The sequence below is a fragment of the Sesamum indicum genome, linkage group LG13, assembly GCF_026168435.1.
Source record: "Sesamum indicum cultivar Baizhima isolate 11 linkage group LG13, ASM2616843v1, whole genome shotgun sequence".
Lineage (NCBI taxonomy): Eukaryota > Viridiplantae > Streptophyta > Magnoliopsida > Lamiales > Pedaliaceae > Sesamum > Sesamum indicum.
In genome coordinates this window covers 1810326-1882414 of record NC_142669.1, presented here as the reverse complement: position 1 = coordinate 1882414, position 72089 = coordinate 1810326, and the positions used below count along the sequence as shown (strand labels likewise).

General features: G+C 35.8%; 4 protein-coding genes across 5 annotated transcripts; 3 read left to right on the top strand and 1 right to left on the bottom strand.

Annotated features, from left to right (window-relative positions):
• Window positions 1–5473: 5473 nt before the first annotated feature.
• On the top strand, window positions 5474–6244 carry LOC148784359 (uncharacterized). The gene has a single exon (XM_088877156.1). The coding sequence runs from the start codon at window positions 5474–5476 to the stop codon at window positions 6242–6244; it is 771 nt and encodes a 256-aa protein (XP_088733282.1).
• An 11179-nt stretch (window positions 6245–17423) lies between these two features.
• Window positions 17424–22131, top strand: FRS9 (FAR1-related sequence 9). Of its 2 annotated transcripts, none has more exons than XM_011080739.3 (3): window positions 17424–17581; window positions 18037–19548; window positions 21701–22131. In XM_011080739.3, exons 2-3 carry the CDS (start codon window positions 18061–18063, stop codon window positions 21866–21868), a joined length of 1656 nt encoding a protein of 551 aa, XP_011079041.1. In that variant the 5' UTR covers window positions 17424–17581; window positions 18037–18060; the 3' UTR covers window positions 21869–22131. The 2 variants fall into 2 exon arrangements, with proteins under 2 accessions (XP_011079041.1, XP_020549584.1); XM_020693925.2 differs by having other exon boundaries at window positions 17808–19548.
• An 8747-nt stretch (window positions 22132–30878) lies between these two features.
• On the top strand, window positions 30879–32173 carry LOC105162654 (uncharacterized). Its single transcript, XM_011080737.3, has 2 exons — window positions 30879–31509; window positions 31665–32173. Exons 1-2 carry the CDS (start codon window positions 31081–31083, stop codon window positions 31932–31934), a joined length of 699 nt encoding a protein of 232 aa, XP_011079039.1. The 5' UTR covers window positions 30879–31080; the 3' UTR covers window positions 31935–32173.
• An 11328-nt stretch (window positions 32174–43501) lies between these two features.
• On the bottom strand, window positions 43502–49522 carry FH (frataxin-like protein). Its single transcript, XM_011080736.3, has 5 exons — window positions 49163–49522; window positions 48772–48844; window positions 48449–48496; window positions 48265–48359; window positions 43502–43729 (listed from the first exon to the last, which is right to left on the bottom strand). The coding sequence occupies exons 1-5, from the start codon at window positions 49387–49389 to the stop codon at window positions 43600–43602; spliced, it is 573 nt and encodes a 190-aa protein (XP_011079038.1). The 5' UTR covers window positions 49390–49522; the 3' UTR covers window positions 43502–43599.
• Between the last annotated feature and the right edge of the window lie 22567 nt (window positions 49523–72089).

Genomic DNA, 72089 nt, shown 5'->3' with positions numbered 1-72089 from the left:
TTGAGGATGACAAACGATAGTAGGAAAAGAGGTCACGGTATCGATATCATAGAACATGAAGAAGTTGTTGCTCAAGCTTCAAAACACGGTTTGTATTTGGAAGCTGAGGACACAGATCCAATATCGGTGGAGGCTGCCTCGTAGTTCCGCTTGTCACCATGAAGATCCTTGCTTGGAACTGTCAAGATTTGGGACCAGCTTGGCCAGTTTAGACTTTGAAAGAGTTAGGTAGTTAAGCTCCATATCCCCTAGTTGGTTTCCTCTCTGGAACTAAGTTGTAAATTTAGGATAGTGGAACACCTTAAGGAGCAATTAAATTACAATGGCATAGGCATAGAGTCTCGAGGGAAAGGAGGAGGACTGTTGCTTCTTTGGTGAAAGGACGTCGAGGTATGGTTACAATCCATTTCACTTCACCATATTGATGCATCAGTTAAACTGGATGATATGTCCGCTAAATGGTGCTTTACCGGCTACTATGTGCACCCTAAAGCAAGCAAGCGAAAGACAACATGAAACTTACTAAGCCATGTCGGCCGTCAATCCAAGAGGCCTTGGCTCTGTGTGGGAGATTTAACGAATTATTGCATCACCGTGAGAAACAAGGATGCATATTGAGGATTTTAAGTAGTGTCCCGGTTATTGTGAATTACATGATGGTTTTCCAAGGCGAGCCATTCACTTGGTGCAATAGAATAGAGGAACAGCATACTATTTGGGCACATTAGCTCGCGCTTGTTGTAGAGCAACTGGACAGATTTATCTCCCAACTTTAGAGTTGTTCAGGCAAGTACCATGCCCTTGGATCATGGAATGCTTTGGATAGAGTTGGCCCCTAGTGATGATTCTAAATGCCAGCTATGTAATAAGCTGTTTTGGTTCGAAGCAGCGTGAACAGTGGTTGCAGATAGTACTGATGTTGTAAGGCAAAGATGTGGCTTGTCTGGCAGAGGTGACGCATAGGATGTTTTGCTCAAAAAATTGAAGGTGTGTAGATTTAGGTGAGTGGAATAAGCTTAGTTTTGGCAATTTGGTGAACTAAGGTAAGTCCATCAGTAAGTACATTGATAAGTATGGGTATTTATCAAAATCCCATAACCGCTCCAATTGATAGGCTCAACCCAAACCGCATCGCAATTGGTGGGCTAAGGGTGGCCGGGTTGGTCTAGGGCTAGTTATAAAAAGACCGTATTTTAGCAATCGGATTTGGTTTTACATTTACATAAACCACATAGATTGCGTTCGACAGCAGCAATAATAATAATAATAATAATAAGATCAACAACAACAACAATAATAATATACTAGAACTTATATAAATATTTTGATAATATGTAAGGTAAATATTTAAGACAATAATAATAATTACGATATATTATATAAATATCTATCTTTTATAGTATAAATGTGTGAATGATTTGTTGTGCTTTATGTTTCTTCTCTCATAGTTATGCCAATAAATCCTTTCATATTAATAGAATTATAAATTTGTGTGTCCAAATAAATAATTTTGCAATTAGTTTTTGCAATATAATTGATAATTATGTACAAAATTGAATTGAAATAGAATTCTAATAAAATAAATAATAATATAGAGTTAATTTTAGTCACAACTAATAACTATTTAAATAAAAATATTTAAAAAATTTAATAGTAATTAGAAAAAATACATAGGCTAAATAAATAAAAGGATATAATATAGAAACTTGAAAAAGCATATTTTTATTATGAACGAAAGTAATCTGTGGAACAATGTCCTGTTATTTTTATTGTTTGTTTATGTAATGTGATCGTCAATATAAAGTAATATTTATTGAGAATGTACGAGGCTTACTGAAAAATATTTGACGACAAATATTAAATGATAATTAAAAACATCAAGTCATTTATTTAATTTATTATAATGTATTTTTATATTATGAAGTTTATGATGCACATACTTTTAAATTTTTGTATGCATTACTTCTCCATTTAAAAAAATCAATGACTAAATATTTTTATTTATTTGTCCTAGTCATTGTACATCCTATACACACATACATATACATGTGCGTGTGCCTTTTTACATGCTTGTTGTACATGATATTGATATTTTATTATAATTTATTTTCATAATTATCTTATTTTATTTCAGATCATTTAATATTTTTATAATATTATGATCAGTTTAATTTACAATTTAATTCGAAATAAGGGTTATTTTACAATCTTATTAGAAAAGGTAGTAAGTTTTTTTTATATTTATTTTTATTCTTCTACAACAAATATTACAATCAAATATATTTTACATAATGCAATTGATATATCATATTTTATATATTTGCTAACTATCACTATAGAAAAATACATTTATTATGATAAATAATTATACCAAAAGCATAAGTTGTCATAAAATACTAATATAATTGTACAAGATTGACTCTATACTAAAAACTGCAAAACCCTCACCAACACGCCCCCATCCAATTAGATCCCAAAGTGCAGTTTCGATGGTTGTCAATTGGGTCAGGCTTGGCTAAGCTTTTTAAAAACAGCAAATATTAGATTAGGCTGAAAAATTACCTAAATTGGCCCAACTCGCACGGCATATACTCTTATTGACAAATTGCAATAAGGCATAACCACAGCTAAGACAAATCTGAATGTTGAACAAGCCAGGCTGACACTTGATGGGCTAATTACTAGAGAGGAGTTGATTTGGAAGCAACAAGCCAAGGCCCCGATGGCTACAAAAAGGTGATCGGAATACGGCCTTCTTCATGCAAAAGCTAGTGAACGACAACAAAAGAAGGTAATTGAGAGGCTGAAAAATGACATAGGTCATGAGGTAGAGGGGGAGCAACGGGGAGGTTGATGCAATGAACGAGGTTCTTAATGCAGTAGAACCTCGAGGAATGGCTGCTATGAACGTATCCCTTGTTCTACCAATACACCCCAGCCGAGGTTACTGCTGCTCTGAAACAAATGCATCGGTACAAATCCCTTGGACCCAACGGTATGTGTCCAATCTTCTGTCAAAATTATTGGAAAATTGTTAGTTCTGATGTGTTAGAATGTCTTCTTAATATTCTTAATCATGGAAAATACTGTCCTCATTCGGAGAATTCCTAATCTTGATACTATTACCCAATTCCAGCCTATTAGATTGTGCAATGTTATCTATAAATTAGCCTCCAAAACCATTGCTACCCGTATAGACCCCTCCTTGATTCCCTCATCTCCCCTTCTCAATCAGCCTCCATTCCTGGTAGATTAATTACTCATAACATGTTTCTAGCCCACGAACTGAACCTCTTTCTAGCACATAAGAACTTGGGTACGAAAGGTCACGTCTCCTTGAAGTTTGAAGTCAGTAAGGCGTATGATCGAGTGTGATGGGTATACACATGTAACCCCTGCAAAAAAACTAAACTACTCTTCATTAAGGGCATTAAAGTCATTTCGTGATCAGGATCCGCGCCTTTTTGTAACGGGCGGGTCGCGAAGGACCCGATCCGGATCGCACAAACCGACCGAAGACCCGGACAATGACAGTCGTTCGATCAAAATGCAAGCCAGCGGGATAAGGCCACGTGGCCCAGTCAACAGTATCCAGCTGTGCCTATAAATAGACCCCGAAACGACGTTCTTGAGGTAACTGTTGCGCATTTATTGAGAGAGAACTTTGAGATCACATACATTTCTCTCGATCAACCTAACTTGAGCATCGGAGGGTCATTGTCAGGGACGTGCCCGACGAGCTCACGGTTCGTGTTTTATTCTCAGGGAACCCAAAATCTGATCTAGGAAGAGTTAGATTATCTGCAGTGAGATCGTCTCAGGAGATCGCCAATTTCGACCCGAATCAGTTGGCGCCATCTGTGGGAACATCTGAGAATTCATTATCATAATGGAAGGTTCATCGAGGAGAAATGCCGGAGAGGAGGAGACACCAAGAAGGGGAGTAGGAACAACCATTTAGTTAACCCAAGACGAACTACAGAGAATGATAGAAGAAGCTAGTCGGAAGGCAATTGTGGAGTACGAAATGAGAACTGCGACTCCACTGGTTAAGGAAACGGCGAGGAGACAGTTGTTCGAGAACGTAGAGCCACAAAGAGAGTCAAGAGTGCAAGGCGAACAGGAGCATCATAGCAAGCGACCCGCATCATCTGATGCCGGCTCCAGCAGTCATGTTCGCGCGAAAAGAAGAGAACCCATAATATCCCGAGCCGAGGTTGAAAGTGTGGGTAAACTGATACACAGCTTGAACAAATAGATTGATGAGCTAAAAAAACGGGGAGAGATCGTTTTGCAGAACAAGAATTCTCCCTTCTGCAATGATATCCTCATTCAAACAGTTGAGCCGGGCTTCAGAGTACCCGACTTAAGGAGATATGACGGAATGAAAGACCTGCAAGAATATGTGACCACGTTTGAAATGGTGATGAATCTGTATGGGCAGCCAGCTCCGATCATGGCAAAGTTATTCGCGACTACACTCACGGGGAAGGCTCAAGAGTGGTTTAAAAATTTGCCCCGAGGGAGCATTGAATCTTACGATCAGCTGGTGCAGAAATTCAATTTTCACTTCGCTAGTAAGAAGAAACAGAAGAGATCAGCAACTCACCTGTTCAATATCCGGCAAAGAGAAGATGAGACCTTGAAGAACTTCATGGGAACGTTCAACAATGAAACTTTAGAGGTGCAAGAATTGAGGATTGATATGCTGGTGAGCATCCTCATCCATGGGCTGCGAAAGGGTCCCTTCACGTCTGCTCTCGCACGCGACCCGCCCAGCGACGTCGAACAGTTGATGGCGTTAGCGCAGAAATACATCAATGAAAAAGAGATGAACGCGATGACAGAATCCGAACGGAGGGAACGCGACCATGTACCCAGACGACCTTATGAGAATAGAGAAGGGGGTGGCAACAAGCAAAAATAGGAGAAACAGAAGGAGCCCAAATATATACTGAAATACCACAATTACACTCCGCTAGCCATGTCGCGAGAAAAAGCTTTAATGATGGTGGAAAATGCTGATGTTTTGAAATGGCCTAGACATACGAGGTACACCCCCTCCAAAAAATTTTCTGACAAGTATTGCAGGTTTCACTGAGAAAGGGGTCACAATACCGAGGAGTGTTTTCAGTTGAAAGATGAGATCAAGAGGCTAGTCAGGCAGGGATACTTCCGAGATCGCGATCCCCCAAATTGCAAAATCAGTGGGGAAGGAAAGAGAAGCAGGTCGAGGAGCCGAGATCGGAACCCAGGCCTTTCGAGAACTGATGGGCCCCAGCCGGCGGGAGTAATGCGCCAACCAAAGGGGTGATATACACGATTGCAGGGGGCTCGAGCTCAGGCGACTCGAGCAGGACCAGAAAGAGATGCGCTAGGACCATGAGCTCGGGCAGAGAAAGAGAGTTCGTCCAAAAGGTCGAAGAAGAAGAAGCCATTTGACAGCTCGGACAGGCCCAAGGAAAGTGAAGACATGAACGACCCCATGGTTGTCAAGCTAGATATCGCTAACTTCACTATTCATAAGGTGCTGATTGACAGCGGAAGCTCAGCCGACATCATATTCAAAAATGTGATTGACAAGATGGGGTTGGAGAATGCCCGACTCGAACCCGTGAGAACCCCCTTGGTCGGATTCGGAGGTAGCGAGGCCGCATCGTTGGGAACGATCGAATTGCCGGTATCAATGGGCGAGGTGCCTAAGCGAAAGACATTGATGGTCAAGTTTCTAGTGGTCGATACCCTGTTCGCATACAACGTAATTTTGGGTAGACCTGGCTTAAATCTATTCAGAGCTGTTGTTTCTACTTATCATATGAAGATGAAATTCCCAACTGAGAACGGGATGGGAGAGCTGACTAGTGACCGGAGGGAAACTCGTAAATGCTACAATCTGTCACTCAAGGGAGAACACAGCCAGAAGAAAAGCAAGACCAAGAAAGACGCTGAGCCACACCCCTACGAAGCCGAACATTTGAAACCCAGTGGGGAATACAAGACAGTGCAGCTCGTCCTAGAGGAGCCAGACAAAACGACCCGGATAGGAGCAAATATGAACGAGGGAGAGATGGCTGTGATAGAATTTTTAAGGAAAAATGCTGATATATTTGCATGGAGTCCCTTAGACTTCACGGGGATTGATCCAGAAGTTATCGTCTATCGCTTGAATGTCGACCCCAAAGCCCGACCGGTGCAACAGAAGAAAAGGTCGTTCGGAAGCGACAAGAATGAAATCATCAGGTAAGAGGTCGAAAAATTACTCAGAGTCGGGTACGTGTCTGAAATCCAATATACAAATTGGTTATCTAACGTTGTGCTAGTCCCCAAGTCTTCAAGGAAATGGCGCATATGTGTTGATTTCACAGATTTGAACAAAGCATGTCCGAAGGATCCATATCCCTTGCCGAGAATTGACTTGATGGTACTACCGGGTTCGAAATGTTTTCGATGATGGATGCTTACCAGGGATATCATCAAATCCACATGGCGAAGGAGGACAGGGATAAGACCTCGTTCATCACTGATAAGGGGATTTATTGCTACAACATGATGCCATTTGGGCTGAAAAATGCGGGCGCCACGTATCAGCGACTCGTAAATCAGAAGTTCGGTGATCTCTTGGGAAAGACAATGGAAGTATATGTGGATGACATGCTCGTTAAAAGCAGGAGGTCGCAGGATCACTTGGAAGATCTTGCTCAGGCGTTCAGTATAATGAGGTCGCATGGAATGAAGCTCAACCCAGACAAGTGTACCTTCGGAGTAACAGGAGGAAAGTTTTTAGGCTACATGATTAGCGAACGTGGGATAGAGGCGAACCCTGAAAAGATCCAAGCTATAATGAATTTGAGGTCGCCGACTTCGATCAAAGAAGTGCAGAAGCTTACGGGCAAGATCGCATCGCTGAGCAGATTCATATCCCGGTCGGCAGACAGAAGCTCACCGTTCTTCAAGATCTTGAGAAAAGCAAAAAACTTCACATGGACCACGGAATGCGATCAGGCGCTACAGGAGTTGAAGGAATATCTCACCAAGCCCCCCCTGCTCGCAAACCCGAAAGAAGGAGAGACATTGTTTCTGTACCTTGGGGTATCCGAGAATGCGGTCAGCTCCATGTTGGTAAGGGAAGAGGGACGCAACCAGAACCCGGTCTATTATGTCAGCAAGATGCTCCAGGGGGCAGAGTCCCGATATTCCGAAATGGAGAAGCTTGCTCTTGCTTTGGTGGTGACGGCTCGAAAACTACGATCATACTTCCAGTCGCACAAAGTGGTGGTGCTGACAAACCACCCTCTCAAACACGTGATGTAGCAACCCGAAGCTTCCGGGAGGTTGATCAAATGGGCGATCGAATTGGGGCAGTACGAAATTGAATATCAACCTAGAACAGCCCAGAAAGCGCAAGTACTGGCAGATTTTGTGATGGAGTTGTCCAGCGACCAGAAAGAGCCTGAAACAGTCGAACAGCCTTGCTTGAAATGGATGCTACATGTCGATGGGTCTTCTGACGCGAATAATGGAGGAGCAGGCATATTAATTCAAGGGCCAAAGGGCGTAGAGATCGAAGTTGCAGCTCGGTTATCTTTCCCGGTGATGAACAATGAGGCAGAGTATGAGGCACTCATACTGGGTCTAGAGCTCGCACATGAAGCCGGTGCCCGGGATCTGGAGGTCTTCACAGACTCCCAATCGATTGCCCTACAGATCGAAGGAACGTACGAAACAAGGAAGAGGACGATATCATCGTACAAAGAGATCGTTCAGCGATTAATGGGTAAATTCGAGAAGCGTTCTATTTTGCAGGTCCCTAGGGCAGAAAATGACAAAGCAGATCCCTTATCTAAATTTGGAGCTGCGATGGATGGAATCCGGGATCGAAAAATCACAGCCCTAGTACGCGAGCGATCGGCCCTTTCGAACAGAATGGAGGTGCAAGTAGTCTCAAAAACGGGGGCATGGAAAGATGAAATTGTGAAGTATCTTGAGGACGATACCCTGCCCGTCGACCCCATTGCAGCGAAGAGAGTCAAATTTCGAGCTACCCGATTCACCTTGCTAGCAGGCCAGCTCTACAAACGGACAGTGGATGGGCCCCTCTTGAAATGTATAGACGAGGAGAGAGCCCTTTATGTGATGCGGGAAATCCATGAGGGAAGTTGCGGAAATCACTCGGGCGCGAGATCGCTAGCACAAAAAATCATGCGACAGGGATATTTCTGGCCCACTTTAGTCAAAGATTCCAAAGACCTGGTGAGAAAATGCGAGAGCTGCCAAAAATACGCCTCCCTGATACACCAGCGGCGACCCCAATGGAGCTTATCAGAATAGCATGTCCATTCGACCAGTGGGGAATCGACATTGTCGGACCTTTTCCACCCGCACAAGCTCAGAAGAAATTCATCATTGTGGCAGTCGAATATTTTTCCTAGTGGGTCGAAGCGGAAGCAGTGGCCAAGATATCCGAGAAGGAAGTCATCAACTTCATCTGGAAAAACATTATTTGCAGGGATACCTAGAATACTAATATCTGATAATGGCAGCCAGTTTCAAGGGAGAAAGACTATAGAATGGTGCAAGGAGCTAAAGATTGCACAGCACTTCACTGCAGTCGCGAACCCTCAAGCGAATGGACAAACCGAAGTGACTAACCGGACGATCTTGCAGCACTTGAAGACACACCTCGAAAACAAGGGATCGTGGGTTGACGAGCTACCGGGAGTTCTGTGGGCTTATCGCACAACGCCGCGATCTGCCACGGGTGAGACCCCTTTCTGCCTAGTATACGGGACAGAGGCTATCATTCCAGCAGAAATTGGGGAGGAGTCGCAGAGAATTATGCAGTATGATCCTGAAGCTAACCGAGATGAGTGAAGCTTCGACCTCACGGTAATTGAAGAAAAGAGAGAGGTTGCGTACGCCCGAATTCTGCACCATAAGGGATTGATGATGAAGAGCCATGATCGCAAGATTCGACCACGCCAACTACAAGTAGGAGATCTCGTGTTGAAAAAGTAGAAGTCTCCAAGCACGTAGGAAAGTTAGAGCCGCCATGGGAGGGACAATACAAGGTAACCGAGATCAGAAAGAAGGGTACATACAGGCTGCAAGACATGCAGGGTCGAGACTTGCCGCGCCCATGGAATATACAGAACCTGAAGAAGTTCTACGCGTGAACAATGAAGAAGTCGCATTCAAGAGCCTGTGAAAGGCCATCAACCCCAAGGAGATCGCGTTCAGGAGCCTGTGAAAGGCCATCAACCTCAAGGAGATCGCATTCAGGAGCCTATGAAAGGCCATCAACCCCAAGGAGATCGCGTTCAGGAGCCTGTGAAAGGCCATCAACCCCAAGGAGATCGCGTTCAGGAGCCTGTAAAAGGCCATCAACCTCAAGGAGATCGCATTCAGGAGCCTGTGAAAGGCCATCAACTTCAAGGAGATCGCATTCAGGAGCCTGTGAAAGGCCACCAACCCCAAGGAGATCGCGTTCAGGAGCCTGTGAAAAGCTATCAACCCCAAGGAGATCGCGTTCAGGAGCCTGTGAAAGGCCATCAACCTCAAGGAGATCGCATTCAGGAACCTATGAAAGGCCATCAACTTCAAGGAGATCGCATTCAGGAGCCTGTGAAAGGCTACCAACCCCAAGGAGATCACGTTCAGGAGCCTGTGAAGGGCCATCAACCCCAAGGAGATCGCATTCAGGAGCCTGTGAAAGGCCACCAATTATGTAAAGGTTAGGAAGATCGTACCTTGTATATTGGGCATAGTCATTACTGCACATGTCAATGATTGGAAAAAACTTGTATCAACTGTAATTTCCCGGAAGCAATTTATAAAACTGCATACATTTTCATACTTATCTTTGTATATGCACATTTCTATGCTTTTATCGTTATCTACTAGCAACGTCGTCTAAATTTAACGCGAACTGAGAAAGACGCGTCCAATTATGTGATCTGAAAAAGAAACATCCAGATAAATGCGAACTGAAAAAGACGCGTCCAACTATGCGATCTGGAAAAGACGCATCCAAATTAACGCGAACTGAGAAAGACGCATCCAATTATGTGATCTGAAAAAGACACATCCAGATAAACGCGAATTGAAAAAGACGCGTCCAACTATGCGATCTGAAAAAGACGCATCCAGATAAACGCGAACTGAAAAAGACGCGTCCAACTATGCGATCTGAAAAAGACGCATCCAGATAAACGCGAACTGAAAAAGACGCGTCCAACTATGTGATCTGAAAAAGACGCATCCAGATAAACGCGAACTGAAAAAGACGCGTCCAATTGTGCGATCTGAAAAAGACGCATCCAAATTAAACGTAAACTGAAAAAGATGCGTCCAATTGTGCGATTTGAAAAAGACATATCCAGATAAACGCAATCTGGAGAAGACGCATCCTTCCTTCTAACTGAAAAAGAGGCGTTTTCTTATGCGAACAGAAATATGTTGAGTTTGTTACAGGAGAAGAGATGCAATCTTCAAATGAATAAAAGCAGTAAAGGAAACAAGAGGAAGCAAACACGCCAGAGGACAAAAAATGATTTCATTGATGAATTTTCATGTACAAGTTCTTTCTATGCCCCACAAGCCAATTCCCCTAAATGTACAAGTCAGTATGCTCGATATATCAGGGAGAAAAAAGGGTCATACAAAAAAGGCTCAAAAATCCTATCGAAAAAGGGAGGAGGTCAGGCAGCATCACCATCATCATCTTTGTCCTCAGCCTCAGCTTCTAGCTCTGCACGCAAGGCCATGAACTCGTCATCCTTCAGTTCGGGGTCGGGGGGATAAGGTTGAAGATCGCCATCGAGAGTGATATCCAACTGGCTGCGATCAAAGGACTCTTGGAATCCGCCAAGTTTCTCAATTTGGAATTCGCAGGTCTTGTAACCCTTGGCGAACGAGTCAGTAGATTTGAGTTCCAAGCCAGTCGTGAAAGTGTCCGTCTTTAGGAAATCGTGGATGGCTGCCATTCGAGAACCAGCCAGAAGTTTTTGGTGTTCTCCCAGGGTGATGCGACCGGACTGGCCTTCCTCGAAACCTCGCGTATGGACTTCGGCCAGTCCAGCCTCCCGGCCGGTATCGAACCCTTCTTTCTTGCCTTCAGCCAAAGCAACATCCCTCTCAGATAAGGCAATCTCCTTCTCCTTCTTGGCGACGTCAAGTTGGCCCTCCAAATGCTTGATCTTTTCCGCATAGGCCAGCAGTTCGTCTGCGTGCTTCAGCTCCTGGTTATCCCGTTCTGCCAGCTGGGCTTGGAGCTCCTTCACCTTCCTATCAGTCATGATGTAGTTCTTGCGATAGGATTTGCACTTTAGGGACAAGCTCCGAAGAAATGTTAAGCCCTGCAAAATCACGGAAAGTTATTCGAGTTCGAACATGCAAGTCGGTCCAAGAACAAAAGATTACCTGCAGCATGGCATGAGCCCCGTATTGCTCGATCCGAACAGGGTTGTTCGTCACCATGGAGCTCTGGTCGCGGAGGGAGGTCATTGAATTGTACAGATCGAAAGGTTCTCCCCCCGCTTCAGCAAAAAGCACCGTGCTGGAGGCGCTATCCCACCTTAAAGGTGTCGCGTCTCCCTAAGGCGCACCAGACTGTGACTGAGGACCCCTTACAAATTCCCGAGTCTCCTCCCAGTGTAAAGTGAGCTGCTCCAACCTCAGGAACCTGTCTCGCTCGCCCTCTTGGCTGGATTTGTCTACAGCTTCCCGAGCCATCTTGCTCAGAGTCTTAGGCCGTTGGGATTTGGATTTTGAAGAACTGGAAGGATCCACCAGCTCCTTCCCCTTTGAAGCTTCCCCTGCCCGTGTTTTTGCGAGGACCGCTTTCTTTTCTTCGACTTCTCCCCACCATCGCGATCTAGCCTCTCAAACTCCCCCCCTGGTCTCCACTGATAGTGTCTAAGTTCAGCTCGAGGTCGCTGGAGTTATATCTGAGGAGGGGTTGGGAAGGAGTCTCTTCACTATCAACCGGGATAGGCTGACGATTAGTGGGACTCGCTGGCACACGGGCTCGCGGAGGAATGGGCGCAGGAGGAAGATCCTTAGGTGGAAGGTCCTTAGTAGGAAGATCCTTAGCAGGAGCGACCTGCTTCCCCTTGGCTTTGGCCTTGACCACTTTGTTTGCGGCTGCCTTCATCCATAGAGTATTGCGCAAACTCATGATTATGCTATCTGTAAGAAAAGCCAAAGCGTGTCAGCAAGTTCGAACAGAATGATGAAAACAATGATAGAAAAGAGAATCACCTAAGGACTCTTCAATGTGGAGGGACGCTGGAGAGAGCCCAGAAAGTTGCAAAACCTTCTCAGAGAGAAGCTTCATGGTGTCGTATTTATAAGCCGTTAGGCTAGTTATCTGATCGCCCTCCAGCCCCCCTCCACTAGTTTTCGGAATAGGTTTATACTTGGTCCTTTCGTTCTTAAAGGGTCAGACACCTCTAGGAGATCGAATGAAAATATAGCGATCTAACCAAACCCCTACATTCGACTTCAGGGCGCTCAGATACCCGCATTCGGGTCTGGCCGAAAGATAAAAGAAGCCTCTACTATCAGATTGTTTCGAAGTGGTGAAAGAATACAAGCTCCAAAAATTATCAAAACTGGGTTCTATACCTAGGAATTGCATTATTACAACAAAAAAGACGATGTGAGTAATAGAATTGGGGGAGAGCTGCATAGGGCATAACCCTAGTTTATTCAAAATCGAGGCTATTGGGGGAACCAAAGGAAATCGCAGTCCAACATCGAGGTGTTTGATAGAAAAAGCACTAAAACCCTCGGGAGGACGATGCATGCGATCAAAAGTGGCAGGAATGATAATGTCATAATCAGACGGAATGTGATATTTCTCCCAAATCTTAAGAACAGGCATCCTAACGTTACTCACTACGGCTTCCCAAGGGTTTTTGGCGAGCCTATCTTGGAATTTTGCAAGAGTTGACGGGCCAGCATGCTCATCAGCAAGTTTCGAAATAGGAAACTTTTTGTTCCTTTTTGGAGAGGTAGAGAAAGACCCGTGAGAAGACCTAGACGTGGACCTAGATGCGGACCCAAACATAGACCTAGACGTGGACCCAGATGCAGACTCAGAAGAGGACGTAGAAGACCCCGAACCAGGGTGCGACTTAGAGTTCGAATTAGAGCTGGAAGACATCGTACCTTAGAACAGGATGGCTCTGGAAGCTGCAGATCGAATGCGAACTTTAGGTTGCGAATAAGGGTCGCAGAAAGTCTATATGTGGGGCAGGCGAAAAGGTTTGAATGGCTGGTGTATTTATAGACGAGCCCCTCTTGAGATGCGCGCCGAAGGACAAATCGATGAGATGTCGCCACGTGTCCACCTGGGTAGCCGATCGACGGATGCGACGGTTCGACTTCTTCAAAGGCCACGGTCGTGCACTTTGAAAAAGTGGGGGAGTAATGATGGGTATACACATGTAACCCCTGCAAAAAGACTAAACTACCCTTCATTAAGGGCATTAAAGTCATTTCGCGATCAGGGTCCGCGCCTTTTTGTAACGGGCGGGTCGCGAAGGACCCGATCCGGATCGCACAAACCGACCGAAGACCCGAATAATGACAGCCGTTTGATCAGAACGCAAGCCAGCGGGATAAGGCCACGTGGCCCAGTCAACAGTATCCAGCTATGCCTATAAATAGACCCCGAAACGCCGTTGTTGAGGTAACTGTTGCCCATTTATTGAGATAGAACTTTGAGATCGCATACATTTCTCTCGATCAACCTAACTTGAGCGTCGTATGGTCATTGTCGGGGACGTGCCCGACGAGCTCACGGTTCGTGTTTTATTCTCAGGGAACCCAAAATCTGATCTAGGAAGAGTTAGATTATCTGCAGTGAGATCGTCTCAGGAGATCGCTAATTTCGACCCGGATCAGAGTGGAATGAGTTTTTCTTGAGAGAGTGCTTCTTAGAATAGGTTTCCATCCAAAGATTGTGTCATTGATTTTGCTTTGTGTTAACTCTGTTGCGTATTCTTTTCTGCTTAACGGTGCTCAATTTGGCCATATTCAGCCAAGTAGAGGCCTTTAGCAAGGAGACCCTTTATCTCCTTACCTCTACTTGTTTTGTGCTGAAACTTTCAGCTTGATACGTAGAGCAGAAGGTCACGGTCAATTAGAAAGATTTTCGATCTCGCACCTAGCACCATGAATCTCGCATTTTTTATTTGCAAATGACACACTCATTTTTTTGTCAAGCAATAACGGAGGCCATGCACTGTGTGCAGAATATCTTAAACCAATTTGAAGCAGCATCTGGACTTGGGATTAATCTCCAAATGGTGCTTAGAAGGAGCATTGCATCCGGTCTGAGAGTAGAGTTGGCGGGTTCCCTGGGTATATAGGTAGTACTTAAACATGAAAAATATTTGGGGCTCCCCACAGTTATTGGTAAGTCCAAGAGTGAAGTTTTCTCTGCTATTAAAGAAAGAATTTAGAAGAAATTGAATAATTAGGAGTTAAGAAACTATCCCAGCAGGTAGAGCAGTTTTAATCAAGACAGTAATCCAAGCTATTTCAGTCGATGTTATGGGTTGTTTTAGTATTCCAGATGCTATCTTGGCAGAGATTGAAGGCATGACCGGCAGGTTCTTTTGGTATAGTGAACTTGGTTCGAAAATTCATTGGGTCTCTTGGAGCAAGCTATGCCGAAACAAAAGGAGGGAGGTCTAAGCTTTCGAAGATTAAAGGAATATAATTTAGCCATGTTGGCTAAACAAGCATGGAGAGTCACGATGCACCCGGACGCACTCTTCCATCAGGTCCTTAGGTAGCATTATTTTCCAGGATCGAACATCTTTGTTGCTACAATTGACTCATCGCTTTCGTATACTTGGCGTTCGCTTTGTTGGCAGCTGGAGTTCGTTGGCGCATAGGGGACGGACAATCTACAACAATAGAGGGACACTTGCTCGTATCGTGCACTTTTGCCTGTCTAGTATGGGCTCTTCCCAACCTGCCATGGTCACTTATCTCTCTTGAGGCAGGTAAAGGAGTGCGGTAGGGCTGTAGAGTGTTCATCAGTGACTTGATTCTTAGGACTTTGCTTTCTTCCTCTCCATTTGCTGGGGTCTGTGGCTTCAACCTAACATCAGGATCTTCGAGGGGCGTTCTCTTCAGGCTCGTGAGGTGGTGTATTTGGGTCGCAGACAGATTTGTAGTTTAGGAGGAGAACCTTCACTTGATCTAGGACTTTTACATATTATCTGTGCAATCTTTTAGACTTTGTTTGGTTCAAGCGTGAGGAAAAGAAAAGTGAAAGAGCGAAGAGGAGGAAAAAAATAATAGTTTTCTTTCAAGTTGTTCGATATGATTGGGACAGGAGTAAATTTCGAATACTTCTTTTGTTTGGTACGAGAAAAGTAAATTGAAAAGAAAATACTATTTTTTGTAATTTTACTGAATTACCATTGTCTCCTTTTTGTATTAGAAAATAAATAAATTAGTATTATACTAATATAATTTTATTATATCAAAAATTTAAAAACTTCATTAATAAAAATATTTATCAAATATGAATAAGAATATTTTTTAGGGATAATTAAACTCCAGTCCCCTGGTGTACATATACTCCTTGTGGTTTGAGAAATTACATCTAGCACCCTTGACATTTGCTTCTATCTAACAAATAATAACTCCCTCTATTGATCAAACTCCACAAAATTTGTTGATATTAACAAAAAAATCAGAAAAAAATATCTATATTTACCTCCCGATTGACTTATTTCTAACTTGTAGCAAGTGAAATAAATTTTTTTATGATCAAATTACTCTCATATGTCATCACTCATTAATGCATGTGAGGAGGTATATTTCACGTTATAATGGTGGTTTAGTCCGAAAAAATTATTTGACATGTAATAAGTCAGCTTTAAGTCAATCAAGAGTAAATATCAATTTTCATTCAATTTTTTTCTTAATATCAGCAAATTCAATGAATTTTGATTTAGGAGGGAACTTATTTGCTAGACAAAAGTAAACATTGGGGGTGCTAAATGTAATTTCTCAAACCACAAAGGTCTATATGTAATTGAACCAAACCTCAAGAGAGAGAAGTGTAACTATCCCTATTTTTTATTAATAAAAATATTCATTAAAATGAGTATTGTTCATTTATTTTAAACTGTTTAGTTTAAATAAAATAAATATTACTAACAATATTTTCAACTAATGATTTCGAGTTCAAACGTCAGACCCTTTGTTGATACCAAAAACAACTTTGGAGAAAAATTATATATATAGATAATAGAGTAAATAAAAATAAAGATTGTATTTTTTTATCTTTTTAGTCTTATGTTTCCACTTTTCATCCTAATTTTAAACGGAAACAAAATTGGACTCCGGAGGGATTTCATATACATTAAATTTTACCTAACTCCATTTATTCCTCCTAACTAAACACCAAATTATCTCTTATACATTCATTATTACTTCCACTTTTTTTATACTCCTATTTTTCACCCCAATTGAACACACTCTTAGATGAAGGATCAAAGCCAACAAAGTCCTCAAACACAGGTGATATTTTATTCTTTCCCTTTTCTACATTCAATTATTACTTTTTATTTGTTTCATTCCTTGAACTATAAATTAATTTTGTGTTGAAATTTTATTTTCATGACATATGAAGGAAATTTGGTAGAATTTTTTATCAGAAAGTACTTCAATATGGAAAAATATGAACAACCTCTTTGTGATATGCAAATGAGCAAATTATCCCCTTATAAAAAAATAAATAGTGATTTATCTCTCTGTATTTTTTAAAATATAACAATTTACCCCCCTATAATTTTTAAAATAAAGCAATATACCTCCCTGTATAATGAGGTAAATACTTCATTTTAAAAAGCACAAGAAAATAAATTACTATATTTTTTCATAAGAGAATAATATACTCATTTTTAATATCACATGGGCTAAATTACTATTCACCCTATTTCGAAATTCCGTAGCTGCTCGGATTACAAAAAATGTCTGACATTTTGTGGCAGTGTTCACCTCTTAAAGGTATATATATATTCACAAAACTTAAGAGAAAGTATCCACTCATATCCATAATTTTTAACGTTTTTTGTGAATTCTTAATAAACCACAGTACGTCACCTTTCAATAAATTCTTTTATAGGGAGGTAAATTGCTTCATTTTTAAAAATTATAGGGGATAAATTATTGTATTTCAAAAAATATAGGAAGGTAAATCACTATTTAATTTTTCATAAAAGGGTAATTTACTTATTTGTGATATCACAAAGAGGTTTCTTGTATTTTTCCCAATAATAACATATAGGTTAATTCAAAACTATCAATATATTTTGAAAGAAAAAATTATTTAATCGATAAAGCACATAATTAGATCAAACAATTAAAATGTACTAAAAGTTAAAAAAATAATCTGCGAAACGGCCACTTAATCTGCATTCATAATCCAATTAATGGAAGATTCTACAAGCTCAGCAAACATCCTCTTACAAGAATTTCCGGGACGGACACTTCCGACCGTCGGCCTGCGATCAAATCAAAGTTCCTGGGTTCTTAACTGCTGCCCCATCTCGTACGTTCACTCTAGTTCTTCTTCTTCTTCCTCGTCAAGAATATACTGAATTTCAGCTACTCCTTCGCTATAATTTGAGTTTTCTTCTTCAATTTGGGCGTGAATCCGTTTCTGAGCGGCGTGAATTTGCACCTAACCATTGATTTGGCTGCAATTTTTCTTCTTCTGATTCGCTGTTCTTGATATTTCTAGTTTTTAGCGCGTTTTTGGAACATTATTATTGTAGGGTTTTTCCTGTTGATAATTGTGAAGATAGTGGTGTTCTTTTGTGGTTTCGCCCAGCTCCTCTTCCTTTTTTGTTTGTGATGATGATTGGATATAAATTCATATGCAAGCAAGGATTATGGAGTTTATTGTTTATGTTGTTGGATGTACAAGGATGAATTAAGAATAAAATTCTGGCCGTATATCATTGGGTAACCAGTGCTTTAAGGGACATTTGGTGCTTGTTGCAGCGGAATTTCTTACAGATAGGTACAATGAACAATAGCAGTAATAGGCAGAGAAACCTCGGACCAGGGGTCCAATATTTGCTGGATTATCTGAAAAGAATGCAGGCTGAGAATCCCGGTTTCTTTTATGCAACTGAGGGTGATAGTGAGCACTGTGGAAATGTGTTTTGGACCGATGCGACTTCCCGGGCAAATTATAGCTATTTTTGGGACACTGTTAGAGTTGATACGTCATATCGGACAAACCGTTCTAAGATACCATTTATCACTTTCACGGGCATAAACCATCATGCTCAGCCTGTCCTCTTTGGCTGTGCATTGCTTTTGAATGAATCTGATAGCTCTTTCATTTGGCTGCTCCAAACATGGCTTCGAGCAATGTCTGGACGAAGCCCTGTCTCGATCACTTGTGATCCTGATCGACTCATTCAGATGGCTGTGGCACAAGTTCTTCCAGAAGCACGCAGTCGTTTTTGTAGATGGAGCATATTCAGACAGACACAGGACAAGTTGTCTAATGTATATCAAACAAATTCTACTTTTGATTTTGAGTTCCAAAAGTGCGTCAATGAAGCCGACACAGTCGAGGAGTTTGAGTCTTGTTGGGCAACCCTCTTGAGTAGATACTACTTGATGGATAATGAATGGCTTCAGTCTTTATATAATATTCGTGATCAATGGGTTCCAATTTATCTGAGAGATGTGTTCTTTGGGGAATTATCCACAGTGGAGCACAATGATGCCTTAAGTTTGTTCTTTGATGGGCTTTTGAGTACCTCCACCACCATACAGTTGTTAATTAAACAGTATGAAAAGACCATTTCGAGTTGGCATGAAAAGGAATTGAAGGATGATTTTGATACTTCTAATACTACACCAGTTCTGAAGACACCATCCCCTATGGAAAAGCAAGCTGCTAATCTTTATACTAGGAGGATATTCATGAAATTTCAAGGGGAACTGGTTGAAACTCTTGCTAATCCTGCAACTATAGTGGATGACTCTGGTACAGTAATCACATATCGGGTTGCCAAATTTGGTGAAGAGCACAAAGCTCACACAGTTAGGTTCAACGCATTTGAGATGAAAGCTACTTGTAGTTGTCGAATGTTTGAGTTCTCAGGTATTATTTGTAGGCATGTACTCTCAGTTTTCAGAGCAAAAAATGTGCTTATGCTCCCTCCTGAGTATGTTCTGAAACGCTGGACAAGAAATGCAAAGACTGGTGTTGGAGAATCCGAACCTGATTCTGCTTTTGGGTTGCCTAGCAATTCTCAGGATTCTCCAATTATTCGCCATAATAATTTACGCCAAGAGGCTGTAAAGTATGTGGAAGAAGGTGCGAAATCTATACATGTTTACAATGTGGCAATGAGTGCTCTGCAAGAAGCTTCAAAACGAGTTTCTGCTGCAAAATGCAAAAATTCAGGAACCACACTGGGGACAAGCGAAGCTAATGGAGGAAATCTGGAGATGCATGCAATTGAGAACCAATCTGCATCATGTTTATCAAGGGTTAGATACTTCAAGCTATCCGTTTTCTTTATTATATTGAGTGTCTGTTAATATTCTTAATTCAAGAAAATAGGTACTTAGTTTTGTTCCACTTGTTTCATTTTGCTTGATCTATGATTAAGTGAAAGCGTGATAAGATACTCTATATGGTTCCAACTGTGGACTTCAACCCAAGTGCCTTCTCACTGAAGCTACAGAATCACATATGCGGAAATCCTGATTAATTTAGATTTAAGGAAGTTGTGGACATCCTTGCTTGGCATGCAAATTTCCATATCCTGCATGCTCATAGCGTGACTTTTAGAATTGGTTGGGCAAGAAATTATCTAATTGGCAGTCTGTCTAATGTGCTAGAGTTACTAGATGAGGTAATCATGATTGTGCACCTTGACTGCTCCTAGTTGCAACCGTATCAACATTTGAGAATGGTGGAAGTTCCAATGGGAAAATAATCAATAGCTAATCTTACACAGAATTTTATAATCTTAATCCTTATATGTGTAGATCACAAGGGCCACGGGAGGTCAGGATAGCTGTTTCTTTGGGCGAGTAAGAAATGCCTTAACACTTTGACTTCAGCTAACATGCTAGTATGGAGATGGATCTACTTAATCTTGTAAATACAAATTAATTAGCCTTGTAAAGTTTACCCTAGCGCTTTAATGCAACGGGACAAAGATCTTGCTTTATCTGTTAATTACTCTTGGTGGACAAGATTGGTAACTAAATATTTGGCTGAGAACTTGAACACAAAACAGGATAGTGAATTAAGGTGATGAAAAATAATGCTAGGCGCCTTCATTAGCTACTCTTGGGTCGAAGTTGTCTATTGGCTATGAAATTATGAATTATTATTAATGAAGGGATTTTGATTTCTCAGGTAAGTGGCATGTTCCCACTTCAGGGATGTAAGAATAGTTCTTTGTGACTTAGAATTGACGCTTAAATAGCTTCCTTGAGAAAATATAAATTGGGTTGAATAGTTAGGTTTTCCGGAAACAATGTAAATCAAATGATGGAAATGCATCTGGCGGGAACTGGAAAGGTTAAAAGACTAGAGAAAAGAAACAAACAAGAAACCTTTAAAGCTGGTGGAGACTTCTGTACATAAATTACATGATTATGTAAAGGTATCAAGATGTCCCTTATGATGAGTATAAGACTATCAGGATTTAAGACTTCAGAATGTTATAATGGCTCAAACTTCTGATTTTCCTGTCTGAAATTATGAAAAAATATTCTGCACTTATGACATTTATGGATCCTGTAACTTGTTTAAGTTACTTAACCAGATGAACTGCCCAACAAGTCTAAATTACCGAAAACCAAAAGAACTACTCAAACAAGTAATATGAACCAAATCATAAACTGACCTTGACAGAAAGGATGCACGATCCCTCATGCAAAGCTGCCCTCAAATCATGTGGAATCAAAGGTCACACACTGTAAATCTCGTGGCTTTCTTACCCCAAACCTTTTTGTTGCTATTTGTTGCCGTTATTAATGAACTAACCTCCTCAGTTCATTAAATATTGCACTGTAGATATCAAGTTCCTACTTGGAACATATGACCTGAAATGGGAATTGATGTCCCAGGACTTGTTACTAAGATTATAGTACATGGAATCAGAAATCATGTCCCAGAAAAAGACCATTCGTAATGTCTCCTTTCTATATCTAGCGGTGAAGACGTTATAAGGTTCTTATGACAAACAACTCGAGGTACTTTGCAGAAAAATAGCCTACTCCAGTACTAAGTTATAGTTCATAAAAAGAACAATATACATTAAATGGATATTTAATTATCTATAAATAAGCACTAACATTAGTTACATCTGGCTAAGTTGTGTAAAGAGGTGGATTAAGCTGCATCTGTACGTTTTTCTAACAGTTAGCCTAAGCCTCGAAGATGTTCGGTTCAATGAATGGGCTTAAAAGATTGTCAGTTGCTACTCTAAAGCTTTTACTTCCCAAAATAATCTCATTTCCTTCCTTCCAGTACATACACACACACACATATTTATATATGGTTCTTTAGTCGGACACAACATACTAGCAACCCATCACTGCAATTTAAAGAGAGAGTTTTCCTTCATGGAATTGCATAATCTCTAACATGTTGCGAATCCTAATGCTATTTTAATCTATGCAGGAAGAGAAGGATAAGAAAATTCGTGAACTAAGCACCGAGTTGGAACGGACAAATCAAAGGTGTGAAGTATATCGTGCGATTCTACTTGCACTTTTTAGAGACATTGAAGACCAGAAGTTGAAGCTCTCAGTGAAGGTCCAAAATGCTCGTCTTTCGTTGAAAGAGTGAATAGATAAGTCATTCGTTTCTGTTTCCATCTGTTTTGACTTGCACAGCGCTCCTCAGCTTTTTCTTTTCGGAAAATTCATGCTACCCAGTTAGGTAATACCTCAGTGGCGTTTATGAGTCGTTGGATATGTATGTGAGGACTTGAAGTCTATTACATTTCTGGCAAAAACATGGGATGATTTCTTTACCCCTTTGTGTGACCGAATTACGGTTGACATTTATGTGTTTGCTGCTTGTTAATTTAGGTTCATGATACTATTGTCTTTCCGGTTTGCAAAACATAATATCTCTGCTGTTAGCTAATCTTGAAAATTTGACTTGCCTACTAGAGTCAGACTTTTCAGGTTATGGAGACAGCGACGTCAACAAATGGTGTCGAATTTGTTTGAATTATTATCGAGCTTGAAAAAAAGAAATTATTCATCCCATCATTTAGCCTTTTGTTTATGTTTTCGTTTTCAATTTTCAGTATTTGAAGTGCAAAAAGATTTACTTTCTTATGTAAAACTCCATGTGTTATTATGCATAATAAAAGTAAAAGCCATTTACTTACAAGGAAGGAAATATTCTAAAATGATATGATTCTCATTTTCGAACTTTTGTAATTTAATTATAAGCGTGCATCAAATAAATATTGTGACATATCTACAAATATGTGCTCTTGAGATTAATACAAGACATACGTATATTAAAATAAGAAATCAAATCTTGTCAATCTTTTATATAAACAAGTGGATCCTATCAAAGTACATTAATAATTTTATGACAAACAAAGCTTTTAAGATAATGAATTACAACTAATTATGTAAGTAGACAAACATCCACATATCTGAATTTTATTCATACATCAATAATTTCATAATAAATGAAAGGACAAAAAACAATAAACTACAAATGATGTATAAGTAGACAAATACACTCATATTGATGAATTCTATTAGGTACAACAATAATTTCATTACAAGCACAGCAACGCAGATAATAAACTATACATTATTATATAAGTAGACAAACAATAAGTACATGAGAATCAAATCTAATATCTTTTTACCAAATAAAGAGTTTGGAGCCTTAAGGGGTGTTTGTAATAATTTCTGCTTTGTAGTGTGAATAACTTGTAGTTAAGTAATATTGAAAGTTGAAAGTGTTTGAAAATAAAAAATAAAAAAGTTGAAGTTGAAGTTGAAGTGTTTGAAAAAAAAAATTAATATTTGTAATTTTATTGACGAAGTACAAAAGTTGGTATGGAGCTGACAAATATAGATTTTTATCCATTTTTATTAATATTAAGATTCGATGAATTTTGACTAGCAGAAGAACTTATTTGTTAGACAAAAATAAATATCAGATGTATTAAATATAATTTTTCAAACCATAGAAAATTTACGTGTAATTGTACCAAGTTTTTTTTAAAAAAAATGTAACTATCCCATAAATATATATATATATATATATATATATATATTGATGTGCATAAAAATAGATTGACCCAAAGAGGCCCAAACAATCCAAAAAGAAGAAAGAAACGAGAGGCCCGTAACATCTTAAGAGGCCCAAGAGAATCTGGCAACCGTTCTTGGTGGGTGGCCCTCTGAAAACAGACAGGCGGGCGACCTTGGCAGGTGCCCCCTAGAAAGCAGACAGGCGGGAGGCCTTGACGGATGCCCTCCAAAAAACAGATTGGCAAATGAAGAAGGTTGAAGGCATCCCCCTCTCATTTGGCCCATGAATAGATTTAAAGCCCAAGCCAGGCCCATTAATCCATAATGAGGACAGCCCGCCGAAAAATTACCAGACTCAGCCCAAGAGGGAAGCCCATTACATTAAGATCGACCCAATAAGGAGGCCTGGTGTGATGCTTGCCTTCCAAGCCAGCCCTAGGGGAAGGGAGGTGCCCTCAAGAAGCTGGACTCCTTGACCTAGAAGGACTCCTTTCAGAGTAAGAGTCCTCCTCCAACCAAAGACGTGCTACTCAAGTTAAAGAGGAGATAAGATCGTGCCTCATCTCTAGATTTTCGCCTTCTTTCTCGAAAATGCATGTCACCCCAAAGTTCCTGCGAAGAGGGACTCCTTCTCTATAAATACAGGCAGCACCTCTCAACACAGACCCTCCAACAGACAAACCTTCAAGAAGCTGGAAACTGTCTTACTATATCGCTACAACTCTCAACTCATGCTTTTGCCATATTTTATTCACGAAATTCTTATTTTGTTTCAATTTCTCATTTCAGCACCCCTCAACAAGGATATCTTCAAGCCCCATGAGAGGGACCCTTCAGTCCTCCAATAAGGACATCTACAGCCCCACGATAGGGACACCTTCAGTCCACCAATAAGGATACCTTCAATCCCTCTATGGGGACTCCCTCCAAAATCTGGAAAACCACTCTCTAATCTTACTTTAGCATTCGAATTGCACTCTTAACACGATTTCTCTCATGAAATTACTTATTCTATCACGATTTCTAATTACATTTTACTTTTTATGATTATTTTGCTCCTAAATCCAATACTAACTAGGGCGTTGTAGTGCTAACGCATTTTTTGCAGGTCCCCATTTAGGATTTGAATTCGCTTTGGCCCAAGCTTTTAGTATAGTCCATATCCACTGGACCCGTACATTTTTTTGAACACATTATTGGCGTCATATGTGGAAAACTTGAGTTAAAGACGGGAGTTACCATGGAAACCCCCAACAATCCCACAAGCAAACAAAAAGCTGTTGAGGCACCTAGCAACAATCAGACTTTGCAAGTTGTTGCAGGAACCCTCCAGCACCCGCCAGTGGAGAGATGGTCCTAGGACCCTCTAGACCTATTGATCCACTAACTAATAATCCACACCACAGTCCCTCTTCAAACATCTACTCGGGGGGGCTCCCCCTAAAACACCTATGAACCACACAACAGATGGTCACGGCGGCCATACGGGAGCAAATAGGGACACTAATCCCAACCCATGTAGTAACCCTATTCGATGTGGATACCCCTAAAGAAGGAAGTCAAAGGGTATCCCTTACCCCTGCAACGCCGCTCGCAAGAGACTAGGGACCCCCCTCGCAAATCAGTGAGACGTCACTCCTTAATAGATCTCACGTCTGGAATGCCTATAGAAAGGCTTCCAAGAAGTCCAATACCAAATCATGGGAATGCCCTCGAGAAGCAGTAGGGTATCCCCTTCAGTGAAGAGATCATGGAAGACGAACTCCCCCTCAACTGGAAAAAGCCCAACCTGTCGGAGTACGACGGAACCACTGATCTGCAGGAGCACCTCTCTAACTTTGAAAGTGTTGCTCTTCTTTAACGTCAAAAACCGTGTGTTCATAACAACCTTCACATGGTTGGCCCAACAGTGGTTCAATCAATTGCCCTTGGGATCCATCCAATCATTCAGAGAATTTCACTCTCTATTTCTCCATGAATTTGTCAGTAGTAAGCGATGTCAGAAGACAATTATGAGCCTTTTCTCTTTACAACAAAGATAAGGGGAATCACTGAGGGAGTATCTTCAACGCTTTAATTTAGCGGTCCTAGAGGTCTCTACTGCAACATCTATACACTAATTTGTGTTTTTATGTAGAGATTACAAGATGGGGATTTCTTTACATCTTTAACTGAGAAGTCCCCCCTTAATTTTTACAATCTCCTAGCACTAACTGAACAATACATCAACTTGGAGGAGGCTAGGGAGTACAAGAATGTTGTCCTTGATAGAAAATGCAAGGAACAAGAGGACGAGGACCTACTCCACCCGAGGCAGGCATCCCCTAAAAAAAAAGAAAAAACCTTGCACCCAGGGGGCATCCCCCTTAGAAAGTAGGCCCTGTTCCCAAACAGGCATCCTTCACAGAATAAGCCTTGCCCCTAAGCAGGCATCCTCCTCAGCGAATAAATCTTTACATACATTTTTCCCTCAAGGAGTGTTTTTTTATTTTAATAATTTTGGAAATTTATTTTACCCCTTTCAATGTGTTAACATATGTTTGCTTGTAGGGATTTTACGAAGAAGACATCTCTGTCATAAAAAGTCATGTCTTCCACACAGACATAAAAGCCCTGTCTTCCATACAGGCACAGAGACCCTTCTTTAGGAAGGTACTTAGGTCCTTCTTTGGGGGACGTGTAAGCTCTGTCCCATGCAGGCACTTAAGCCCTCCCCCACGGAGGCATCTACGCCTTGATGGACACCTTATTCTTCCTCCAGCGAGGTTCCTAAGTCTTGCTCCAAGAAGGAGCCCCCCTCAAATAAGCCCTTCTCCAAGGAGGCACAATAACTTAGCTCCGTGTCAGATCTATTCCTAATATATGCATGCCTTTGTTATGTAACATTCTCTTGCAGAAAAATAAAGCTCTAGACCTAAGTAGTCACAAAAGGCACTAGTTAAGGCCTCCTCCACAGAGGCACCCTCCTAAAATATCCTGTCCATACATGCATGAAGTAAGCTCTCTTCTTATCTTAAGCGTGATTATGCTACTAACATTCTTTGCAAGAATTCACAAAAAAAAAAGGAAGGTGAAAAGAAAAGTTCATTCTTCGGACCCCATCTTTGAAGATTTCTACTCTAATAAGTGTCGAAATCTCCATTTATTAGAGGGGGGGAGGCTATTGATGTGCATAAAAATACGTTAGCCCAAATAAGCCCAAATGATCCAAAAAGAAGAAACAAACGAGAGGCCCGTAACATCTTAATAAGCCCAAGAGGATCTGGCAAGTGTTGGCGGGTGCCCCCCAAAAAACAGACAAGCGAACGGCCTTAGCAGGTGCACACTAGAAAGTAGACAGCCAAGCGATATTGGCGGGTGTCCCCAAAAAAATAGATTGGCAAAGGAAGAAAGTTGAAGGCATCCCCCTCTAATTTGGCCCATGAAGATATCTAAAGCCCAAGCCAGGCCCAGCAATCCATGATGAGGATAGCCCGCTGAAAAATAACCAGGCTCAGTCTAAGAAGGAGGCCTGGTATGAGGCATGCGTTCCAAGCCCAACCCTGGGGGAAGGGAGGCGCCCTCAAGAAGCTGGACTCCTTGACCTAGAAGGACTTCTTGCAAATCAAGAGTTCGTGCAAGGAGTCCTCATATAGAGGGAGTCCTCCTCCAACCAAAAACGCTGCTCAAGTCAAGGAGGAGATAAGATCGTGTCTTATCCCCAGAGTTTCATCTTCTTTCTCGAAAATGCAGGTTACCCCAAAGTACTGCAAAGAGGGACTCCCCCTCTATAAATACCGGCAACACCCCTAAACACGGATACCTGCAGCCCCCAACAAATAGACCTTCAAGAAGCTAGAAACTATCTTGCTATTTCACTACAACTCTCAACTCGTGTTTTGCCATATTTTACTCATGAAATCCTTATTTTTATTTCAATTTCTCATTTCAGCACTCCTCAATAGGGATACCTTCAAGCCCCATGAGAGGGACACCTTTAGTCCATCAACAGGGACACCTTCAATCCCTCTACGTGGACTCCCTCCAAAATCTGGAAAATCACTCTCTATTCTTACTTTAGCATTCGAATTGCACTCTTAGCACGATTTCTCTCACGAAATATCTTACTCTATCATGATTTCTCATTATATTTTATTTCTTATAATTATTTTTCTCCTAAATTTGATACTAACTTGGGCGTCGGAGTGCTAACGCCTTTTTGGTAGGTTTCCCTTTTAAGATTTGCATTTGCTTCGACCCAAGATTTGAGCATAGTCCATCTTTATTGGAACCGGCATTTTTGAACACATCATATATATACTAGTTATTGTCGCACGCGGTTCCCGAGCATATAAAAAAAATGTGGTATAAGATGATAAAAGAAAAAGAAAGTTTTGTAAAGAACAAATTCTAATTATAAGTTGTAATAAATGTAGAGAATATGAGAGAAAAATGTGGGGTAGTGGGTAGTTAAGAGAGAAAAAAAATCTGAGATTATTAAAAAAATATTAAAATCACTAAACTGACCAAATTTTTTGAAAGAGAGAAAATAAAATGAAAGGTAAATTTAATAATCAAAACTTGGTACTTCATGCGTGTGATTTTAACACGGATCCAACGAGCTTGGATCTTGATAATGGACTTGGGTTGATCAAGCAAATGAGCTTGAAAAATAAAACCTGCAAAACAACATGTTAGAACTCTGACGCTCAAGTTAGTTTCGAATATAGGAATAAATGATTGTAGAATAAATTGTAATGAGAAATTAAGATATAAATAAGAAATTAATGAGAAAATTATGGTTAGAATGCAAGTTGATAGCTACAGCAAGAATAGAAATCAATTTCCAGATTTTTGAAAGAGGTCCCTGTTGGGGGAGTGGTACCAGTATTTATAGAGGAGGCGTCCCTCTTTGTTGTGCATTACCTATATTTCTGGAAAAGGGGGCGAAATACCTATGAATAGGACATGATTTGATCTTATCTTTAGCTGATCAATAACACCAGCACGTCTTTGCTTGGGAGAGGACTCCTTTTACATGAGGATTTCTACTCTACTGGGAGTCCTTCTAGGTTTAGGAATCCTAAGTCTTGGGCATCTCCTGGGCTGTTTTAACTGGGTCTTGAAGGTGGACCTGAGGTCTGGAAAGAGTTTTATTGGGCCCCCTTCTTGGGCTGAACTTGGGAATCCTCTGGTGTGCTACCATCTTATGGGTTGATGGGGCCTGGCTTGGGCTTCACAACCTCTCTTGGGCCGCTCATAGCAGTATAATAAAAAAAAACATTATGATAGTATAAATAAATCACGTACCACCATTACTAGTTTTTAATAATAAATTTATAAATCCTTCAAATAAGCGTTTGCAAACATGCTCAGTCAATGATTTGAAATTCAAATCATTCATTGAACAGGAAAATTAAGTGGGTTACGAGTCACTGGTGCAACCATTGGGTCAATCATGGTCAGACCAGTAACATCGTATTTATATTATAAATAATTATTAATATTTTAAAAATAATATTAAATAATAAATAATATTAATATACTTAACAATTTATCTTTGGTTTTAAAAAGAAATCACTGCTTTTCTTTGACATTAGTAGTTGAATAAGATACACAATATAAAATAAATTTAAAAACAAACTTATAAAGATCAAATACAAAAAATAATATTATACATTCTCAAATTTAATAAAAAAATAGATACACTAAATTATCAGAAATAATCTAACAGAAATAGCAAAATTTAACTGACAAGAGAAATTAGGATTTTATATTTAGAAATAACGTAACATAGTTAACCTTAATAGAAATTATGTCAATTTAATAGAAATAATGCACATTTTTTTTTAGAAATAATCTATTACTTTCAAAAATAACCTAAAATTAGAGTACTTAACAAAAATTAATATACATTTTAGAAGAAAAATTAATGATTTTATTATTTATTTACACTTTATTGTTAATCGATCAATTCAATCAACCCGGTATCGAGTCACACGGTTCATCGATTGAACCACTGATCAAACGATTTTTATGGAAAAAAAAAAAAGAAAAATTGACTCCAATATTTTGGTTTCAACCAACCCGTTTTATGGGCTGACTGACACTTGGGACAACCAATCCTACGGGCCGAGCTGGATTTTAAAACATTGGCTCACAAAATCTTGAGGTCGAGAGAGACAAATGCCGCCTCGGCAAAATTGTGGTTATTAAGCGAGCACACAAAAATAATTGAAATGAGGGCCTAGCCCAAATGCTAGGAAGTGCCCCGCCGAATTCTGACAGACTCATGTGCACGTCACGTGGTCCAACGTCCGTCAGTGGGCAGAGTATCACCCACGTCATCATATCAAAACCCCGCCCCTCTCGCCGCCACGTCATTGGGGACCAATCAAAAATATCCTGTGCACTGCACCAATGGGAGGAGGCAGCGTACCCTGTGGGCCCACCGATCCCCATTGTTCCCTCGAGTTCCGAAACGTGGCTCCCTCCTGCACCATTCACGCCCACCCCTCGTACGCTGTCGTTTACAGCCACACAACAACCTCCCCCGTCAAAATAATATCTCCCCAGGGGGATCCTCTCATGCCATTCACATTTCCCAACCCATCCCCCCTTGAAATTCCCACTTTACCCCTGGAGGCTGTCCCGACCAACAAACCAATTTATCCATAACCCCATTTCTCATAATAAATATTTTTTATTTATTGGATAATTTTAAATTATAAAAACTTATAAATTATTCAATTTTTATTTGAATTATATAATTCAAAAAAAATAATCATAGATTTCAAAATCTTTTAATAAAGTGGTCCATTAGCTCCCACCTATTGATGGACCACTTTCCCAATACGTTTGAAGCGAGGGTTAGAATCTGCTTTGATTCACCTCCGTTATTTAAAATTTATTCTCTAAATGATTCTCTCGAATTCAAATACTTCCGTCAATTAATCGAGTTATTTTGTATTTTTCATAATGAATCATTATCTAAAAATATAGTTAATTAAATAAATATAGTTACATTAAAAATAATTAAATTTAAACTATTTTTCTAAGATAAGTAATTGGAGGATTATGTTCTTTATTTATTTAAATTTGCATGGGATAGTTAGAGCATTATTATGGAGATTTTTGTAATCATTTAAAATAAGAGTTTATAATTTAATATTACAAATTATTTTACTTTCTAATTATTTAAGTTGAACTTATCCCCCCATACTTTTTAAAATGAAGCAATTTACCTTCCTGTATAAGGAGGTAAATTGCTTTATTTTAAAAGTCATAGGGGGTTAAATTGTTGTATTTTAAAAAATATAGGGAAGTTAATCGTTATTTATTTTTTTATAAAGAGATAATTTACTCATTTTTAATATTACAAGAGAGTTGTTTGCACTTCTACCATATTAATTGTTACAAAATAATAAAAGTATCATCTAAGCAAAAAAAGAAACTGTTACAAAGCAAGTAGGACAGCTGCGGGCACTAGCAGGGTAATTTCGTCATTTTGTGGGGTGGGGGGTGGGGGGTGGGGGGAGTTGTGATGTTTTATGATTGTTGACTGCAAGTTGAATTAAACAAATAGCTACTACCTCTTTATTCTTCGCCTCGTCTTCCCATCCCCTACTTTCTCTGTCTCTCTCATCGCTTATCGGTTTCTCTCTCATCTTTCCTTTCCCAATCGTTTTCCTTTAGATTTTTGGGATCGTCTTCCTCGCCGTTTGTTTCTCTTGAACGGACCCGGGATTTTGTCTAGCAGTGGTGAAGGAGGATTTCACGTGGGCTCGAGAGATGAAGAGGTGTGAGTTGTGCAAAGGGAGGGCGCGGATGCACTGCGAGTCGGACCAAGCGAGCTTGTGCTGGGACTGCGACGCCAAGGTGCACTCCGCCAACTTTCTGGTGGCGCGGCATTCCAGGAACCTGCTCTGCCACGTGTGCCAATCGCCGATGCCGTGGTCCGCATCCGGCCCCAAGCTGGGACCCACCGTCTCCGTCTGCGAACAATGCGTTTATATAAGGAGGGGTGATGAAATCGGTGAAGAAAACGAGGAGATGGGGGAACGGCAGGAGGTGGTGGAGGAGAATCAGGTGGTGCCGTGGTCGCCTCCACCGACCGTGGAGAGTAGTTCGAGCGGCGAAGAGTCTGTAAGCGGAGGAGAAGTGGCGGTTTCGAGGAAGCGACGCAGGATCGAGAATGTTTCTTCGAATTTTCAGCCCGATGTATGAATCTTCCTTCTTTTTTCTCTTCTTTTACCCATAAAATCAAAATCAAAAGAAAAAGATTCAGATGTGGAGAAGCGAATTTCTTCATGTTTTTCAGATTATTCTTCATTAATTGGATGATGAACGGTGAGGATTTGTTTCTGTAACGGCAGGAAGATCAAGGCTGCTCATCTTATCAGCTAAATACCTCTGTTCATCCGCCACCGGATGCCCCGGCGAATGAGGCGGCGGGTGCGAAGGACTCATCGGTATCCAGAAGAAAAACGACGTCGCTGCTGCACAAGATCCAGAAAACCGAGCTGGGTCGGGCCGACTCGTGTGGATCGGGGATTTTGGATTCTCTGAGGAGATTACACCAGGAAGAAAAGGAGTCGGGTACAGGAATGGCCGAGGTATGCATGTTCCCAGGACCGTCGATCTGATAAATTCTGCAACATTTGTTAGCCGTTAGATATTGAGTACTGATCTCCTTCACTAACACCAAGTTATTCAGATATAGTATCGGGTTTATGGTAAGTTTTCAGTTACCACCAAGCGGGTCGGGTTGAGTTGGAGTTTGGATTTGGATTTGGATTAGCTAAGAGTTTACAAGCATTTCGTCATTTGTATCTACCATGACTGTGTTAATGTTGTTTCTTGTGTAACCTTTTTATTTTTGTTTTTTTTTTGGTAATTTCTCTACTAGAATTTGGATGAGGCTTATTGAGAAGTTTAAAGAACAATACAAAGTGATATATTTATATATATAATTTTTTTGAAAAAAGTTTTTTTTTTTTTTAATAATCACAAATGACGGATAATAACACTGCTACATAAATTTTTTACGTTTGCAATGTTCTTCAACCAATAAAATAGTCAGTTTATTTAATTTGTTAAATTTTATATTAATTGATAGATTAGTTTTTTTTTCTTTCATCTTTTTTTGCTTTTAATGTAATGTATTGAATCATTTATTTATATATATTTTATTTTTATTTATCATGTTGTTTTTTAATATAATTCAAAATACATACAAAATTTATTTATTATATAGACATAAAATCATTGTTACATAACAATTAATATTAAAAATGACTATTTTGTTCTGTTAGTTCATGTGCGTTATATAGATTACGGCGTATCACTTGGCTTGTTGAGGGAGAAATCACCGGTTGAATATTACGATCTTGTTTTATTAATAAAATCTACATATACCAAAAAAAAAAAAAAAATTGTTGGGCACAATTATTCTTGAACATACTAATTTGTTTAATATCAATAAATTAAGTCTGTCAATAATTTTATATTAATTTATTGTGATCAGTTATTTATTTGTTTAAATTTTTTATTTAATTTTATAAAAAGTTTAAATTATGTATACATATGAGTGTGCTTTAGTTATTAGTATCACGATTTGATAAGCTCATGCGTCTTAAAGTGTTTGAATAAATATGATTATAAGAGGATAGAAATGTCAAATTTTAAAAAGTTTTATTACTATTTTGTAAACATGCAATCGCCCTCTAAATTTATTATGATAAAAATATGGTTTGCTTAATATATATAAACTTATTCTTTTACGCCATTAAATGTGACCTTAATATATATATTAATTAGCATGTGATATAGAAAGAATGTTGGGGTGGATAATAAGAATAAAGATATTTGTGAAGAGGATAAATTATAATTATAAATTGTAATAAATAGCGTGAGAGAGAAATGTGAAGCAAAAAAATATTAAAATCATTAAATTTTTTAAACATAAAGGACCAAATTTAAGTATTTAAAAAATTAATACGATAAATTATTTTCTTTATATATATTGTTCCACACACACACCATTGCCCAAAATGGCAGTTGATATGATTTTCTTGAATCAATTATTACTAATTATTAGTAAATAGTATACGAATCAATAATTGATTTTTAACACCGCCTAATCATTACATACCAACTAACCAATACGTGAAGTAAATAACACAAGAAATTACCATAATATTTGGATTCATTTTTCAAGTGTTTTGTGGAGATAGAGAGAGAAAAATAAAGATAAATAAGTATGTGTTAGAGATAGTATGTATGTTTGGATTTATTTTTGGAGATAATTTAAAATAAGTATTGTATGTTTAATGTTTCGTTTTGGGAGACAAAAATTACTATTCATTATCAAATCATATATATTTTATATATATTTATATATATGTGTATGTATTTATGTTAAAACAGTTTAAAACACCTAGATAAGGTGTTTCTGAATGATGGCAAATATTGGGTACGTTTTGACTTGTTCCGGAGATAACTTGAAAATAAAAACAAACATAGTGTACAATTTTATGACAAAACGATTTCAATATCTTAGTTTTATTGCCTTCTAATTTTGATTTATTTCATTTTATATATTTTAAGCTAGCAATTCATTATCGTTTTTCTGTCGAATCAATATATTAAGCCAAAAACAATTAAATAAAAATAAATAATTGAATTATCACTAAAAAAAATCCAACATTTAACCTAATTATCATGATTAAAAATAAAATTACTGTAGCAAATAGTCATCGACCACGGCCATACAACGGTTGTCGACAGTGATATCTCTGAAGGTGGCTAAAATAAAGAGCCACGAAAAATAATTTTTTCTTGGTGGAAAATTTATATTCTTACATTAGTTTTATTTAATCGTGATCAATAAAAATTATTTATCATGATTTTTAGTTTATAATTATTAAAATTATAGCCAATAATCTTTTTTTTTTTCTAGTGTGTGATAGTACTAATTAATCCACTTATTCTTGTGCTAGATAAATTAAAAAATTATAAAAATTTCATTCTCAAATTTCAATTTTCATCTGCTTAAATTTAATAATCTGTGTTTTCATATGTACCGCAGAAAACATTTTAATTTACTGTTTTTATTATTATTATTATTATTATTTGTCTTCATAAATTTATAAGTTAATAATATACCAATATGATATTGTTAATAATTACAGAAAAATATATTTGAATCACATCTTTTTTCTACATTTTTTTACATATACAAAAACACATCTTTTAAAAAAAATTAAAAATTAATGATGTCTTAACTTCGTGATTACAACTGAGGTCTCGTGAACAAATTGAAGTCATGAATTTGAGTCTCACTGGACAAATCTGTATTTGTCTTACTTTTATGTTAAATTATATAATTTGATTATTGTTTTTAGTTGCATTAATATTTTGACTGAACTAATAAAGTGTTTGGTATCGAGACGATGATATAATCATGTATGTTAAAAAAAAAAAACCCTAAAAATTGTAAAAATAAAACCAAATTAAGGATAGGAATAATTACACTCGCCTCCTCTGAGGTTTGATGTAATTACACGTAATCCTCCTATAATTTGAAAAATTATATTTAGCACCTCTGAAGTTTTGCTTTCATTTAACAAATAAGTCTTTCTGTTAATAAAAATTCACCAAAATTTGTTGATATCAACAAAATAAAGTGAATAAAAATTGATATTTGCTCTCGATTGACTTATTACTGACTTATTGCAGGTCAAATAATTTTTTTCAAACTAAACTACATTTTATAACGGTGAAGATATACCTCTTCTCATGAATTAACGTGTGAAGACATATGAGAGCAATTTGATCATAAGAATATTTATTTGACCTGCAAGATATCAGCAATAAGTCAATTGGAAGTAAATACAAATTTTTTCGCAATTTTTTTTAATATCTGCAAGTTCAGTAAATTTTAATTAACAAAGAAACTTTTATTTGTTATACAAATATAATTAAACCTCAAACGTACTAAATATAATTTCTCAAATTACAAAAAATCTAAATATAATTACCAAACCTTATCAAAGGAAAGTGTAATTCCTTGAGGTTACGTAACATTGAAGGTGAAGGCGGTTCATCGGCGGCCACGAGCTGAGATCGAATCTCAGCCGTTCACAATTGGAAACGGTCTACACCGAGGCACGTAGGCGCCCACACACACGCACTTGTCTTTGTCCTCATCAGCAAAATCTCACACACCATTACTTGGAAACAAATCAACCTTCCCATAAGATTTTATTTTGATACCCCCCAAAAAAAAATTAAAATAAAATAAAATTTGAGTAATTTCAATTCCGATCCTTAAGTACAATGCATGTCTGGAACCATAAATCGTTTATAAGAGTACTTATGTATTACCTATTATTTATTGAACTGGGATTTTTGTTGCATCTTTTATTACATTTTTTCGTGCACATGCTGCGTGTATAATTTTTTTTTCGATAAAATTGATAACGTAATTAATTTTATACACTTAACGGATATATAAAATAAAATAAATGATGCAAAATGGATTGCAATAAAAAATTTATCCGATAATTTATAATGGTACTTTATAAATTACCTATGAACGTAATTTTTTTTGCTCGGAAAAAAAAAAAAAAAACGAACCCATAATTATTTAACTAAAAGTTGATTCATATTACCTACAGAACTAACAAGTGTTAGTGCAGCGTACGATCGACAATTATGGGTTTTCTTTTAAAAAATAAAAACATATATGAAGATTTATTTAATTTTTAGATGTATTAATAAATTTATTATTTTATATTTTTAGTACTTCTTTTGGAATTTATAACATCATTATTTCTTACTCTTTTAATTATGAAAAGAAATATTTTCGTATAAATTATATAACTATTACGTGGCTAAATTACATTAACACCCTTTGAAATTAAACTAAAATACACAAACTCATCATATCTTTGCAAAATTACAGCTGCAGTCCCTAACGTTATAATTATAATTACAGCTACACTTATTCAACTGCAATACTTACACAATATTTCTCAGGGAGTGTAACTATAATTTTATAAAAGATAAGAGATATTAATGCAATTTAAACTAATTTTAGGGATGTGAATGTAATTTATCCCTATTATTTTTAAATCAAAGGGAAAAGCAACCTGAAAATTTCATCAGATCAATTTAAAAAAATGGAGTAATGAACCAAAACATCTGATAAAGTGATGCTGACAGCTTAATTGAGATTTTTCTAAAAAGAAAAAGTCATAAACTATGTGAAAAATACTGATTCAACAAAGACTGCAGTTGCTACACATCCACCAATTTCCATTGCATGACAATCACACATTCCCATGACCCCTTTTTTTTATTAGGGAAAAAAACAAAGTAAAGTTGGATCAAATCTATTGTGATTATTGCTATTTATTTAAATAAATATCATTAAATTATTTGTTTTATTTAAATTTATTGAGATATTATTCAATTCTATTATGAAAACCTCATTAAAATATTTAACAATCGAGCATTTTTTTGCGTTTAATTGAATATTATAGATTTATTATTGACTGTTCATAATATATCCGTATAAAATTATGAGTTTTGGGTCGTTGTCGAAGTTTAAATATGTGGCATTCAAGTAAAACAGTAGCGATTTAAAAAGTGCTTGGTTGAATGTATACGGAAGATCTTATAAGTCCGTATATATAAAACTTATAAAATATTAAATGTTATTAAATTAGTTTCGAAGTATTTGATAATTTGGTCGAAATTGTGAGATCATGTTTGTTTGGATTTATTTTTTTTTTTTTTGGGATTGGACCGTTTGTTTTAAAAAATCAATTTTATCGCGTATTTTTATACAAGAAATTGTCATAAAATATCTTAGGCTATATTTGAATTAATGTAAGGATTTAAAAAATGGATTTTCAAATGACTTGATGATAAAAGAATTTAAAATCCATCAACATTTAATAAAATATAATTCAAATTTGCAATTGAATGATCTGAAATCTTTTAAGTTTAAAATTATCCAAACAAATTCAACTGAATTTGCTATTTGGGATTTGAAATATATAATTTTAAATCAATCAATTCAAATGGAATTAATTCAAACATATTTTCATTTCATCGTGTTTTATTTGTATAAAAAAATTATTACAAAAAGCCAAACGGAGTCGTGAGGGTCTTGGCGTGGACGCATGGATTCAACGGGCTCACGTGGGGCTGGACAGTGCAGAGTTTGCCAAGTTTCTCAGAGTTTGTTGGGCGCTTTGGTGCGATCGAAATCGATCCGTTTTCAAAGGCGATTGGGAGGAGGTAGTGCCGGTGATGGGGGTTGGGGTCCGAATGGGGTTGTGCTATCGTTCGCTGGCTTGATTTTTATATAATTTTATTTTTAAAAAAAATACAGCAAGGATAAAGTTGACATTCAAATCTCCATCCAAGAATTACGCAGTTTCATTAAACATGAGGAGGGTATTTGTAATTTTATCAATAATGAATGATATTCGTAACTATGTCAAATCTCTGAAAAACTCGTCGTCGTGATTTTACCTCGTACAAAAATAAAAACCCACTTAAAAGTATCGGAAGCTGAAAATAAAGCCGAACAAAGTTTTTTATTTTTATTTTTATTTTTTTAAAAAAAATGGATCTCAATTGAGCTTTATTTAATTAAAACATAGGAGGAGATATTTTTATTATTTTAATAATTTGATTGATTAGAATAATAAAAGGGAGGGACGCAATCGCTTCTTTTGTGGTTTAAGCTTTCGCTGCGACTGTTGAAGATTCTGACTTTTATAGATGTGAATGAAAGACGTACGTAAGTCTGAGCTGTCTCACTCTCCTCTCATCCAAACTCCTCTGTTTCACGACTTCATTCTCACCATTAGTCGCTCAAACCACATCAACGACTACTACTTTCCATTCATTTCAACACGCTTCATTCATTCTCTCTCTCTCTCTTTCTCTATGACTGGGAAAAATACAATTTATCCACTTGTGATATGAAAAATAAAATAGTAAATTGCTCTCTGTGTTTTGAAAAATGAAGTAAATTACTCCCTATCTAAACCATTAATAGGGATAATTTACTTCATTTATTAAAATACATGGGGTAATTTGCTAATTCCTTTTTTTTATAGAAATTATTTGCTCATTTCACATATCACAGATGATAAATTGCATTTAACCCCTCTCTGATAATTAATTCCATATGGAATTTTAAAATAATTATTGAAGTTTCATACTGTTTGTTTATGTTCTAATTTTCAGTTTTTGAAACAATAAGAAAGTAAAAATATATTTATTTATACAGTATATTAATTTGATATTGCAATTTAATATAAAAATATAATATTCCTAAATAAATTCATAATCATTTTCACACGACAACTTATATAAAATTGAAAATACGTATCATTCACTGAAAAATAAACAAATAGGAAAAAAATTTAAATCTTTTTTTGTAATATTTCCTCAGAATTAGTGATTGAGATGGAAGAGACGAAGTTTATTATTTATTTTGAGATAGTTTAGACAGAAAATACTGGACAAAACGACTTAGATATCATTTGGGATAAATTTATAAGATTTGAAAATAAAATTTTAGAAAGTTATAAGCTTTTTTTTTCTTAAATTTTGACTTATTTAAAAAAAATTAACAAATTTCTTCGATTTTAATAATATTCTTCACAAAATTATCAGTATGAACCTCTTATAAGTTTCAAAATCTTATTTTTTTTCAATTACTTTAAGAGCTTATTTTAAAATATGATATGATATCATATGAAGTATATGAACTTATAAATTTTTTAAATAAATTTAGCCAAACAAACCTCTAATTTTACTATAATTTTTTTTGAGATATTTATTGTAATATTCCAAATTATTAAAAAGAATATTTGTTTTCAATAGCATCCCTTTATTGCAAATAATAATATGACTTCATAAGAAACAACACTATAAAATATATGAAAAGATTTTGATTTTTCCAACTTTTATTTCTTAAAAAACTATTTTTTTTTTCAATCTAAATTAGAACATCATAAATCATACTTAGATTTGGCAGAATAAAAATCCAAATGAATATTTTATTTCAAATACTATTGCATCTTTTACCGTAGAATTAGTCTATTCACGCCCGTAAAATTATGTTATTTATTTTATTTAAAATAAACATTTTATAAATGTGGCGTAATTATATTCTCTGTAATATATTCTAAAATATTGCTCAGAATCAGTACAACAAAAACTAATATTATTAAAAAAAATATTAAGTAAACAATTTTCAAGTTGTCACTAAAATATTACGTAACAACTTTATGCACATTTTTTTTTATCATTAGTTATAATCTAATTATGAAAATCACATTAGCAAACAAAATAGAGACATTTATCACTTAATATATATATATATATATATATACATATATATATATATATATAATTAGTGATAATTTTAATATCATCACTTATTTTTTTTTTGGTCACTAATAATAAAAACTTCAATGTGCAATAAAAGGCCTATAAATTAAATTGTGGTTAAGGGAAATTCTTGGTAAGCCCACATGCCCTAAAATGTCAATAAATACAAATAGTACAATTTTTTGGTACTCTTCCTATTATTTTAAACTAGTGGTCCTATCATATTGTCTCTGCGTGCATACTATAAACTATCACTATCACGTGCGTTCTTACATACATATAATAAATAAATTTTTATATTTTAAAATTATAAAGTAAAATAAAATACACGAACTAAGAAATTATATTGAAAATAAATAAATAAAAAAATTAATTTAAGTTATTATTGACATAATAAAAGAACTAGTGCAGTAATTATAACGAATCTTTAAGATTATTTAATTAGGGATACACTCGTTATTTTTAAAAAGAAAAAAAATGCAAGCAACCCTCTTGTGATATTGTAAATGAGCAAATTACCCCCTTATGAAAAAACAAACAGCGATTTACCTCCCTGTATTTTTTAAAATACAACAATTTTAAAATGAAACAATTTACCTATATAAGGAGGTAAATTACTTCATTTTAAAAGTAAGGGGGGTAAATTGCTATATTTTTTTTTCATAAAGAGATAATGTGCTCATTTTTAATATCACAGGAGAATAAATTGCTCGTTATTTATGAGTGTAGAAAAATCTATATATATATGTATATATATATTAGTATAGATTACAATAAAAGATGTAGGAGTTGGAGTGTAATTAAAGGAATTTATTGAAAGGACAAAAAAAAAAAAAAAAAAAAGAGGAAAAGGAAGCAAAGAATGATGAAAATAGGGGCATCTCTACTTGTGGTGGAAAATGGTTGTTTGGAAAAGGGGTGGTGGTTAGTTTTGTGTGGGCTGAATTTGTTGTACCTCTCAACAACCATCAAAGATATTATGGGGACTCCAATTGCTCACTTTAATAATATTCCATTTCTGGCCCTCAATTCTTTGTGTTTTTGACAATGACCCCTCAACTAATGCTTTGTATGCTTGGTGAGTGAATGCTGACGTGGACTTCCTTAAATATCTCCAATACTTCCTATTTTTGTGCTTTGCATACATACATGGAACAATGGATCTTGGGCTAGGGCCACAAGTTCTTGCACTGTTGTCTCATTTCGAAATTTGCGTTTTTCGTGTTTCTGTTGTCGATATAAAAGTCGTCGATGTCTGATTCTGTAATTAAATTATATTTATTGTGGGTTCGAATCGATTTATTGCGTATAACACTATTGATCTGTACAATAACTATAACTTTCGGTACAAGAGAAATAGTAGATATTGTAATTGAGCTAATCATGAGGTTCAAATCAATGTGTTTTAAAAAAAAAGTAGGGATAAGTAGACTTCCCTCTCTTGAGGTTTGGTGTAATTATACGTAAACCCTCTGTGATTTGAAAAATTACATCTAACACCTTTGGAATTTGCTTCCATTTAACAATACATCCCTCCAATAGTCAAATTCACTAATTTTTTTTATTTTAACAAAAAAACTGAATGAGAATTGACGTTTATCATCGATTGACTGATTATTGATTTATTGCAGGTCAAATAATTTTTTTCGAACTAAACTATCCTTATAATGGTGAAAATGTATCTCTTCAAATGTATTAATGCGTGAATGCTAATGTGGGACTTCCTTAAATATCTCCAATACTTCCTATTTTTGTGCTTGCCATACATGAAACAATGGATCTTGCGCTAGGGCCACAAGTTTTTGCACCATTGTCTCATTTTGAAATTTGCATTCCTGGTGTTTTTGTTGTTGGTTTATAACCTTCAGGACAAGAGTCGTCGATGGTTGATCCTGTAGTTGAATTCAACCTTGTGCAACATAATGTTTCTATCGGGTGTTGACTTTTATGGTTCGTTTGATTTAAGTAAAAATAAATAAATAAATAAAAAGAGGGAAAAAATAATAACTTTCCTCCCAGCTGTTTGGTACGATTGGAAGGAAAATTTCAAATACTTTTACTTGTTTCGTACAAGAAAAATAGATTGAGAAGAAAAAATTATTTTTTGTAATTTTACTAATAACCATTCTTTTTATCTTGTATTAGAAAATAAACAAATTAAATATTATACAAATACAATTTTAGTATATAATAAAAACCTTATTAATAAAAATATTTATCAAACAAGAAAGATATTCATTGTTGACTTCAATGCAGTAGTTTTTCTGGGATGTTATCTTTCTTTGACAATTATGTACGATATTACCAGAAAAGAGGAGAAAAATTATATTCTGTGCATATATATATATATATATATATATATATGATAATAGAGTAAATAAAAATAAAATATATATTCTTTAATCTTTTTGATCTTATATTTTTATTCTCCACCCAATTTTGAACAGAAAAAAATTAGACTCCAAAATGGTTTCATATATATCGATTTTTACTTATCCACCATCTCGTCTCACTAACCAAAAGTCAAACTATCTCTTATATATTCATTTTTACTATCACTTCTCTTATACTCTCACTTCTCACCCCAGCCAAACGTACCCTTAACGAACTTACCATGCTCCCAAAAAGAACATATATGCTATTTAGAACTACCATTATTTGTTAAAAATTTAAATCACTATCGATTATAACTTTTAAGGTACGTCTCCTATAAAATTTGACATAATTACAAATATTCCCTCATTGTTTGAAAAATTACATTATACTATCTTAAAATTTGACATAATTATGAATATTTCTCGTTATTTGAAAAATTACCAATAACCTCTGAAATGATAAACTTTGCCTTTGCTGATTTTTTTTTGAAGAAAATGAAAATTATAAAAAAAATTCAGACGAGATGAATGAAAAAATTTAAAAAATTACGAAGATATTGTCCACTCGATCCATAAACAAAATTTATTTTTTTGAAATAAATAAAATTATAATTTATAATGTACAGAAATATTTTTATCAGTTCACCATAAAAACAGATGAAAAAGACAAACAAGTTGAGCCAATTGTTGAACGGTCATTAAAATTTTGGGAATATTAATAGTTTTTGCAAATAATAAAAAAATATTATAATTATGTCAAATCCAAAGAATCTCATAATTTACCCTTATGCATTAAATCAAAAGGGCAGGAGTTCTTTTAATGCAGGGAGACGGAAATTGAACATTTGTGGTGTCCTAAAGAAGTGGCTGGCAGAGATGCTTAAGGTTGAGGTTATTATTTGATGCTACAAGGAAAGTATCTTTTATGATGTGATGATCAGTAGGGAAAGCAGGAGCAGACTTCAATATATGCCAGACAGACTACAAGCCAGGCAGTACATAGACAGCTATTGTATGCGAGATTCTGAAAATATTTCCACCACATATAGATACCAAATGTGCAGTATTATTTCATCTTTCGTTTCGCAAGTGCAAATCATGAAATGGTTCTTCCTACCAGTCATGTCTAGGACTGAGAGAATATTGTCATCCACAACAATTCGATATTTCAGATGATCGATGACCAATTTGATTATGCAAGAATATTTCTTACATAGCATGGTATCATCATTTTTAGAACACTTTCTCGTAATGTTTAACACGTACCAAAACTTCCATGATATAACGGAGCTCATGGGCAGCATTCAAGCCCCTGCTCTTTTGAGTTTCTGGCATATAATTTGTTGCCGTGCTATGAACATAGCCTGCGATTGTGATGAAGATGTGAGGCTGCAATATGTAATGGGGAAACATGGTGAAAAGAAAAGGAGGGCTAAGTGCAAGTGCTCAAAGTATGACAATGTGTTCTGGAGACAAAAAACTTCGACGTAAATGAAATGTTATTTAGTGAAACTTAAGAAAGACTAATAGGTTGTCCACACAGCTTTTCCAACTCCGTTTCTAAAACTTGAATCAGGTTTTCTTTTGTTCGTCTATAAATCCAAGCTTGAGCATTCTGGTCCCAATCGAACCTTGATGGGCCACTGCAAAAGTCATTGAGACTTCAAGAATTAAAACAACCCATGAAGATGTAATGCAATTATATATATTGAATTGAAACAAATGAGGTTAAGGGGTAGGATACTCCTCATTTAATGAATGTTTCATTCAGTCACTAAGGAGAGTAACTTGTTTAATGTATAACAAGGAAAAAAGATGTTACAAGCACAGCACCAAATCCATCAAGTATAATATCAAGAACCATTTCTTGTCCAGATGCAACATGTGCGCCTCCATAACTGCGTAGGTGCAACTGTTGCTTAAATTGAGTGGTCTGCAGTTTGCTCATTTTTTCTTCTTTTGTTCAACCACCCAAGCATACAATGATTTATTTTCATCTAGTCAAACCAAAATTGCAGGGTGTAGTTGATGCTTTAGTGCATATTTGCCTTCTCTTGAAGATATTAAATATGGATTAACAAAAGCAGAAATCTAACTATTCTTTTTGAGATGGAAGGGGTGCACTATAAAAGTATTGGAAGCTCAAATAAACCTGATATGAGGTGATGGATTTACTTATAAAAAGAACTCTCACACTAAATTGTCAAAGGCATAATTGTGAAGGATCTACTAGCTTGCAATGTCCCATCCATTAGGCATGTGACATCACACAAGGATCGTGACACAGAATTTTAGAGTTCTCCAGTAACTAACTATTTATACGAAGTGTAGAGGCAAAACAGTTGCTAGATAAAGCCTATTGTGGGACATCAAGCATTTAGTGTCGATTGCTATGTCCACATGAATTAAGGGAGATAATTTGGACTCATTTGTAAGGAAGGTAGAATGACAATCGTTCGCCAATTAAAGATGATAAACAGATGCTAATGAGTCCAGGATGCAGAATTCTCGCTTGTTGTTCCAGCTACTGGGCCATCTTCAGGATTCTCCTGAAGTTATTAATAAGAATGACCATTCCCTACTTTTGTGACTTTGTTGCAGTAGTATTAACTCCATGCCAATCAGCTATCATATATGTAAGAACTAATATTTTGGGTTCATTGGTAGCATTTTTCTAACTACCCAAGATTCTCAAAGCATCTCTTTATATCTTGTGATACGTACTTCCCAATAGATTGCAAGCTTCAATCTTGATCATGAAGTAGCAACTCTGGAGCTGCCAACCAAGGAAGCCACTCGTCTTTATCCCATCTCTGATATTTAACAGCTATGATCATTTATAGATGGGGAACCTTATTCGCACTAACACTTTCTACCCATCCTATACCCATGGAGAATTAAAACCCTATTTTATTTCTTATTGAAACCTAATTATTGCATTTTGGCTTCTCAAATGGGTTTATTTTACTAAATGGCATAAATTGGAGGAAATATTTTATATATCTCAACCAAATTAAATTGCCTACAGTATTCTTTTATCCTTTTACCTTTGATCTTAATAGATACAGTAAAATTGTAAGATAACCACAACCATCCCCACTTGTTTTCAAATGACGCTAAATTTTACAAATTAGTAAGTTGTGGCTAAATGTTTTCTGACTAGGCTAACAATGGACAGAAAGATCATGTGTATTTTTGCTGTTCGCTCAAAAGAAAACTCAAATTGGATGTTTACTGGATGAGCAACTGATAATTTAACTTCTACTGCAAAAAAATAATAAATATCAGGAGAAACTTAATGAATTCTGTCATTATTCTTGAAAGAAAACTCATCAAGCAACGTTAGAAAATGAAAAACAAACATCTAGATTTTGTGCCTTCGGAAATAAATTTTAGCATTACACGTAGACCCCCTCTGAAAATGCAAAATTACAGTTTCCCCAAAGAAGTTTTGAAATTACACTTACACCCCCTCCAAAATTCTCCGTTTACACATCACACTCTTTTATTAAGATTTGGACGAAAAATGCTTATGTTAGCCAAAAAAATTGCATAAATTTCCGATTGTACACATCATTTAATGTTTTTATATAATAATTTTGTACTTGCAAGAAAAAAATATAATAGTGTTAACCTGACTCCGTATGTATATTACATTTATCCCTTTATAAGTAAAAAAATATACATAAAAATGTTACATGAGGAACAAAATTGAATATTTGTGCATTTTTCTTTGCTTTCATGAGTATTTTCCGTCCAAACCCTAACGAAAGGGGGTTTCGTATAAATTGAGAATTCAAAACTTTTTTTGAGGAAAAGTGTAATTTAGCATTTTCAGAAGAGGTCTAAGTGTAATTATCCCATAAGTTTAAGCAATAACAGACCAGATAAAAAAGAGATTTTGTGAAGCAAAGAAAATAATTTTGAAACTGAATCTAACTCATAATTTCTTCAAAAGTTGAGATTCTTCTCATAATGGTAGTTTGCTTCAAATATAAGAACACTCATGTTTGAACTAAAAGACCAGTCTTCTTCTTCGTGTCTAAGACTTACATGAGTTACTTCGCTTAAATCACTAACTGATGGCTAAGTGGATCTTGACCATCAGATTGATAATAATGCAGTTAGATATTCACTTAAAATCAGTCCTTCACCTGCACTTGTGTTGTCTCTCTATATGTTTAGGGTCCATGCTTAACCAATGTTTTTATGACACCCGAATATGTGAAACTTATGGATTAGTGATTTAACTTTGCATCTGGATATTGAATCAACTCAGACAATGGATGATTCAATATCTTACCAAAGTGTGCTTGCAGAGGCACTTTGGAACTTCTGGTAACTTTTCTGCAGCTCATAGAGGTTGGACTACTGATGTTTTTTTTTTTTCCTGTTTCTCAACTTCCAAAGGGTTCAGCTATCTCAAGCAAATTGCAAATGCTTCAAAAGGTATTCTAGACAAAATTTCAAGGCTTGCTCACCACTACAACAACAATAGTCATCCTTACTGCTATCGGAGCATACCCCAAGGAACTGTTGAGAAGGGATGGAAAATGTAAGGGGCTGTTAGCTTGTTGAAATTGACTATTAGATTTTTGAGATTTAATGTGATAGTTGCTATCCAAAATTTTCTCAAATGATAATACTACGTAACTCAAATTACTCATTCATTTTCTGACTCTAATGAATCCTAGGTAGATTAAGACTCATCTTCTAATTCCAGGGCACCATGAATGAACAGAAACTATCTAACTCTTGTATCACTCTTAACAAGTTTTAGTTTAGATCCAGATGAATCTATACTATCCAAATTGAAGAGAGGATTAGAGAAATTTTAGCAGTGTGGCATCATCTGGCAGATTAATTTGTGTGTTTAGTAAATTGTAGGTACCATTTTTCACAGTACTCCTACTTCTTCTCTCCTCTAATCTTCTACTCAACCTTTTCATATCTTTATGTGTGCCAATCCCATTTCCTTCTATAGCTTCTAAAACCTTATTGTCTTTTCTTTACAATTATGGATAAAATGGTGGGCCAAAAGGTAAATTTTTCATTTTAATAAATCTAATATAAGTTTAAATGATTTTAGGAAAAACTATGGACTTGTATAGGATTTACAGAATAGTTACTAATCTATACTACTACGAATTGAAGGGGGGTGGTGTTCCTTAAATCATGTGCTTTCTCCATAAGTATTATTAAGAAAGAAAACCTTGGTTTCCTAATTTGGTCTGTCATTTCGAATTCCTCTAAAGTTAACTTGACGAACTACTTTTGGAACTTGCAAATTCATCAAACTCTCTCCCTTTTATCTGATATAACAACTGACTCAAAAGTATATATAGGATGTTGATATACTGGTGGAAACCTTTTGTATAGTGCAGGGATGTAGTAAATAATACATCACAACTAACTTCACCTGGGAGAAGGGTAAAAGCTTAATGATCATGAAGACCTTCTCATTCTAAGTGACCAAGTTCTAGTTTGGGAGACATAATCTAAGAGTCCAAGTGGGTGCGGTACTGGTCTACCATCTTGCAGCACATGTCTTGAGAGAGTGTGGGACCATGAGTGGGCCTCCAATGTGGTCCAACGTTGCTACTCAATGGAATTTACTGCCACCGGGCCACCGCTATGACACACATATCCTTCTATTATTGTAGTCGAGTATAGACAAGAAATCCACAGAGTATAAATTGTTCTCTATCAAAGTACTTCCACTCTAATTATTGTATTAGCAAGATAAATGAATGGGTAGTACAGGTTCCATTTCCAAGATACAATCTAAAGATCAAAGATTTCACATGATTGAGTAATACTTAAGCTCTATATTCTTCATTCACATTATGAAAATCCAGAAAACAAATACGGAAACTGAGGATCCTCCACAACTAAGATCAAGAAGCTCACTGATGAATCTGGTGCTTAATCCATTTGACATCCTTGATCACAAACACATGCACGATGAGTATATAGTTGCTTGTAGTGCAAAACTTTATGCTTTCATGAGCGAATAACAGTATCATATGAAGCTTTTGTGAAGCAGAAACGTTCAGTTAACTACGACTCAGAATGAAACCAAAATACATGAACAAAGCAATAACTTCTGATGAACCAGACATAGACATCAAGAAAACATTTAAAGTGCCACCCGATTGTAAAATTTGATTAGTTTTACCTCACTGGAGATGACATCCAAATCTGTCTATTTGGTGTTTGCTTGTTTATCACATAAGTTCCCAAACTCCCAAGCTTCAAGGTTAAGACCTCATTCTGAAAAATTAACACAAAGATGAATCAGAAACTGCCAGATACAAAATGCTTGGAAGGCTAAAGCATTTTAAGTTGACCGTTTATCTCACCCCATAGTCAACGTCGTATCCGTCGATCTCCACAGAGTCACCATATTCCTATAAGAATATTAATCCAGTTAAACACTTAGTACACCCATCTTAGTCAAATTAGGTACAGGAAGGTTGTATGCATGCTCCTAAATGGTCAAAATAATAAGCGAGGTGGAGAATTTACATCGGATGATCACAATGTGCAAGCAAATTATATTACAATAGAAGCAGGATGGTTGTAATTCTTTTGATTTCCTTTTTCGTTCTATTAAAGAAACCACTAAGTCGGTAGCATTAGGTAGTTGGTTAAACAGTAGTGTTAAATTCATAAAAAATATTACCTCAAGCTTCTCAAGGAGATCATGGATTGTAGAATTAGCCAACATGTGATACTCATCTTCCTGCAGCGTAGAGCTGTACACAAGTGTAAAGTCAGTAAATTTATTCACACTCACCCCTCAGCCAAAACAAGCTTCTGAATCTCCACACGCTTAGGTCATCACACAAAATTCCCAGCATTTTTTCCTCTCTCACTCAAAAGTTTTATCCTTTTTAATTTAAACTCGATAAAAACTTATCAAATTGAATACACAAAGAGCCATTGAAGTATGTCGTCTCCACCTCTAATCAAGAAAATTACATATTCACTATCTCACCAAAAAACCCAGTTGGAAAAATAATTCCTTTTGCACATTTTTTCCCTAAAAACAATATTAAACATTATAGGCTCACCGGTAATCAATTGCCGCGGGGCCATGAGACTCCTCGCTCAGAGAAGAGAGACGGCGACAACAGATGCTATTGCACGAGAAATTTAGGGGCGAGAAAGGAGGAGAATTGGCAGAAGTTGACGGCTCAGAGAGAGGAAATAGCAAAGAACTTTGGCTTGTAACCGGAGACGACGATGGCAGAGGCCTCGAAGCTCTTAACAGCGCTCTCCTCAGCAAACGAGCTGCCATTGATTTCCCACTCTCCCGAGAAAGTAGCACCAGAATGTCGCGGCGAATCTTTATCTCGGCTTTCCTGTTCTATACGGGCCGAATCTCATTTCCGGGTTCACGGCTTCAGTGGTACGAAGGAATAATGATGATTCCAGAAAATACTTCACCCACTTTTTAATTTTACTTTTTATTTAATAGAATCTACAGAAATATTATTAAAAAAAAAAACTCAATTTACTTTCAATTTTTTTATAGTAGATCTGACGTCGTCAAAAAACGAGATCGATTAAATTTGTATTATAAGAAGAACGATTCAATCCGCTTTACACTAGAGTTTGATACAAGTGATTTCAAATTTATGCTATTTACGGTAGGTATGAGTAAATTACTATTTTATCTCCAACCTACCCTCTATTACATGACTGTGATTTATTGGTTGTGATTATTTTAGTAATTCGTTGTTCACATCAATTTGGTAAGTTTGACTTGGACCTTCTTTTTCGAAAATATCATCGTTGTCTTATTTATCTTGATTTCTTTCCCCATCAATATGATTGTTAGTTATTGAATATATTCAAATTCAAAATATATTGAAGCAATGGATATATTTAAATGAGATAAATAAAAACAAACTATTAAAAAGTAGAATACAATTACTATAGAAGTAGACATACACCAATATCATTATTTTCAAAATCGGATCGAGGATTGAGTCGGTTAAGTTATTGGGTCATTGATCCGACTGAATTAAACAAATTGGTTGATCCGGACCTTATTAGGTGTATGTATATATATGCATAATATATGAATTGATTAAGCAAAAAGATGAAAAAAATAAAACTAAACTTAAAATAAATATGCAATCCAATCCATTCTCCAGCATAATTAATGCATTATCTCAATATAAATATTGATTGAATAAACAAATAATTAAATAAATATGGTCAAATGTATGTGATGTAGGTCGCACAAAATCCGAATTGAGTCGCGGAAATGGGTCCCAAGGTCGGTCGCTAGATCCTTCTTTCAAGCTACCTGTTAGTGGATTCTGAGAACAAAGCAAACGTAAAACTAGTTTAGTAGCACTCAACGATGACCCTCCGATGCCTAAGTTAGAAATGTGGGGTCGAAAAATATGAGGTCGAAAATAAGTGAGGTCGAAGGAGACCAGAAAAGGCGGTAAACAGTAATAAATATGTGTTTGAATAATCATAAATGAAGATATTTATAATAGTACGGTACCCTCTGCACTTGTGACACGTGACACCAGTAAGAGCTTGCCACGTCATCTCTCCCAAAAGCTGTTGCAATGGTTGACTTTGGCCTGGTCAAATGGGTCTCATTTGGTCAGTTATATAACATAAAAATACTACAAAATACAGGGATGTTTTAGTAATTAAATAATCTCCCTAGTCAGTATCATAAGCCATCGTAATTAGTTCATTCTCATTATCACTGTAAAAGCATTCTAATTTGACGATCAAACTGCTCAAGATTGGCCTTTGCAATTGGCTCTGCATCGTTTGTCTCATCTCAAATAAACAAAAAACCAAAAATAAGTAATAAGAATGTGTTATTGAAACAATAATAATAATTTTGATCAACCTGTCAATGGACCAAAAAATAAGTAATAAGAATGTCTCATCGCAAGTTATAATGCATTAAACTGTTGGAATAGGTGACCAAAAGTCGATATTTATTTAAGTAATTTTATCCCGATAAATATGGTAAGTATTCGTTTTTGACACACGTATTGTGCTTACCAAATTATGTCAAGCAAGCACTGCTTTGACGTTACAATAGATGTCCACAGACCACTTAATAACCCATGTAGTTGGGTTGCGCATTGGATAGCGGCTATGAAACCAACTTCTGAGGGTTGGTCTGAAATATTCCAAGTCGAGGACTTCGAGATTGGGCATCGAGAGTTCTATTGAGACTTGCACTGAGTATTGCATTCATTTGATGAGTCCCACGTTTCATCAGCGACAGATGTTGGATGTCTATGCAATTTCAATGGGTTAGTTGACAAGATGGTCAACTGATTGAACTGACTCGTGGGGATCGTCATATGGAAGCCTTAGAGGCTTGACACGTATGACTTAGTCCCCAGCTTCGATAGTACGGGAGTAGTCCTCAAACTTGAGGAATCACCTCAATCACGTGCATACGATGACTGTATCTTGGGTCTGTGCGAGAGGTGACTGTGTCATAAATACGATCATCATAAACCTTATCCAATGCAGTCGGAGTATGTAGCGGGGATGGTGAGTTCCAAGAAGAGGATTCGTACCCTGTCAGTATATGATAGAGGTATCTCCTATGCACTTGAAGATGCATTAACGCTCTATAAAACTGTGGCCACAGTCGTTGATCAAATAGGAAAAGGAGGTTCCTATGTTAAGAAACTTGGCGTAATGCGATCTCAAGGATTAAGATAGACGTCTAGTCCAGGATGAGAACCGACACCTAATTTCATGCCCTAGACTAAGGCCGGGAGATGGTAGACAGAAGGAGCGAACCCGTATGGACTCGAAAGCCTAAAAGTTTACATGGATATTCGCCTAGTCTCTAGTGTCATGGACCGTTGCTAGACGGCCTCCCATGGTGACGGGTTTTCTTGATCAAGGGTTGATCGAGAATTATTAATTAAATTAGATTTAATTAATAATAGTATTTGACACTAGCCAAGTCTAGCTGAAAGGAAAACCTAAAGAGTCACACACAAATCACCGAGAAGGGACGAGTAATTAATTGGGAATTAACTCCATAAGTAATTGGATTACTTACAAATGAGAGAGATCCATTGGATGGAGGAACCCAAGGATAAATTAATAGGATTAATTTATATTGGGTTTGCCCTTATTATTTAATAAGTTGAGTTATTAATTAATAAAGGCTTATTGGCTCATGTATTTAATTGGACTAAATATATATGATGAGCTTAATTAGGTGAATTTTAATTAAAATCAGTTGGGCCTTGCATTTTATGTCCATAAAATCGGCCAAACACCTTAATTAAACTTGATGAAAAATTTTAAGAAAGAAAATAATTGACTAGCAATTATCACTTTTGGAAAGTGCTATGTTAGTCATTCTTTATTTGGAATAAAGAATATATTACTTTATGGATTGTGGAATCCCAAGACACATTCCAGTACATCCATACAAGGTATATATATCAGTTATTTGAAATAACTAATAATTTTACATAACACAAAATTAATTCCTACACTAGAACATCCAAAATCGGTCGGCCCTCTCTCTTGCACTTGGTGTGTTCTTTCTCCCTTATTCTCTTCTAGCAAAAGGAACTAAGGGCTTCCATATTCCGGCATGGTATGGACGTGTCTTTAGAGGACTTCTATATTGAAGTCTCACGTGAACGAATCAACGAAAAGAAGTTCGAAGTAAATCAAGCAAAAGGTATTTCTTGATTTACGTTTCTTGCACTTCTTGTTTTAATTTTACCATAAGTCCCATTTTAGTTTTGTTTATTTAATTAACTACATCGAACGTTCGAGAACTCCAAGGGTACACCCCTTGAAATTATGGTATTATTATATTTGATTTTTAATTTATGAATTTTATTCACCGTTCCGCTTGCGCGTTCCCAACCGATCCACTTGCATTTTTTTATTTATTGCTTTCATAAACTAGATCATTTTGACCTCTGGTGCTCCAATCTACTTCTCCTTTTAGTATGAATACGTTAGAAAACACTCCAATTCCGCTCGCATCCAGAAGAAGAAGATTTTTGCCTTAGAATACTAATTGCTAACATCTATAGGTTAGATGTATCAATATCAAACAATTTCAACCAACCATCTAGCAAATATTTTGATTAAGAAATAAAATTAGCAAAATATATACTTAGTCCAAAAAAAAAAAAAGGATGGGTCGGAATAAATTATATAAAACTAAGGGAAAAAGTATTATTTTAGTCCGCTAAGTATGCCTAATTTTAATTTTAATCTGATAACTATGTCTATTTTTGTTTAGGTCCAGTAACTTACGAAATTGCGTACTTTTAGTCATCTGGCAGATTTTCGGACAATTTTACCTATATGAGTGCATATGGACTAAAACTGTTTTTCAAAAGTTGCATAGGGATAAAATTGTTCGAAAATCTGCCAGAGGACTAAAAGTAAGCAATTTCATAAGTTACTGAACCTAAATAAAAATGGACATAATTATCGGACTAATATTAAAATTAGGCATACTTAGAGGACTAAAATAATACTTTTCCCTAAAACTAACTATTATCAAGTCGAGTTGATCTAGCAATGGTCGTAGCAGTTGTCTTGCAAAGCTCTTATATCTATCTCGATAGATTGGTATTTCATTGTAAGCTTTTGTGCCTCTATCAACTGTAATATCAATATAACCTAAGAGTTCACTCAAAACTTCTATCTTTGAAAAAAAAAACACAAATTCTTTATCATATTGGAAAGTTGGGTTCAAATAATATGCGGTAGCATGCAGACTTTTTCGCAACATTTTATCCCATCTTACACTGTTAATATCAACATATTGTTGATATAATTTTTATGGGTGAATAGCAATTTACCTCCAGTGATATTAAAAATGAGCACATTACTCCCTTATGAAAAAAATATAGCAATTTACCCCCCTATACTTTCTAAAATGAAGCAATTTTACCTCCTTACACAGGGAGGTAAATTGTTTCATTTTAAAAATCATAGGGGGGTAAATTGTTGTATATTAAAAAACACAGGGAGGTAAATCGCTATTTGTTTTTCCATAAAGGGGTAATTTACTAATTTACGATATTACAAGGGGTTGCTTACATTTTTTCGGATTAGTGTATGATGGCATGTATAGGGAAAGAAAGGCTATCAAAGCTTTATTTTACAACAGAAAAAATTATGTTGTAAAATAAAGCTTCGATAGCCTTTCTTTCCCTATACATGCCATCATACACTAATCCGAATGATGACTTCTTATTTAGAATCACAAATGCCAAAACAAATGTACAAGCGGAATTCTAACTCTGACAACGACAAAATGATTTGTTTAACTTGTCGTGTCGCATCCTTCTTCAGAATTTTTTTGACATTTTGACAGGCCATCGTTGCTTGCAAATCCTCTTTATGATTACTCAGACTTTTCAATGCAATGAATATTGTGGGAAAACAAGTATTTTCAGGTCGAATAATCTCTTTCCATCCTTCTCTTTGTCTCAACAAATTAAAAGGCCATTTCTTATTACAGATAAAATAAGTTACTTTAGATGCGAGTATTGCACAATGTTGACATAAGTCAACTCACCAATGTTTTTCATAATCAAATTAATACAATGAGTTGCACAAGGCGACCAATAAATAGTAAGAAATCTTTCAGAGAAACCGTTCGATCACCTGCATTATTTGTGACTAAATGAACCACATTGTTCACCCCAATAATTTCCACAATTTTAGTGAACAAGTTACAAAAATTCTAAGTCGCAGACTCACTAGCAAATACATTAACAGATTTAATAAACGAGATTCCGGAGGGATAATAAACCAAAAAATTAACCAATGGCCTCTATCTAAAATCTTTTCATTTATCACCCATTATCGTACAACTAGTTTCTATCCATCTACTCCTAAAAGAATCAACAATCAATTCCAGTTGTTTTTGAGCACAGTCATTTACTTACAAGGGTGTAAAAGTAATTTCTATATATAAGCCATATAATAAAATATACACCTTACCACAATATAATGCTCTCAACATCATTATAAATATCTCATATATTAGTTTTTAAACCACCTCCACTATTCATGATTTGAGAATTCATTACTCTCTTTCTCTAAAAAATTCTCTCTTTACCGATACAAGATTTGGAAATTAGTGGTGTATCGAGGGTAATTTTTCCATTTAATCCCTTATTCAATTAACATCCACATCATTGAGGCCACCTGTAGAAAATTATTATGCCAACATTGAGAATGCAGACCCGGTCTCAAGCACGCGATGATCAGGGGGTGGATGTACCTAGGAGGCACAAGAAAATGGAGCAAGGCAAGCCCCATCCCATGAATAGTCACCACCTCATGGATTAGCCCCCTCACCTCATGAACCAGCTCCACTTAATGGAGAATCCCATCATCTTGTGGGCAACACCCTTTTCATGTGCAAGTCCCACCTCCTCGTGAGCAAAACCCACCTCTGGCCCGTGGAGAATCACCCCCTAGGTGTTCCACCTGAAGAAATGATACAGTTAATGCATGAAGCCTTCTGGGCCCTAATCTATGATGAGTCCACTAGAGCAGCTACTGAAGCGATGGCTTAATTTGCCACTCATCACCCGTAAACCCGCTCCCTCCTTCTCCTCATTGGAGTCGAGATCATTCCAAATTCTCGAGGGGGGAAAAACAGAGGTAGGAAGAGATGAATAGCAGAGTCTCCTATCCCGAAGTCGCTCAAGTCCAAGAGCAAACCTCCCACCAATCGCGACAATTCTCTGCACCCCTACCATCAAGGGAGTCGAGGATCCTTATCTTCCATTCGACATAGCTCCTCTAAGACATAACCCTTTCTCCCCCGCAATCCCAGCCGAAGTGCTCCCCGTAGGCGTCAAAGTATCAAATCTCTCACAGTGCGATAGAATAGGAGACCCACAGGAACACTTGGACAAATTCTATGTTAAATCCATTGATACAACTTGAGTGACGCTGTCTACTGCAAGGTCTTCCGCACTACGCTCTCCAAGCGTGCTCTAGCATAGTTCAACCAACTGCTTGCTGGACCTATCTCTAACCTCGAGCAGTTAACTCAACCTTTTTTTGCATCACTTCTCCATGAAAAAAAAAGTTCTAAAACCGGTTGCATACTTGTTCACTATTCGCCTGAAGGAAGATGAATTGTTAAGAGATTACATTAAAAAATTTATGGAAGTTGTGCACGTGGTGCCTCATGTCAACCATGACTTGCTGGCCAGCATCATCCAACAAAACTTGCTGCTCGAAGGCTTAAAGAGTCGATAGTTGGAAAACCCCCTAGAACTTTGAAAGACTTACTCATACAAAGTATATTAGAATTGAGGAGTCCAAGACTTCGAACTCTTCCCCTAGCTTCCAGAGTAAGGTTAGAGAAGAGGGAAAGGAGCCGAAAAAGAAGGAGAAACGCAAGCACTTACCTCCGACTGGATTTACGCATTACACCCCCTGAATACTACTAGAGGAGAAATATTAGTTGTGGTGGAGCAACAAGGGTTGATTAATCAGTGGCAAAGGAAAATGAAAGATAAACCCGAGAGGTTAAAGTATGATAAATACTTTCATTTCCACCATGACATGGGGCATACAATCGAGAAATATCATCACCTCCAAATGAGATAGAAGCTTGATCTAGCGGGGATACTTGAAGGAGTATGCCAATTAATATCCACGAAGGCGTCAATTTGACCCAGGGCTGAGCGCGCCACCTCAAGAGCTAACATCAAATCCAGCTTTTCATGATGATAATCTTTCTATAGCAGGAGTCATCTTGTAACCTCAAGAGGATCGGCAGGAAAAGATTCCCTCGCCATGGAGTAGTAACCCTAAATTCGTATAACAAAAAAAATTATCTTTTGGCTATTCAGTTGTAATAGGAAAAAGCTCTAGTAGGAGCTCAATATGACTTTATTCCCTTTTATATTTCCTCTAAGACATTGTAGTGTAAACTCTAAGTAATGAAGCTAGTTTTCTTATTGTATTCTCAACAAACAAAATCAAATTAAAGAAGTTTTAAAAGGACCCTAGAGGAAAAAATCATCGCGCCCAAGAGGCAAAAGTCATGTTGTCTTGGGACCCCATAGACAAAATTTCACTGATATCACTGTCAAGAATGTCGTCCGGAAAACTTTGCATCACCGAGAAGTTGGTAAAAGACTTCGGAACATGAATAAGTATATCTTGAGGCAATGTCCCCTTGTCAAGAATGCTGACTTAAAAACTTTGCATCCCCCTAAAGTTGGTAAAAGACCAATTCCAGGACATTAGCAGAAATATCCCTCGGGCCAACGTCTGCTAGAGATGAGTCGATACACACGATTTAACGATTGAAAAGGTGCAATGACTACATTCAAAAATACTATATATTGCTGATTTATATACCAAATGTAACATCCACAAATTTTTGTATGCATTTGTAAGACTAATTGGTAATCATTAGAAAAATTTGAATTTAATCATAAATAAATGATAGATTGAGATTTAAATATATTAAAACTTGAAGGGGCAAAATCGAAGCTTTATAAAATATTTGGGTTCAAACTATGTAACTTAAGAAGAATAGGGGACAAAATGGAAATATTAATAAAAGTTAAAATAAAAAATATTTGATGAAGTTGAAATTTTTGGAGGCACATGCAAGACTCTAAACTTATTTTTGTATGCCAGTAAGATTGATATATTGTAATACATACATACATATATATAATATCTACATATGGAATGAACTAATGGGTATAGCACTTAAAATCATCATGACCATATGTGGCTTAATATCTACATATAGAATGATATATTGTAATCAGATGTGGCTTAAAAAATTATATATTATCAATTTATTTTATATGCAATGAAAGCTAGTTATCCAAAGTAGATAAATCATCATGGCCATCTCATAAATTTTTTTAGTAATTTCATCCCAAAACTTTTAGTTTGAGAGGAGTGAATTAATTTTGTTCTTTTTTATTAAGCCCATTTTTTTTAACCACAACCTAATTTTTTTTGAAATTATATATAAAAAAACCATAAATGTGCCCAAAATATGTCGGATACGCCTTAGACGTGTCTATGGTGTGTTCGACACTATTTTTTAAAAATTTTTTATTTTATATGTTCAAGCACACAGATGTCATATCCAACACTTATTCGAGACGTGTTCGAGCCGTGTCCTACACTGCACTGAGTAATTTTTTGGAGTGTCCATACTTTATAAATTAGGAGAACTATATCCAAGTAATTAAATTACTTGATTTTATTAAATTTAGTTATTTTTATAATTCATTTACTCAATTTATTCGGATTTATCAACTAAATACTAAATTATATGTACTGACGTTTAATTAAATTCTAGTGTAGTGATAAATTAATAAAATATTAGTATAAATATTAAAAACAATATTTAAGAAATATTATGTTTATGAAAAAGGAATATGAGATTTTTGAAATGATTTAATTGAGGGATGTTATAAAAACCGATAGCTATAACAAGATGAGCGGTATAATGAAATAAGTTCTTATGAGTTATTTATAAATTATATATATCTTTCAAAAATCTAGATTGTCTAGTTATTTAGAAAAAATAGAGTAAAAAGTTAGATTTTGACAAAAATAAAATATTAAAAGGATTGATTGGATGTATATGAATATTATTTAATATTTTATTTAACATTTATGATACTCTCGATATATTGATTATAAGCATTATACTTTCTTATAGGACGTGCCCTAAAGTAGAGGATTGAGCAGCTATTTGATTAACGTAATCGTTTTGATATTTGAAATAAGTATAATTAATTGAATTATATATATATATATGAATTTAATCGTTAATTAGTGGTTATTTATAATTATATTATTGACCTACGAAATTATTATTATATGCTTATCAGTGTGAATTGTATAGAAGTCAGATAAATGATTGTGTGATCGTTAATTGATTATTGAATGAAACTGAATAAAAAAAATATTGATGATAATTGATTATTGAATGAAATTGAATAAGGAAGTTAATGATGTTGATGCTATGAACTGAAACAAAAAGATGGCTTACCTTACTTGGGGGATACTACAATGACTTATGATCATATAATTAATGATGAGTTGCGTGTTGTTATTGATCAATAGAGATGATGTGATATCATACGAGCTATGTGCTGTGTGATATTTTTGATGATGTGGCATACGAGTTGTGTGCTGTGTGATATAATTGATGATGGGATATCATATGAGCTGTGTACTGTATGATATGGAAAAAAAGAAAAGAATGAAATATTATGATTGAGTTGATGATAGCCGACAAAGACCATCGAATGATCCACTCCAACTTGGGTAAGTATGGCCCTAAGAAAATAAAAAATAATTTTGAGTGTATTATGTTGTGTATTAATTTTTTATTATTGCTATTGGTTATCTTCTGATTCTATAGTAATTACACGATGAAGGATTATTGGTTGGTGTTCAATTGAATGGAAATTCTGCTAGTGCATATGTGTATGTATATATAAGTTAATTAGATATACTTATTGAGTAGACAACTCATTTTTTGTCCCATGTTTTTTAGGAGATAAGTCACAACGACTAGTTAAATTGGACCATAAACCCAATCATCGATACTACTAGGTAGCTCGTCAGTGTCATTTTAAGTTGAGACTTCTAGCTACATAATTGCGTATATATTAAACTTCCAATATATTTATATTTTAAGATTTATTATAATTAAAACCTTCATTTTTGTCTTTTTTTATGTTCATAAATGCTATAAGCGGGTATTTAATATCAAATTTCATTGAGTACTTAATTGTCTAATATCGATATAAAATATTAAAAGAAAGATATGATTTATCTTATTGATTTTGTGAAAATTTCTCATGAAACGGAGTTTAATTATGAATAAGTAATATAATTAGTGGTATTAAAACGTAGTTTCATAAGGAGTGCTACATTGGGTGGTATAAAGAGTAGGAGTTAGATTCTCTAAGGATATTTGATGAAGCGTAGTATTATTGAATCCATAAAAAATATACTATGGAATCTAAGTGCATATATGGGTTTCATATAGGATGAAATATCTGGTCATCACGTTGTTGGCCCAATAGAGTTATTGGAGTCTGTACATGGTAATATAAAACTACTAAGATATGATATATGCGTATTTATGTTTATTACTAGATTATAGTAGTTAATACAATCATAAGATTTTGTCTAGTTATAGCGGATGGTGTATATTACATGTGGATTTGGTTGAGATAAATCTTAGAGAGTTTGATGTTTTTTTGTGAATAAATTTGTTATCTCGTAATCACAATATTATTGACTGTAATACAAAGGAAGTGTCGACTGAAGTCAATAGCCATATGATTAGGTGAATGGAAAGCTATGTCAAAATGCTTAATTTCTATGTTGAGTGCGTTTTATTTATTAAAGAAGGATATGAGGCATATTAGTGAATTTACATGATACTATTATGTTTTATTAAAGCAAGTTTGTTTTCCTTTTATGCAAACTAGCAGTTATTATTACGCTTAGCAAATTTATCACACAAATTTTGGGGTCTAGACCAACGTTTGGGTCAAGTTTCGTCGAATTTTGAGAACGTTCAAAATTAGCTGTTTTGCACGATTTTATTAATGCAAGTTTGTTTCCCTTTTATACAAACTTGCAGTTATTATTACGCTTAGCAAATTTACCACACAAATTCTTGGGTCTAGATTAGTTCAGATGTATAAGATGTTCCAAAAATTAGAGAACTCCCTAATATTTCCTCAAAAATTACTTGGATTATCTCTTCACCAAGAAATAGATTTTGAAATAGAGACTGTTATTGCGACATCACCTATTTTGATCGTGCCATATAGAACAACTCTAGTAGAATATGGGAGCGTAAGGAGCAAATAGAGGAAATAATATAGATGAATTCATTACATCGAGTACTTTACTGTGGGAAATACTAGTGTTATTTGTGAAAAATAAGAATGATAGTATGAGATAGTGTACTGTTTATTGCCAACTGAATTGGCTGAAAGTGAAAATTAAATATCAAGAATAAAAAATTAATGATTTGCTAGCCTAGTTGAAAGGAGTTATATTCGTTTTCAAGGTGGATCTGAGCTCTGATTATTGACAACTAAGGATAGTAGAGAAGGCTATAGCTAAACAATTTTTTACACTTATTATGGTCATTTTGAGTTTAATAATGCAATTCGGATAAACAAATGCATAGGTGATGTTCATGGCCGTGATGAATCACACATTTTAAGAGTACTTGGATCAACTTATGATAGATTTTATATATGACGTCTTAGTGTATTTGAGGAATAGGAAGGAGCATGAACAATATTTGAAAACAACTTTACAAATCTTGAAAGAGAAAAGAATTGTATGCTAAGTTAAAGAAGTATGGGTTTTGGGTCAATTGGGTAGTTTTTTGGGACATGTAATATGAGGAGATGGGGACAAGCCTAACCCTATGAAGGTGAAAACTATTATAGAATGGGGGCCACAAGAAAATATCAATAAAATTGAAAATTTTTTAGGACTAGCTGGATATTATAAGAGATTTGCTGAAGGTTTTCCCATAATTGTCTGTCATTTTAATAAAAGTCATTAAGGAAGGGAGTAGTTTTTCACTAGACTGAACAATGTCAACTAAATTTTTTTGTTAAGTTAAAGAAAAGATGTCAACTCTGATTTTGGTTTTAGCATCTGGTGGTGGTGGATATATGAGCTAAACAGATATTTTGAAGCAAGGTTTAGGGTGAGTATTAATGCAAATTGGAAGGTGATCTCGTACAACTCGTCAATTAAGGACCCACTAGTTAAATTACCCCACACATGATTTGAAGTTAGTAATAGTTGTGCATGCATTAAATATTTAGAGACACCACTTGTATGGTGAAGAAAAAATAATTCAGATTTTCAATAATCTTAAGAGTTTGAAATCTGTTTTGACCCAAAAAGAGTTGAGCTTGGGATAAAGTAGGAAGAGTTTAAGCACCTTAGCTAATTTGGTGAGTCATTATTTGATAGAAGGGATGTCTGATTTATAATAGATGTCTTGGATTAACTATTTACCAACTAAATTTTATCTAAGTAATATTATTAGGATATTTTAAGAGATGATTTGAACTCCTATAGCATTTATTAGATAGATGAGATAACATTATTGGCATTCAATATATATTTTTTAATGCCAATATCTCTACCACAAATATTGGGGTTAGGGACGGTAATATTGATGACATAAATGAAAACAAATGTTGAGTTTAAAGCCAAACTAGTAGAATTCTTATTCATGGACAAGTTTTGATGTATAAGAGAGGATATAATGAAGTAGGAGTAGTTCAATATAATATTATTATCATACATTGGATTAGATTAGTACACTTGGATAGTGTGTTGTACGTGTGCTTTTACATGTTGAGAATAATATTTCGAAGCTTGATAGTTGGTAAAAATATTAGACGAAACTATTACGGTTAAGTTGGATCCTTTCTTATTACAAATTTTAGGGAAAATAGATCAACGCAACAAATCATATTTTTCATAAGAACAGATGGAGTGATAGTGGATGTGAGGCGAGGTTGTGTACATGATATAGAGGTGCTACTCAAGAAAATCATGTATGAAATCTACAACACCCCATATCTAGTGTACATGATATATGTTGATTTCATGAATGTGGTCGTGAACCTGGCTTTATATTTATGTCGATTTCGTATATTGATTGTTTATATAATTAGTTGTGGATTATTTGTTAGATTACCTTAATATCGATGGAAAAACTACTATGTGTCATGTGTGTTTGTAATGGATGGACGTGAGAGTGGTATGATTACGTGATCGTATAATTGATTGTTGTATGAAATCAAATTAGAAGTTATTATTGAGGAAGTAATTATTATAAAGAACAGAATGATGATTGTCAATTGAAATAAAAGATGATGCTTACTTAGTTGGGAACACAGTCAATGGTTTATGAAAATGCGATTGATGATGATGTGATTGATAATGTGATATGAAAAATATACGAATTAAGCTAAGTACTATGGCACGTAGGGTACCGGGGTATTCCGGACAACAGAGAATATCCTGTGTTGTTAGCTACACACTAGGGTGGTGTGGGGGTACCATGTTTGTTGTGATTTCCTGTGTTGATATTGCTACACAGCTGAAGTAAAAGAGTGTGGGGATATCACACTACGGGTATCTTGTGCTGTATACGATATCATGATGCCCGCAAAACCATTGATTGATGTATTCCAATTAGAATAAGTGGGGCCCTTAACTAATAAACGATAATGTCGAATATTATGTCGTAGATTGATTTACAGTGGTGAGTATGTATTACTGCTTATATCTAATGTTGCTATATGACTAATGACTGTTAGTCAATGTGACTGCATGTACGTGAATTGTTGCATGTGGATATATATAGACTGATTAGTTATACTTACTAAGTAGGCAGCTCATTCCTTGCCACGTACTTTTCAGGAGATAGGTCACACTGATTAGCCACATTGGACTTTGAGTGCTACCGTCGTCTTTATTAGGTGGGTCAACCGTTACATCTGAAGCTAGAGTTTTGATTGTTGGGTTGTTAAGTATTCTGGTCTTTTATCGGGATTTATGTTTTAAGTTGTGGTATGATTTTCCTTGAGGTTATGTACATGAGGACATCTAGTGAGGGTGAATATAAACTTTTGGAGGTATCTATTACCTTTTGTGGTATATATATTATATTGATAAATTAAAATTTATTTTACGGGGTGAAAGAGAATTACTTATAGAATAAGTTCTGATTAAAGAAAGGATGAATAGTAATAATTAGATGTAGCGAGTAGGGGGTGCTACATGAGGAACCACGACAGTCACGTGCACACGATAACTATATCTTGAATCTGGAGGAGGTGATTGTGTCATGAACATGACCATTATAAGCCTTATCTAGTGCAATCAAAATGTGTAGTGAGGACGGTGGGTTTGAAGAAGAGGATCTATCCCCTATCAGTACATGATAGTGGTATCTCCAATGAATTTAGAGACGCGTTCATGCTTTCTAAAGTGGTCACAGAGGTTGATCAAATAGAAAATGATTTTCTATATCGAGCAATGGAACGAAACACGGTCTCAAGTATTAAAGCATAGATGCCTAGTTTAGGATGGGAACCAACACCCAATTCTATACCCTAGACTAAGGTCGAGAAACGGTAGACAGAAGAACTATACCCGTACAAAACTCAGGAGCTTAAATGTTCACACATATTTCATCTAGGCTCTAGTACCATGGATCGTTTCTAAACGGCCACCTATGGTTGTTGGCTTTCCTGATTAATGGTTGATCAAGGATGATTAATTAAATTAGATTTAATTAATCAGTTGTGTTAGAAACTAGTACAAGTCTAATTTAGGGTGAACTAAAGAGTCACACAGAGATCACCAACGAAGAAAAGGAAATTAAGTAGGAATTAATTCTGGAAGATGTAAATAATTAAATTATTTACACATGGGATGATTCATTCGATGGATCACTCGAGACTAAATTAATTGAATTAATTTAATTGAGCTTAGCTTAATTAATAAATTAGATGTATTAATTAGAGATATATTTGAGCTTATGTCTAGTAGATGTATTTAATTGGATTAAAAAACAATTGGGCTTAATTTATTTTGGATATAATTAAATTCATTGGACCTCAGGTTTATTTTAATTTATTTAAAATCAAACCCGACCCACTAAATTACCCATTGGGTAAAGGGTTGACTTCCAAGAAAGGAATGGAAGAGACTCTTCCATTCTTGGAAACTAGAGTTGACTAGTTGCGCTTTTGGAAAGTGCAACTTGGCAATAGATGGTGCCTCTTCTATGTGGTAAGGGTGCTCATGGTGAAGTTCTATAGCTATTTTTAAGTTATATTGCTCTTGGCGGTTCAATAAAATAATATCTGAAATTGCCACTATTAAAACTAAAATCGAAAATGCGATTTTGTGCACTTTCGAGCAATTTGGCAGTTTGAATACTTAAAACAAAAATAAGACATTAAACTAACAAAAATCAAGAAATGAAACAAGTGTTTATATGTAGCAAGTAATAAAGACCAACATTATGCACCATAGACCACTAATACTTTTCACAACTTTAAATAGATTAAGATATAAGAATATATGTAGTAATCTAACAAGAAAAACACTTAATTCAACAAAGGCCAAACCATTCATATTAAGTATATTACGTTATAGACATATTAAGTATATTGACAAGAAAGCATATCATAATGGCTACATCCTTAGTAAATCTTCAATAATTAGTACTAGGTAATTAATACTCCAAACCATTCAATTGAGAATTTGTAGGCACTAGGCATCGAGATCGACTTTCTTCATTATATGGATGTCATCCTACATAAGCACAACTTAACTATTAGTATATAGCACAAAAACCCTTTCACAATTGTGACACTTATTAGTATTTAATGTTAGCAAAAAAAATAAAAATAAAAAATGAAATATCTCAAAAAAAAAAAAAAAAACACATTTAATCATTAATACAAATTCAAACCTAATGAAGATTCCTTTCAGATTAGTTGTATAGGTCCTTTGAAGTTGCACAAGAGCTCAATCCTTCCAATTTTGAGAATGACAAAATCATTATCAATAGAGTCAATAAATATTTAAAAGCATAAAAATATAAATAAGTATTAATTTATGTACTTTTTTCAAATTCTTCAAACTATTCAATATCCTTCGTTACTGCACAAAGATCAATCCTTGGAGTATCGCGTAACTGATATTGGGTGCATATAAGGGCCTCCACCATTTTCGGAGAAAGAGAACTCCTAAACGCATCAATAACATGATCACTTGTGCTAAAAACAGACTCCGAAGCAATAGTAAAAACTGAAATAGTTAAGACATCTTTTGCAACTTTGAAAAGAATGAGATATTTGGACAACTTGATTTCCACCACTTCAACACATCAAAATCCTTACTTGATTTTCGCAACCATCGAATAAATATTTTGTCACTTCCCATTGCTTTCAACACATTGTTCTTCTAGCCCACTATATGCACAGAACACCTCATATGCATGTGATCATTATTCAAAATAACATCTTTCCAATTGAATTTTTTCTTCAAATGTGCGAGCAAAATCATTGGAGCTAGCATTATTCATAGTAATTGTGCACACTTTATCGAATCTCCAGTCCTGTAAACACTCCTCTATTTGTTTTCCAATCCTTTCTCCTTTATGATTCTCAACATTACAAAAATTTATATTCTCTTTTGTAATTCACGATCACTATCTAGCCAATATGTAGTAAGATACATGTAGTTTAAATTTTATAATGACATACAAGTATCAGTGGTCAGACACACTCTTTCAGATTTTAAAAGACTTTTCAGTTTCTTTTTTTTTCGATAAACGTAAATTTCATTAAACAGAGAAAAGTACAAGAGTACAATACAATCATAAATCATAATGAAGCTTCACCCCCGACAGGCTAAGGGATCCGCCATAAGCGATATAGACCACATAAGCTAACAGAAAATGGTAGTTCAATATAAATAATTCGTTGCTTAACATCATCAAGAATAGTATTAGAAAGAGCACGTGCATCGCGGCGCACATTCTCAAACCGGCGCCGATTGCGCTCCATCCAAATGTGATAGACCAGAGAAGCAAGTAATTCTCTGTAGGCCGCATTAATAACATGTTTCCCTCTCCATCTCGTCGACGCCCATGTAACATCTGTAAACCAAGAACGGTTAGGCTAAGAAACCCGCATATGACGTTGAATCTTTGCCAAGCAGTGCGGGAATAGTAACATCGGAAGAATAGGTGGTTGAGCGTTTCCAGAGAGTCATCATCACACAAGATACAAGAGGTGCCCAAGTGAGAAAGCCACGGTTTGTCCAATGTGGACAGCCTGTCAAGGATAGCCAACCAAAACACAAAGGTGTGTCTTGAAATTTTAAAAATTCCCAAAAATAATGAAAACCATCCTACCGTGGGTCCGGATGAGAATAAAATGCGAACCAATGAAGATACAATCGGCGAGCCTGCGCCAGCAGTTTCCTTTTATCCTCAATAGAAGTTTTCGTATAATCCCTTGCAACTGTGTGCCTATAGGGATGTTCAAAACTTGGTCCTAGAGCTAGAGAATAAGCTCTAAAACCTTCCCCCTCGACAAACTGAAAAGGCAACTCACCAATGATAACCATTCTGGCAAGAGATAATCTAATTTCTTCAACATTTAGAACATTTCCTTTAGTGGAAGACTATCCTCAAAACCTGTATAACCATGCATAGTCTTTTGAGGCTTTTCTTTTCTGTATGGATATTTTTTACATGAATTCTCCAAATGTCCCCACAATGCACTAGTCTCATTATATTTTGGATGTGCAGCATAACTCAAACCATAATACTTACATACAATTTCTAAAGAAATTTCGGTATCAGAAGTTTGTTTTGAAACTACCTTTCATTCTATTTAACGTTAAAAAATAGAAAAAGAACCATCTAAATTAAATATCAACACTAACATATGAAGAAAAACATCAAAATCAGAAAAAATGATTAATAAATAAATAAAAACTTACTGAAGGACAAGCAATATTCTCCATGTTCTTCACCTGCCTTTTACTTGTATTGTCATGAGAAAGTAATATATCATCCAAACCAAGAACAACATCAGTATGTTCATGAGATTATAAAGGGCGATGCTACAACATCGAGCCGGTTCCTGGAGAAACAGATCAATATATCTGTTATGTAGCTTACCCTTTAGACCTTTTTGAAGAAGGTTCTGTTACTAACATGTTTACTTCCATTGTAGGAAATGTATTTGGATTCAAAGCCCTGCGTGCTCTACGTCTGGAAGATCTGCGAATCCCTACTGCTTATGTTAAAACTTTCCAAGGCCCGCCTCATGGGATCCAAGTTGAGAGAGATAAATTGAACAAATATGGTCGTCCTCTGTTGGGATGTACTATTAAACCTAAATTGGGGTTATCTGCTAAAAACTATGGTAGAGCATGTTATGAATGTCTTCGCGGTGGACTTGATTTTACCAAAGATGATGAGAACGTGAACTCCCAGCCATTTATGCGTTGGAGAGATCGTTTCTTATTTAATTTGGAGAAGTAATTATCAGCTGGGAAAAGTATTATTTTAGTCCGCTAAGTATGCCTAATTTTAATTTTAATCCGATAACTATGTTCATTTTTATTTAGATCCATTAACTTACGAAATTGCTTACTTTTAGTCCTTTGGCAGATTTTCGGACAATTTTATCCCTATGCAACATCTGAAAGGCAGTTTTAGTCCATATACACTCAGAGAGGTAAAATTGTCCGAAAATATGTCAGGGAACTAAAAGTGAGCAATTTCGTAAATTACTGGACCTAAACAAAAATGAACATAGTTATTTGACTAAAATTAAAATTAGACATACTTAACGGACTAAAATAATACTTTTTTCCTTATATGCTAAAGAGCATTCTATTATTAGTTGAATACATAATAATACAATTATTAGTTGAATACATAATAATACACACGCACACGCACTCAAATCACTTTACAAGCTTCAAGTCATAAAAATTAGCATACCGGGGAGGAAAGAACTAAAGACTGTAAATTAACACGCAAGCACTCCATCAATAACCCATAAACTTTATACCCGAAATTAAGATGGCAAATCCGTCAAAAGATATTCACAACTACAGACAAGAAGTAAATTGGTGTCTTCTTCTCCGCTGACTACATGCCAAGCAAGAGAATGGGAAAGTTCATTACCAGATAAAAAATTGGAGAAAAACGATAAAATATCATGGGCAATTGGTCCAATGGTAGAGGATAGGACCTCAGGGTGAACTAGCTAAGAATGCAGAGAAGCACACACACTCTCAAGAAAAATACAATTCTAGCTAAAAGGACACCTATTATTGTGACCCAGTCTTTAACCACTTTAGGAGTCAAAGGTCTATGTTGTCGAACTTCAATCCAAGTGAGGTAATGGGCATTAGAATCTGGAGCAATCACAACAACTCCAATGCCCCCCACTTGTTGAAAGAAAGTTGCATCAGAAGTTCAATAACTCCAGGCTAAAGAGCAGACCATGCAACATGAGCAGGGGTGTTCATCAAGCTGTGGTGCGGGTAAAAAATGACAAGAAATGAGTGGAGATAATTACAAGCAAATGAGACCGTCTGTTCAGGTTTCAGTTTATTAGCAATACACTTTGTAGCAATTTTCATTACTACATTGCATAGGTTAATCGGTCGGAAGTGAGCAATTAACTCAGATTTTTTGCATTTAGAATAAGAAGTATATAGGTAAAGTTGGGTGTAGGTTCAAGAGCATGATCATTCAGAATACTAGAACATATCTAATGACATCATGCTTAACGATATGCCAATATTGTGAGATGATCGGGGTCGTACCATCAGGACCAAGAGAGTCAAGCGAGGCCATATGAGAGATGGCTTTTATGATATTTCCTCGACAATGTATGGTTTTAAAGTTTTGAATTCATGTCCGAGTCCACTTTACAAGACAAAGCCTCAACTCCATGGATCGATGGCCCAGTTGCGCTAAAAACTCGTCCATACTGTTGGTTAATATGATGTTCAATATCTTAAGCTTCCTCAATCCAAATTCTTAAGTTGCTTAATTAGATTACACTTGAATGCTCTATTGGCTGGTGCATGCAAGAATTTTGTGTTACCATCACCCTCTTTAAGCCAATGAGATTTGGCCCGTTGCTTCCCAAAAAAAATGAATTGAATATAGAATATGTAGGTGAAACGGAATACGAGAGGTGGAAAAAAAATCTAAGAACTGAGAATGGAAAATATACTCCATACCTAATTTAACCCGAAAAAAGTTAAAATATAACAGAGCATGTACCAGGTAGATTTGTATAAATATGGTACTTGTCCCGTTACGAGATTAATTAACCTGAATATTCCGCCATAGGTCATCTAGACCCATTGCCATGCTTACCTACTTATACGAGGTGTAAGACAATTGAGCCGACATGACTTGAGCTTTTTCAAGCTTGAGCCCTGATACTATTGTTCACAAGCTCACGAGTTTTATTATTATTATTATTATTATTATTATTTTAAAGTTTAAATACAATATATTAGAATCACATTCAATTAATATTTTAGATTTTCAACCTTTTAATGGCTAATGAGATAACTGAGTGATAGGATAAGTTGATATTAAATTAATGATAAAAAAAATCTCAATATTAGTTGTAGGGAGTTTACTTAGTTTGGTATTATATGTGGGAATTAAATGAAACTCGTGTTTACTTCCTTTTATAACTTGAATGATAAGTGATTGTTTACTTGGCCTCATCTATATTGAGGGAACAAAAATATAAAATTCATGAGTTAAATCATCAATTTCACGTTTGGCCATTTGAAAAATCCTCATTTGCATCAAAGCCATTGAGGTTCAACTCCTCAGCCAAATGAATGAATCCGCTACGTTCAAAGTAAAAGGGTGTTCATTTTGATTAATCGAACAGAAAATTCGATTGATCGACATTTCGGTATATCAAATATCGAACCAAAAATTAGTTCAATAAAAAGCAAATTTGTTCGCTTATATTTTGTATCTAATTAACCAATTTAAAAAACTATAATATAATGTTAATTTGTTAGTTATAAATTATTTATTAATCAATAATTATAAGTATGTATTAATCATAAAATTATCTTTTTTTTATGAATACCGATATTAAGAATTTAATATTTAGCTATTATATTCTTTTATTATATTTTATATGTTTTAAAGTTCAGTGTTCAGTTTGGTATGATTAACCGATATAAAAAATCAAAATCGAACTGAATACCAATTGTTTTTTTTTAAAAAAAAAAAGATTATTGAACTGAATTTTTAGTTTGATATTCAATAAAAGTCGAACTTTCAATTCGGTCGATTTTCAATCGGTTAACTGAAAATTGCACGCCCCTATTGAAGTATTCAGTAAACGAAGATAAATTGGCTTCGTTCAACATTTAGTAGCTTTGAATCAAGGATCCACAATCGACCACTGGGTAAACGAGGCACTTAACACAGGAGGAGAGAGTAGAGAGGCAGTTGACAAAGGTCAACAGAATCAACAACATATCGTTAGTGTCAGAAGTGTTCCCCAAAGACTACACAATCCGATGTGTGGTGGCCAACACCTTATGATGGCCTTCGATTGTTCCCTCCATCTTCTTCTCTTCCACTATCTCATCTATCAATGAGAGCATATATGTCTATATATAGATTGATTGGGTGAATTAGGGTTTGGAATTTGAGGGAGATATAGACGGGAATTTGTCCTTAGTAAATCAATTGGTGTGTCCATTTCTCTACTATATAATGAAAATAAATGAATGGAAGATAATAGAAGACTGCAAGGCAAGTGGGTAATTTGGCAACAAAAATTTTTTGAATAAGATGGTAATTTCACCGTCTTGGTCAGTTGAGCTATTCCAGGCCAATACATAAACCCACCTAATGAGTCAGAATAGAAAATAAGCCCAAGTTTGGGCCATGAGCCCGGGCTTCCACCAATTAAAGTAACCATTAGCTTAAAGTGGATTGAGCTGGTTAAAAAACCCATTCCACAAATGGCACATTAATGGTTGAGGATTCACAATTTCATAGTTGAGGTGTTAGATTTAAAGCCAATTGGAACGTGTGTGATTTAAGTTAAAAATAGTATTTCTTAAATTAATTTCATATTACTTATTAAAAATTTAAATTTTCTTACCAAATAAGCTTGAGCTTGAGTTCGAAAAAGTGTCAAGCTCAAGGTTTTGTTTCGAACTCCAATCTTAAAATTTTGGTGAGCTCCATTCATTTGTACTCGTACATGTATGTTCTAAAGACTGCCATGTACTTAGGCCTAAACTTGTGTGCACATCAAATATATAATTGGATGATAATATCTTACCGACTAGATTAAAATATAATTTCAAATATTTCTC

What these genes read in the sequence shown, in the direction of transcription:
- LOC148784359 (XM_088877156.1), top strand. Translation starts at nt 5,474, where the DNA reads ATGAACGACCCCATGGTTGTCAAGCTAGATATCGCTAACTTCACTATT.
- FRS9 (XM_011080739.3), top strand. Translation starts at nt 18,061, where the DNA reads ATGAACAATAGCAGTAATAGGCAGAGAAACCTCGGACCAGGGGTCCAA. An exon ending in CTGCATCATGTTTATCAAGG is followed by an intron (nt 19,549 to 21,700) that starts GTTAGATACTTC and finishes TAATCTATGCAG; the next exon opens with GAAGAGAAGGATAAGAAAAT.
- LOC105162654 (XM_011080737.3), top strand. Translation starts at nt 31,081, where the DNA reads ATGAAGAGGTGTGAGTTGTGCAAAGGGAGGGCGCGGATGCACTGCGAG. An exon ending in CTTCGAATTTTCAGCCCGAT is followed by an intron (nt 31,510 to 31,664) that starts GTATGAATCTTC and finishes CTGTAACGGCAG; the next exon opens with GAAGATCAAGGCTGCTCATC.
- FH (XM_011080736.3), bottom strand. Translation starts at nt 49,389, where the DNA reads ATGGCAGCTCGTTTGCTGAGGAGAGCGCTGTTAAGAGCTTCGAGGCCT. An exon ending in ATCTCCTTGAGAAGCTTGAG is followed by an intron (nt 48,497 to 48,771) that starts GTAATATTTTTT and finishes ATATTCTTATAG; the next exon opens with GAATATGGTGACTCTGTGGA. An exon ending in GATACGACGTTGACTATGGG is followed by an intron (nt 48,360 to 48,448) that starts GTGAGATAAACG and finishes TTAATTTTTCAG; the next exon opens with AATGAGGTCTTAACCTTGAA.